We start from the raw sequence: 71644 nt of genomic DNA on the forward strand, positions 1-71644 counted from the left end.
CTTCTATATAGAGCCATACAGGCTATAGCACATCCTCCATCAATCTGAAGAACCAATTCACCACTCAAAGAACCATTTAAGAATGCAAACGGTTCTTTGAGTATTCGTAGTTCTATACAGAAACTTTTTTTAAGAGTGTACATGGACGTTAATTGAAACACAGCCTTCGGTTTAGCACGACACTACAAAATGTCCGTCCTCCCTTTTAAGTAGGGAGCTTGTGTTCGGGTTGGAGCGCAGCCTCTTTCTGTCCAATCAGTGAACGGAGAGGGAGGAAATACGCCACGTGCGGCTGATGCCAAAGTTCAGGCCCGCCCTGCTAACTTCCTTTCCTGTTGCCGTCGGCTGTAGAATCAGATCAGTAAGTTAAAACCCGATGAAATAATCCGCCTCCATCGGCATTAAAACACACATTTTCGGTCATTTTCACGAGTCACATATCAGGAGAAGGTGCCTAACTTCAATCCTAGGCGTTCATTTCCATTATTTTGCGCTTTAGTACATCAAGATGAAGAGGTTGAGTTTGGCGCAGTGTCGTGTTGTAGTCTGGTTAGCCGACTGCGCTGTTTCTGAGTTAGTGGCTCGCAAAACAATAAAAATGCAGCAAATAAAGTGGAATATCGCCTTTATTTCATTACCACGTTAACACGGCGAGTCTGTACAGTTCAAACTAGCTGTTCTGTGTTCAGCTGGACCTTCAGTAGCTGCTGTGCTAACGCAGCTAATATAGTTACGGTAGTGTAAAGCACTTCAAATGGCTTCGCTGGTTTATATTTTAAGCCCGTTTTTCAGCTGTAAAACTCGTTTTACCTACTCCAGGCCTGTCATCCTCCTGTACTGCACTTAAATGGCATGACGACCTAATAAAGTTCTGGCCCTAAATCGTGTTCGAGCAGACAGTGTGAGCCTGTGTAAGTTGGACCGGCAGTGCACTGGAGCCGATTCAGGGACTAATATTCAGCTTATTTCAGCAGTCTCTGCCAGGGAAAGAGTTCTAGATGATTCTCCTGATCTGAGGGTGTTTTAATTCTGTTTGGTTTTGGTGCCTTAAGCTTGAGTTGTAAAGGTGCCAACCTGTGATTTTTCAGAGATGGGCAAGTTCATGAAGCCTGGTAAAGTGGTGATGGTCCTGGCTGGACGCTACGCCGGACGTAAAGCAGTCATCGTCAAGGTAAGACCTGAAACATCACCACTGGTACCACTTGGAGCTTGCTTGCGATACGGGACTGTAGTTATGCTGGAGTTGATTCGCTGTCTTTCGTACTGCGAGGACTCTAGACTACACTTTTGTGTTCCAAGCGATTTGTAGTAAATGATGACGTAGATCACTTTGGGCAGTAAAATTGTGAATTTGAGTCTGAGTGTATTTTGGCTGCAATATCTAGCAGTGAAATCATATGAAGTGGCATGCAGCACCGTGAGCTGCACTTTTGTTAGTTATATCTTGCATTAAAATCTTGTGCTTTATTGATTTTGTCTCCCTTGTTTCAGAATATTGATGATGGCACTGCAGACCGTCCATACAGCCACGCTTTGGTTGCAGGCATTGACCGCTACCCCCGTAAGGTCACCTCAAACATGGGCAAGAAGAAGGTTGCCAAGAGGTCCAGGATCAAGTCTTTCGTCAAGGTGTTCAACTACAACCACCTGATGCCCACCAGGTACGTGTTGGCAGAACAGATACATGAATACTCACCATGTAGTGGCAACTTGGCATTCACACCATACTCATTTACTCAGTGGTGGGTGCTCGACATTTGCCGGTTTTCAGTAATTTGATACAGCGCAATATTAAACTTGCACTGTAATTTTTAGGGTTGGGCCGATAGACTACGCTGTCGTAAATGGCAGACAAATTACAATGTCGAGCCAGCGCCGTGACTTCCTGTCCCAGCCCATCTTCGTTCCCAATGTCATCGTCTGTCATGATGTTTACCTGTAGATGTCCGTCACATGATAGGAGGACATTGTCCAACCCTAGTAACATTATCCTAGACAGTTTGACATGTCACTGCAATGTAGTAGAACAAGCCGCATCTGAGATTTCCTACATGCTGTCATGCTCTGATCACGTAATCAGAGCGTGTTTACAGCTTGTAAACAATAGGCCCTTTTACAAGAATTGAAAATGTGTAAATGCTGGGTAAAATGAGCTCTGCTATTGCCTTATCGACAGTTATTAACCTCAGAGATACGGGCGTTCGTATCACGGAAAGGTGCGTCACTTTATCTTTTTGTCGAAGTTGCCCAGATTGAAATGCGAGGATGTGTCAAGACTTGATGAACAAACACACAACAATGTGGGAGTCCAAATTAAATAATGGATATAAATTCTCTGCGAAAAAAAATTCTTCACAGCTGTCAGAGAACAGTAATGTCAGCTAAAATTAGCAGTGGTAAATCGATGAGTAGGTAAAAATCACTCTTATCAAAAAGATAGATAAGCTATATTAGCTGGAAACGTTGGAACAGCTTGGTTGGCAAAAAGCTGAGCATGTACACATGCCGACAGGCGGCGTGCCGGGTCATCGTGGTTCGTAGCACCATTGTGGACGTTTTACACAACCCCTGGCTCCAGTGAAGGAACATCTACTCCCTGCTGAGCACTGGCTCCCCAATACTGACAGCTTTTCAGGGAGAAGATGAACTGTTCCTCTGAAAGCGGCTGCAGCAGCAACTTTAAAGCACAAAGTGCGTGTTAACGAAATGCTGACACAGGGGTCTTCTCCATTGTCTGAAACGTTTATTGCTTTACTAATTGCACAGACCAGTTTTTCCTCTGCTCATGGTCAACAGATAAACCAGTGAAACTGAGATGTGGCTGTTTTTACTTTACTCACTTAAGTGTACCAGTAATCTGGAAAGGGCCGATCACTACAGCTGCAGTGTAGCAAAGAGAGTAGACAGAACTTTTCTTGCGTCCCATTTGACTTCCTAACACATGATGGATGTTTTTTCCTTTTTGAAGAAATTGGTACTCTGTGGTGCTTTTTTTTTTTTTTTTTAATTAATCTGTAGCTTTTTTGTTGATGAAGTTGAGTGAGACTGACTCAAGGGTGTTGAGCTTGGTCCTGGGACACTGATACTCATATCGCTGCTGTAGTTACTTCTTTTCATCTCAGATCTTTGCTTCCACAGCAATGGAAGGGCAAGGGTCTGTTGTCTTTGGAGTGACACAGTGGCCAACATCCGCTGTCTGTATTTGTCGGCTTTCTGTTGGAGGGGGAAAAAAACATACTTTTGCTGTCCTGTGAAAACCAGGAGAAAAGCAAGCCTGTTTCCCTCGTTTCTGCTACGTTACAGTGAACCTTCAAGGATGCTGCCTCGTGTTCAGTACTAAAAATGCAACAGTTAGCTTTGTGTACACATAACTGCATTTGCGACGTGAATACAGTCAACGAATAATTGTAGGTGAATTGTGATTTGGCTTGAAATATCCAGGAACGTCAGACAGCTGTGACCTGTTCAAACCAGGTCTGTGACTAATAGGCCTGTCGCAATCGTGACGTGTTAGTTTTATCGAAATGTAATGATTAATTGCTGCATAAATAATGAACTATTTAATCGTCTATCTTTGTCCTGTGTTTGCGCAACCCAACTGATAACACCCTAATTCACATTCAGTTAGTTGCTGTGTAAGCGTATGATTGCAAAAAAACTGAAAACTGGAAAAACAGTAATGAGATCAAATAAATTGGGATCAGGCGATGATGTAAAAATTGTGATGGGCCTAATTATGAACCTGAGGAGAGAGAAGGCAGGAACGTGTTTAAGTCGACTTAATTATTATTCATTTATTTTTTGACTAGTCATTTTTACGTGCGTGTGGTTGTGGTTTGTGTGTGTAGTTGGCCGTTGCCTGGAGTTATTTGAGGATGCACCCTGCATTCACCCAGCTTTCTCTTTTGTACTCCACTTTTATTCATTTAAGTTACTCCGGCACGTTTGAGTCGTTAGTTGTTGGCAGTGAGATCGAGACCAGAGTGTGAATGTGTGTAGGAATGTAGTTTTATTGTCAGGTTTGTGGTGGTCAGACTCAGATTGGGTTGGTTTTTGTGGCCTTTTATGGTGCAACATAACAATAGAAGCCATATCGCTCCCTACACTTCCTGTAGTGTATTAGTGTCAGAATGACTGTGGATCGTATGAACCATTAGTATCTTGACTACTTTTTTCTGTAATAATTGGTCATTTTATAAACATTTACCTTTGTTTGCATGTAAAAGAAGCTAAAAACTGCTTATTCTCTTCAGGTACTCTGTTGACATTCCTCTGGACAAAACCGTTGTCAACAAGGATGTGTTCAGGGATCCTGCTCTGAAGCGCAAAGCAAGGAGGGAGGCCAAAGTGAAATTTGAGGAGAGGTGAGCTCTTCATATAACGTCCATTACAGGCACCCTTTCAGTGTTAACTTCTTCAGCAGGGATTCAGGCAGATAATGAAGCACTGTAAATGGGTACATCTGAGTTTAGCAGTGACTGATCTTGAACGTTTCTGACGCAGAGATGAGGCATTTGAGTATTGCAGCCTGATATTGCTGTTGCTTGAATTTGTTCAAAGACCAGAGATTTACTTTGAATATAAAGAGATCCTTGTATTGATCTACCAAAGGGATATTTAGGCAAAGAATCAAATTCACCCAGTTTTCCTCTCAGCCCATGTGTAATCAGATCAGCCAGGGGCTAACGTTGCTAACAAACACTAGGAGTCAGTATTCACCAAAACCCTTTAAATACATCCCCAAAAGTTCTCTCAACCCACTAAAACCGCATCCAGGTCTTCATTGAGGCTGAACAGATTAGTTGATGTGCTTTAGGACACAGTGTGACTTGCTGTCAGGTTTAAAAGGTAAGAACACTTTGCCGTGTTGCTGAAACCTCAGAGCCCTTTTTTTTTTATTGCTCAGTGTTCTGCTGTGATTTTGTCAGTAATCCGATCATTGTGTTTACATGCACTTGAGTAATCAGATAATGGTCAAACTCTGGGTCTACGTGAGTCAGGCAGTAAGCAGATTTCTGCTCTGCAACCAGCCAGTAAACTCACAGAAGACGTGATGTAAGTGAACAGTTTACCTGGCAGTATGAACATGCATCATCTAGGAGATGAATATTTTAAATCCTTTGTTTCCTGTGTGGTTTCAGTGTCTATCCAACAGTATTTTGCTGTGTCTCGCAACATCCATCTGTTCTGCACATGCGCATTTACTGAGAAATCCGATAGACATTGGATACACTGAGAAATCTGATTACTGACCCAAATCCAGCCTCTGTCTGATTTCTTAATCAAATTTCTGTATCAGAGTATGGCGTTTACATGACTTGAATAATCAGATAACTGCAGAAATCAGATGATGATCAGATTGCTGAGTGCATGTATAAGCACTCACTGTCTGCTCAACATTAATGAAGATCTGGATTCGGGTTGAAGTTTTGAGGATGTGTATTTGCAGGAAAGATTTGGGTGACTGACTTCTTGTGACTGTAGACTTCTAGTCTATCTACACACTTAAAAATTCAGCTTTTTTCCCCAGGGAGCTTGAGCAAAGAAAATGACCATGAAAACACTAGTGTTTTCATTGTGAAGGGTTCTACAGATTAATGTAGAATGTGCTGTAGATGGTTCTATAGAGCACATTTTAAAGGGTGCTCTACAGTACAGAGCATGGTTCTTCTATTGTTAAGATGTCAGGCTTGTACCAGAAGAACCCATTTTGATGCTATGAACTCTTCTTAAGAAAAGTTCTATATGGAATCATTCAATGCCTTTCCCATCAGTTTGAAGAACCCTTTCATGGATTTTTTTCCTATATGGTGCCATTTTCTTTTCTAAAAACCATCACTAAGTGTGTAAAGAAGCAACATTTGGCTTGTCTGTTGATTGACTGCATTTAGGGAAAGTGAAAAATTGCTATATTTATTTTTTTTTTAAAGCCGAATTGTTCCATTAATTGTCTGCATTAGTATTTAGTGTAGTGACTGATGACTTTTCTATTTTACAGATACAAGACCGGCAAGAACAAATGGTTCTTCCAGAAGCTCCGATTCTAGATGTTCATTGGTTTCTCTAATAAAGCTGTAAAAACACCCCAATTTCTCTCTTTTGTGATGGTGCTGCTTGTTTTTATGGCTTTGAGGATGTTCAGTGTTATGAATTATTCCTCCAGTACAGAAGAATAAATACAGCATTCAGCATTTTTATTTTAAATTATCGGCGTGCCTTGCTTCCTGCTTTCATATAGGCTCTGTTATCTTAATGTGGTCAGTTTGAACTGTGATGCTGTGCAGCACTGCAGCTTTGAAAACCACATACAATAATTAACACGTCGATTTTCAAGCTGCCGCAAAAAATAAAATGCTGAATTGCAAATTCTGAAAAGTACATATTGCATTTACCAAAAACAAGTATGTGAGGGTGAGACCCTTTAATATCAGTTTCGGCCCAAAATTGAACTTGAGAATATTAAATATCTTTCACTGTCCATTTTGTGTGACGGGCTGGACGTTATGCTTGATGGACCCTGTTAAGAATGGAGAGCGCAACAAATCAAATGCTGTAGTATTTAAAATTCAAGGGGGATTTTCAGAATACGACAACGAGAAGGAGGAAAAATGTTCAATTATAGTTCACATTCGTTATAAATAACATACTAGTAAATAGCATTTATTATATATTCATGTAGTCATTTTATGTACATGAATTAACGCATGGCCTAAAATTGAGTTGTAGTCTGACTTTGCGTTGTAACTTATGGAAATAATGTTGAAGTTCTGTCTCTTCATCACAAGCTTAAGCAGAATCACCCCCTAAAGTCGACCGAATACAAACCGACTGCATCTGTTTTTATTAAATGACAATAATAACAAATAATCACCAGTTAAGCCATTTTTGCTGATCACTTTGCAAAGATCAATTAGATGCTCAACAAGCAGAGAAGTGGTTTTACGGAAGCATGCAGAGAAAGGACTGTTTTCCTGTTTGAAGGTTTGATAAATTCGTCACCTCTGACGGAGACATCGCATTCAGCTGGTCTTGAGAACAATTTTGCTTTAAACTAAAACCAAACTCGAGAACTAAATGTGTGAAGAGTTAAAGCCTCTAAAGCTCATTCTCAGAAACTTGTTACATGAAACAGTTATGAATGCACTGCCTGATGTCTGACTGCTTTTCTTTTTAAAATCCCTTTATCGTGGAGGGATACATGCAGGGTGTTCTGAGGCAAAATAGCCCCCAAAGAGAACAATGTGTTTCAGATTTTACCATCAACATTCATACCCTGCTCAAAAAATAAAGGGAACACAAAACACATCCTAGATCTGAATGGATGAAATATTCTCATTGAATACTTTGTTCATTAAAGTGGAAAAACACACGACAGGCTGATCCAACTTTGATGTGATGTCCTTAAAACAAGTCAAAATGAGGCTCAGTGTTGTGTGTGGCCTCCACGTGTCTGTGTGACCTCCCTACAACACCTGGGCATGCTCCTGATGAGGTGGCGGATGGTCTCCTGAGGGATCTCCTCCCAGACCTGGACTAAAGCATCCGCCAACTCCTGGACAGTCTGGTGCAACATGGCGATGGTGGATGGAGCGAGACATGATGTCCCAGATGTGCTCAATCAGATTCAGGTCTGGGGAACAGGCGGGCCAGTCCATAGCTTCAATGCCTTCATCTTGCAGGAACTGCTGACACACTCCAGCCACGTGAGGTCTAGCATTGTCCTGCATTAGGAGGAACCCAGGGCCAACCGCACCAGCATATGGTCTCACAAGGGGTCTGAGGATCTCATCTCAGTACCTAATGGCAGTCAGGCTACCTCTGGCGAGCACATGGAGGGCTGTGCAGCCCTCCAAAGAAATGCCACCCCACACCATTACTGACCCACTGCCAAACCGATCATGCTGAAGGTTGCTGTAGGCAGCAGATCGCTCTCCACGGCGTCTCCAGACTCTGTCACGTCTGTCACATGTGCTCAGTGTGAACCTGCTTTCATCTGTGAAGAGCACAGGGCACCAGTGGTGAAATTGCCAATCCTGGTGTTCTCTGGCAAATGCCAAGCGTCCTGCACGGTGTTGGGCTGTGAGCCCAACCCCCATCTGTGGACGTCGGGCCCTCATACCATCCTCATGGAGTCGGTTTCTAACCGTTTGTGCAGACACATGCACGTTTGTGGCCTGCTGGAGGTCATTTTGCAGGGCTCTGGCAGTGCTCCTCCTGTTCCTCCTTGGACAAAGGTGGAGGTAGCAGTCCTGCTGCTGGGTTGTTGCCCTCTTACGGCCTCCTCCACGTGTCCTGCTGTACTGGTCTGTCTCCTGGTAGCGCCTCCAGCCTCTGGACACTACGCTGACAGACACAGCAAACCTCGCATTGATGTGCCATCCTGGATGAGCTGCACTACCTGAGCCACTTGTGTGGGTTGTAGAGTCTGTCTCATGCCACCACGAGTGTGAAAACACCACCAACATTCAAAAGTGACCAAAACATCAGCCAGAAAGCAGAAAGGTACTGAGAAGTGGTCTGTGGTCCCCACCTGCAGAACCGCTCCTTTATTGAGTGTGTCTTGCCAGTAATTTCCAACTGTTGTCTGTTCCATTTACACAACAGCTGTGAAATTGATTGTCAATCAGTGTTGCTTCCTAAGTGCACAGTTTGATTTCACGGACGTTTGATTTACTTGGAGTTATATTGTGTTGTTTAAGTGTTCCCTTTATATTTTGAGCAGTGTTTAAAGCTCAGAAGACACATGTAGGTTCTCTGGTGGTTTTAGATTGAAAATAAAATGTGTATATTTGTGTTGTCATGGTGACCCATCACCACCACTGTAAAGACATCTGAACCACTTCACACCAAACCTCTCTGAATGACTTCTTTATGACTGAATTATGCAAATGTTTTTTAAAGGTATTGGAATTCCTCTTTAACTGATGTGAAGGCGTAAATGAAACAATTTACTCTCATTATGGCTAAATAAATTGGTGTGATGGGAAATTAAAACTATTTTACTGTAACTTCTAGTAGTGTTCTCCTGTAGATTGAGGTGATCAAACCTGATCCTGGAGATCTGCCTCCCTAGAGAGTTCGAGTCCAACACGCCTGGCTGTTATTGACTTTAATCCACTCAGAGGATTAAAACACGTGTTGAAAAAATGACCAAACAAGAACCAGAAGTCCCGAAACAGCCAACAGGAAACATCCTCATAGGAAATATGATCATTCTAGGGTGACGGATGAGGATGAGGATGAGGAGCGGCAGAGGCAGCGTCCGAGATACATTTAGATAATAACCTCATCATCTACAACCTAGGACAAGTAGAAGGCTGCCATAAGAAAACGTTTAAGATATTTTGGAGAATAACACGTAGAATTATTCTAAAGAAAATAGTGAAGAAAAGAAAATAAGAGGATTCTTAATTTATATGCTGATTATACCACAGTCAGCTGCGGCCACGCGAGCTGATTGGTTGAGAGGTGTTCTAACTGCTGTTGTTTCACTATAACATCGCAGGTTCTTCACAAACACTGTATCACTCCGCTGAGACGCTGTTGCTAAGCAACGACTTTGAAAGCCGTAGGAGACGCTGAAGCCATTTGAACGTTTTTACTTCTTACTTCGTCACAAACAGAAAACGGACAGTTTTAAGATCACATCTGACTGACAGCTGATTTGGTCAGACTCTGAAGATGAGACGACACTAAATTCCCAAACTCTCATCACAGCTGAGCAGCTTTTCAGTGGCAGCTGTGACAGAAGAACAGCTAAACAACCTGGAATAAGCCAGAAATGAACCCAGTACCATTCACCAGACATGGAGTCTGATCTTCATAGTCTGACCAAATCAGACTGAGCCATAAAACTGACCCAATAAAAACAGTAAAGCTGCTCAGCGGAGATGACAGTTTGGGAGTTTAGTGTGAGGAGCTGGAGACCGCAACAAGCTGCTTATATTAAAGCAGTAGAACGCTGGTGTTGTCATGAGTAACATCGCGACTGTGATTTGGTCACCACAGATCATCACAGCCGTGATGTTTTTTCGCTATAACACACTGCCTCTCGTCTTCTATTGCATAAATAACAATTAACAATCACAAATATGTTTCCCGTAAGAATAGAGTTGAGAAAAACACACATTTAAAAAGATTTTTTTAGGACACTTCCATGAATCTGGCCGCACTCAACTGTGTAGGGAATATGACAGCACTACATAGGGACCCTGTGGAATGGAGTGCATCGCTGGTGTTTCAGTAGTGACATGAAAACAATTTATTTAAAACTTAAACTCATGATAAACTGAAATCTTTAAATCTAAAAGATATTTAAAAACATCGATCCACCCAAACACGCAATTTCACTAAATAGTAAATATAGCTGTAGCGTCAACATTAAAAAGGCCGCATCCTCAAAAACAGCCCTCTCCGTTAACCCTTAACTAATTAAACTGACGTTTTGTGTTAATGTGAAAACAGATATGAGGCCACAAGTTACTCTATTCAGGCACAAGTTACTATACAGAGGCCACAAACTAATACATTGAGCATGATATATTAACTCATGGCCTCAGTATAGTAATTAAAGTTCACGACTTGTTAAAAATAATTACCATGTCTCTTTAGGGGCTCTGTACAGAGCCCTGCTGGTGACACCCTGTGTAAATAAAAATAATGCGTGGCCATGACTTAGTAAGGCGTGGGAATGAAATGATTAAGTCATGGCCATGACTTAGCAAAGCCATGATCTCGTTCCCAAGCTTTACTAAGTCATGGCCACGACTTAAGCATCCCATTCACACACCTTCCTAAGTCGTGGCCACGCATTAGGATATTGTTCCCATGCGTTACTAAGGTGTGATCATGCATTATTTTTATTTATACAGGATGTCATCGGCTCCGTGGGCTCTGTACTGATCTACTGTTATAGGCAAAACATAGGAGTAGTAGAGATCCTAATGCGTGACCATGGCTTAGTAAAGCGTGGGAATGAGATCAAGGCTTTGTCACCAGCAGGGCTCCGTAGCTCCGCACTGATCTGCTGTTTGAAGCAAAACACAGCCCAGCTGCCGTTAGGAGCTTCCAGAAGCAGCCAGCAGGGGGCGCCGCGGGGCACCAGCGAACAACGGCAAGGACAAAATGTGCTTTTTGCGCATGAGGCAGAAGCTGAACGCCTCATTTCAGCTCTGCATGAAGTAGCAGTATGAGCTGAAGGCGAAAGAGCTCAGGTTTGAGTCCAAAAGGTGAGTCTACCTTTTGTAGCCCAGTGCCGAAGCTGTCGGACTCTTTATTCGGCTAATTTCGCTCTGATGTAGCATCGTTAGCTAGTTAACTAGTTAGCCTTAACAGCCTGACTTGTTTACGTTAAGGTAACCTAGCAAAACGCCTTGGTTCATTCGTCGAGACACAAAAGATCGTGTTAATAATTTCATGTTTAGCTGTTATTTCGCTTTAACTCGTGAATAGCGTGAATGTTAAGCCGTTAGCAAACCTGTGTAACGTGTAATAAAGCTGAATAGCTGCTTTGGTGTTATGCTAAACTTCGAATTTTCCCGTTCCACCTTAAATGGTGCAGCAGTTACGTTTGTGTTTTTGAACCCGCCACCACCCCTCTTTGGGGGACCTGTAGAAATCGGATATTAAAATATATAGCGTTATTTCATGAATTTATAAGTTCTTCTCTTAAAAAGAAAGACATATAAGTTAAACGGTCACATTTGTCGCCTGGCAACATTTAAGGTGGAACGGGGGATTCGGACAAGAAGCTGGCCAGTGAAAAGCCATAACGTTAGCATTTTGCACAGGCGTGTGCCACTTTAATTATCTTTTTGTCGGTACTACATTAATCGATTATTACCGTTTTAGAGGAAATATTGATTTTGTTATGTCATCATTCGATGAAGTTAATCCATTGGTTCCTCTGTGGCTTCGTTGCCGACAGCCTGCAGCTCTCAGTGGCCTCATCACAACAGCGTTAAAGAGCCTGTCTAACGTTTTTCCTTACGTTGCAATTGGTTAAAGCAGCGCTGTGTCCACTCACTGTCCACTCTATTAGACACTCATATCCGGTCAGTCCACCTTGTAGATGTAAAGTCAGAGACGATCGCTCATCTGCTGCTGCACAGTTTGTGTTGGTCATCCTCTAGTCCTTCATCAGTGGTCACAGGTCGCTGTGGCTGGATATTTTTAGTTGGTGGACTGTTCTGAGTCCAGCAGTGACACTGAGGTGTTTAAAAACTCCAGCAGCACTGCTGTGTCTGATCCACTCGTACCAGCACAAAACACACTAACACACCACCACCACATCAGTGTTACTGCAGTGCTGAGAATGATCCACCACCCACATAGTACCTGCTCTGTGAGGGTCCATGGGGGTCCTGACCACTGAAGAACAGGGTAGTAAGGTATGCAGAGAAACAGATGGTCTACAGTCTACTGTAACTGTAGAACCACAAAGGGCTCCTGTACGGTCAATGGGGCTGATAAAATGGACAATGAACATAAAATCAAGGTTCTGGCTGATTGATGCAAGTGCTTTTTAAGTATGAGGTGGAACCTCATGTGTTAAGATCTGATAAAGTATGTAATGGATATAGTCTTTTACTTTACTTTGAGTTGTATAAGGCCCCAAGCTGAACATAGCTGATGTCCTGTGGAAGGTAAATATTAATCTTGTTGATGATGAAGGTGGATAAAAGATCTATTTTGAGGAAGACGTCAATTGTTTCTTTAACTCTGTGTCAGTCTGTGTTGGGGTCTGTGTTTTTTTTTTTTTTTTTTTTTTTTTTTTTTTTTTTAATTAGTTCTTTGCTTTGTTCTATAGTTTTAGAGTTATTTATCTAGTCAGTTCTCTATAAGTAGTAAGTAGTGAACAAGTTAAAGGGAAATTCTGTCAATTACTGAAAAACTTCATTATTAAACAGTTGAAATGTAAACAGAGTCATTCAGAGGGGTTTGGTGTGAAATGCTCTGTTCAGGAGAAACTTGCTGAGTCAGAGCTGTTCACAGTGGTGGTGATAGAAACCAGACGTCCACCTCTAAAAGCTCCTTCACAGAAAGTTATTGCAAAGAATGCTGAGGAATGGTTCATTGTTTTGTAAAAGTTTGTAACAGAAACCTTTGGCCCTAAAACATTTATCTGTTCATGGTGGAGGGATACATACAAGGCACTGTTTTGTAAAATAGTTCCCAATGGAAACATTTTTGGCGTTTTACCCCATCAACATTTCATAGAGCACTTCAGAATACATTTAGGCTCACTAGTGGTTTTGGATAGTAAATAAAATGCCTTTCAGTAAATGACTTTGTGGATGTTGCAACAATTCATATCATGTCAGTCGACTCTGAATGACTTTCTGTGCGATTCAGTCGCTGAGGTGTACAGTTTTTCACAAACTAGTGTAATTCTGTTTTAACTAATGACCCTTTAGGAGCGCTGAGGGACACTGATGGACATGCAGAACCTGTTTATTGATTGTCTAGTTTTGGGAGGATTTGGGGAGGTGTGGACTGTGTTTTGGCTGTAAGCAGAGAGGGCGGAGACCTGGTGCCCCTCACAGATAACGTATCAGCGTTAAGTCTTCGCCCATTATAATCACCCCCAACTCTCACTCAGAGAGAGCAGTAACCAGGGCTTTCCCTCAGGACTGATGAGGGCGACTGCTTGACACATGAATAGGGAGATTTTCTGCTTTTGATATGAGGCATTTGTCCAGATCCTCAGTGCAGACTGTAAGTAACTTGTCATCTAACACAAATTAGAAATGCAGAATGTGTTAATCTGGACTAAATGGGATTTTTGATGGTGAAATAGCATAAACATTAAAGTTTAGTCCAAGTTTAGTCCATGAATCCAGGCTGTAGAGACTAATATACAAAAAGAGTAGTTTGGAAAGGAAAAGAAGCTGAAAAACGAAACCTCATATCTCTTTTTGTTTTTTTGTTTTTTGCACAAAATTCGAAAGGCCAGCAGATCAAGAGAAATGCTCCACTGAAAAGTGTTTGTTGGGGGGGGTTAGTTCCATAAACTTCCATTCAAAAGTAAGATAAACTAAGATAAGACACCACGCGCTGACGTCAGACGCTCCTCTACAAATGTATTAGTGTCCAGTTCAGGGAGAAGAAGCCCACGTCTTCGTGTGCAGCGGGGCGCAGGTGTGTCAGCCTGAGTTCTTTAGCCTGCTCGCAAAATTAGTGTGAAACCAGTACGATGTACTGACTCTCTATGTCTGATGTTTTCTCTCTCTCTCTCTCTTGCTCTTTCTCTCTCTCTCTCTTTCTCTCTCTCTCTCACTTGCTCTCTGTCTCTCTCGCTCTCTCGCTCTCTGTCTGTCTCTCCCTCGTCTCTCTCTTGCTCGCTCGCTCTCTCTATCTCTCCCTCGTCTCTTTCTCTCTCTCTCTCGCTCGCTCTCTCTGTCTCTCGCTCTCTCTCTCTTTCTCTCTCTCTCTGTCTCTCGCTCGCTCGCTCTCTCTCTCTCGCTCTCTCCTTTGCTCTCTCTCAAGTTTGCTTTATTGACATGACAAATGTACATTTGCCAAAGCACAACAAAAAGGATCTATATCAAAAGTTAACAATAAAATAATAAAACAAAATACAAACTAAGATGAATATATGATAATGTAATAATTAAGAGGATGTGTTATCAATTGAAAATATAAAAGTATATTGAATAATAAACAAATCTTATTAATAATGTGTATGTAGATTATAACAGAAAAGAGGAAAAAAAGTTAATTGTCAAATATATTTATGTGATTAAGAAGGGAACAAGTAGAATGGAAAAAAGCACTTATGTGCATGTATAATGATGAGTAAAGGCTGTGGTTTGGTGGTCACTTACTGTCCCTGAGTGAATGACACTTGTACACACACCTGGCTGCAGGGGGCTCTGCTGGACCCTCTCCTAATATAATGACTAATTTATCTTAATCTCCTAACGTCATGAAGTTTATCTGTTTCTCAAATTGGTTAGAATATTTATTTCTAATAGACTCATATTTTGGGCAGTTTAGTAGGACGGGCACCTCTGTCTCTACCTCACCTGTCCTGCAGTGACTACACACCTGTCCTGTAGTGACCGCACACTCTCTCCTCTCTCGCTAGCCAGGGCTTTTTAAACCTGCCTGTCTCGATGGCCAGGCTGTGGTCACTGAGTCTGTATTTGGTGAGGATCCGTCTCTGCTTCATATCTTGGACAGTAACAAGATATTCAGCCAATTTATATTCTACACTGTCAAAGGACTTTGTCCAGAGTCTAATTGGGATAGCAGTCTTGTGGAATTGCTTCCTGATTGAGTCGAGGCTCTGCAGGCCTTGAAAAGAATTCAGTGCGTTCACTGCTAGACCGAAGCCTCATGAAGCACAAACCTTAAGTCCCAGGTAATCATATGAAGGTGTTTGATCCATGGCGTTGTCTCCTAGATTGAGCATATATCTGCTTTCCTGAGATCTGGCTTTCTTTTGGACAGTCATGACTTTATATTTATTTGGGTTTACTGTCGGGGCCCAGTTCTAACAGTACTGCTCTAGCAGATCCAGGTGCTGCTGTAGCCCCTTTTCACTGGGCGACAGCAGCACAAGATCATCTGTGTAGAGGAGAAATTTAACCTCCGTGTGGTTTAGTGTCAGGCCTGGTGTTGCAGATTGCTCCAGTAACGCTGTTAAATAATTGACGTATATGTTAAATAGAGTAGGGGACAAGCTGCCTGAGTGAAGAGATCTGTCATTTTATTGGCAATTTTTGTTGTTTTAATGATGTCATAGACTTTACCCCTACACCGTTTTGGAGAATTTTGTAATATAAACCTTCTTGCCAAATAGAGTCAAATGCAAAATCTTTTCTCTTTTGATTTTGTTGGTGAATATGTTGGTTGATTTAGGGTGTGTAAGGTGTAAATGTGGTTGGTAATGTGATGATTTGGTAGAAAGCCAGTTTGTCCTTTACTCAAGATTCGGGCATTAATAGTACAGCAGAAAACCTTCCCCAGGTGACCGCTCACACAGATCTCTCTCTGTCTCTGTCTTTGTCTCTCTCTCTCAGGTTGGCAGGATGGGTGAGGGTCCCACGGTCAGTCCCTCCGCTGCCATCACTCCAGTGCAGCAGATGTTGGCGTCTGGGACTGGAGCTTTACTGACCTCCCTCTTTGGTGAGAGAAAGGGAAAAAAAAACACCCACTGCACCCATATACCAATTAGCATGTTGCTAACTGTATGCCCATCACTGTGATGTTGGATTTTCCAATGACAGTGTAAAAAAGCAAAAATTATATTCATATTAGTCTCACAAAGGGAAAGGGAATGTGTTTATGTATGTAGAAATGAAACGGATTTAAGTGATGTCTGATTATTATGGTGGCCTTGTTTGGATTATGCGGATTAAGATAATGATGATGAGGAATATCTTATTGTCTTGTTATTATAAGTGCAGAATATATTATTAAAATGATTTGATCATGCAAATCTGTTAAGAAAATGGGCAAAAATATAAACAAAAATAAAATGATACAGTTCATCCCATTTTCCTGGGTGACCTCAGTGAAGTTGTTTCCTGTGTTTCCTGCTGTAGTGACGCCACTGGATGTGGTGAAGATCAGACTGCAGGCCCAGCAAACTCCCTTCTACCACGGTACGTCTGCCAAACCTCAGCTGACGCTGCCAAACCTGACCTCCAGTTAATAACAGGCTGATTAACACGCAGCACTAATATCTACTGATTTTATAGCTCATAAGGGAGGGGGGTGTGTGTGTGTGTGTGTGTGTGTGTGTGTGTGTGTGAGTGAGAGAGTGATAACACGGAGGTGCCTCAGGTGCTGCTGTGCTGCTCTGCGTTTTATGCTGCAGTATAATATTAACTGCTCTTCAGAGGAGCATTGGCTACTGCAGAGTGTTGGATCTGCCTTTATTATTATTCATCTTCTTCTTATTAATATTATTATTATTATTATTACTATTATTATTATGATAAGCAGGACCGTTATGCATGCTTTAGCCGTTAACACACCACTGCATATCTCCTTCTCTTTTGTTTGTTCTTTTTTCTTTCTTTTTCCATCTGTATGCCTCCATCTGCCTTAATTCCATCTGTCCGTCTTTGCACCATCATTCTTTTTCTTTCCCTTTGTCTTTTCTTTTTCTTTCTGTGTTTTTTGTCTTTCTCTTATTTTTGTTTTAATCATTCTTTTTTCATCTTTTCATTTTCGTTTCTTTTTTAATTTCTTTTTGTCTGATTTTTCTTTTTTTTTCTTTTTTGTTTTCTTCATCTTTCTGTCCATCTGTATGTCTCTGCTACTTTTACATTCTTCTTTCTTTTTTTCCATCTATATATTTTCTTTCTATCTTTATCTCTCTCTCTCTCTCTCTCTCTCTCTCTCTCTCTCTCTCTCTCTCTCTCTCTCTCTCTCTCTCTCTCTCTCTCTCTCTCTCTCTCTCTCTCACTGACACAGCCTTAGCAGGAGATTCTCGGTCCTGGAGGGGGTTGATACGTCCCTCAAAATGTGAGTAAACATCCCATTACCTCGCTGCTTACTCTCCCTCACCTCGATTGCCCCGCCACAGCTCACTAGCTACACTAACCAGTTAATACTGTAAACGTAGATATTGGAAACGTAGATACTGGGTTTCAATATTAGGTCATTTTCAACAGCAGAAGCTCAGATGTAATGAATGAAGTGATTCAGTTAAAAACATCATCTAATTTTAAAGCTTATTTAAGTAATAGTTCATTTAAAATTTTTTAACCTCTTCAACTCCTTGAGACCACCGGTGGTTCCAAAAGGCACTTTGTCATATTCTTCATAACTTTCATATTTCATAAGCTACATTCAGAAGGTGGGTGTTGTATGAGAGCTGTAACTCTTCTTTCCAGTCAAAAAGATGGTGAAGTCATTTTAAACCCTTATAATAAAAGAAGCTGAATTCAGTTTTTGTTTTCTCATTTTTCCACAAATCTGGGCTATAAACTCTAAACAGATGGCGTGTCTTCAGTGATCTGCTCTAATAATTTTAATAAAATAATACAAAGAGCGTCTAAGATTTTTGGCTTTCAGCAGTGAATTGTAAGCATATAGTAATATGTGTAGATCATAAAACACATTTTCTGTTAATTTGAGGAGAGCTTTTACAATAAAAATTAAAATATTACATTTATTTCATGCAGTTACTGAATAAGTTGCCTACGCTTTGGTCATGTAAATTCAGATGGACAAACCAAAATATACCCTGGAGAATAAAAGGTTAAAGAAAAAAACATCAGTAATGATGCTTAACAAAACCACACAGCCTGACGAAAGTATTGCCAACAGAAACAAATAACCTTGCAGGACAATAAATTAAATTATAGACAAAGTGTAAACAGTTTTGGGTGAAATTTTTATTATTTTTTTTTAACCTTAGAACAAACCCCAAATAATTGAGGCCCAATAATATTAACATGCACATACTGTAAGATGTCTTATAGATGGACGAATAGTAGGTGCATGTAGTAGACAGTAGATGCACATAATAACTACACATACACATTTCAATAAGACTGCACAAAATTAGAGCACAAAAACATTTTACAGGGAGTCTGTGAGATAAGGTTGTGTGCTGATATGTTTGCCTGTCCTCTGGTAAACACAGTCTGAACTCTATCTGCTGGCATAGAGCTCAGACAGAGCATACAGTACAGTAACGTGACTACTGTCTGCCGTTGACTTCATCCTGACCCATGGGGGTCGGAGCGGTCACTTCAAAAATCACAATTAAACAAACAGACACGATCAAAACATGGTGCTTACAAGAACTCGCTGTTTGCTACATTGCTAAGAAACAGGAGCACACCAGGGAGCTAAGAGATAACAAGGCAAACAGATAGTCAGTCCACAGTCAAACTGTTCCCACAGAGTTGGAAACGTACAATTGTCCAAAGTGTCTTTTTCTGCTGAAGCATTAAGATTTCCCTTCACTGGAACTAAGGGTTCTAGGCCAACCCCTGAAAAACAGCTGCATATCATTATCCCTCCTCCACTAAACTTTACAGCTGGCACAGTGCAGTCAGGCAGGTAACGTTTTTCCTGGTGTTCTCCAAAACCAGACTCGTCCATCAGACTGACAGAAACGTGTCACTCCACAGAATATGTTTTCACCTCTCCAGAGTCCAGTGGTGGCGCTAAATACCACTACATTTGGCATTGCATGCAGTGATTTTAGGCTTGTCTGTTGCTGCTCAGCCATGGAAACTCCTTTCATGCAGCTCCCGATGCATAAATAATGGGTTGATGTTGCTTACAGAGGCAGTTTGGAACTCTGTAGTAGAGTGATTCAACAGAAGATAGGCGATTTTTATTTTGTGGCCCGACTCTGTGAGTTTGCGTGGTCTACTGCTTCGTGGCTAAGCTGGCTAAGAGTTGTTGCTCTTGGATGCTTTCATTTCACAGTAATAGCACTTACAGTTGTCTGAGGCAGATCTAGCAGGACAGAAATCTCACAAACTGACATGTGGCAGAAGTGACATGTTTACAGTCTATTTAGTACAACCCACTCTACTGCCATTGTTTTGCTGATGAAGATTGCATGGCTATGAAACGTAGTGGTACATAAGTGCATGTACCTGAGTAAAGTCCCACCCCTGACTGTTCACATCTAAACAGTTACCTGGTTTCATGTTTGTTTGTGTGAACTATTTGGACTTGACTGATTAAGCCGCTGGTTGAGCTTTACTTTTATTCAGTCAGTGTCTCCTCTACAGATGATGGCATTAACCTTGAATAACTCGATCAGAACAAAACAAGCCCACTGTCACTCTGATAAGACTGTAGAATTTCCTGTAAGAGGTGAGAGGGTTAGGGGGCACGGTCGGGGGGATTGCCAAGGTAATGTTTGTTCATCCTTGATGCATGAAGCTGCAGGAGTTTGTTCAGTGGAAAGTAAACAGAATGTGTGCTAAGGCACTTGAACCCTGTAACTTGGGGATTAACCTTGAAGCTGTCCTTACAAAGGGACAAAAATAGCAGTGTGTTTTTGCCAAATTCAGAGTGGTCAGATTTACTTAGCACTGTTGTGGCTGCCCTGTGTGCTTGGACGCTTCCATGGGTGCTGATAATAATAGCCACTTTATCTGCGTTTGGGTCGTTCTCCTCAGTCTGTGTTAGTTCTACAGTGTCTGACAAAGTTAAAGTCATAGTTTGGTTAAAAATCTGATTTAAGCACCGATGGAAGCTTATATGCCACCAATTAGCATGATGTGAGCAAGGGCTGCTCTATTATCGCAAAAAATCATAATCACAATTATTTTGATCTCAATATTTTTTAAACACGATTACACTTTGACTTTGGAAAAGTCATGCATTTATTGAACTGAGAAAAAAAGTTAAATCAACTAGAAACAAGTAAAAAATTAATGTAATTTAATTAGTGTAACTCCTACAAGCAGTAGCAAATGATGGAAGCTTACACACCACCAGTTAGCATGATGCTAACCAGGGCTGCTCTATTATGATTGTATCATGATCACGACTATTGGTCAGTATTGAGCTCATGATTATTTAACACAATTACACTTTTAATTTGGAAATGTTATGCATTTATTGAACTTTAAAAAAAAAACAACATCTTTTTAACAGTTTTTTTCCCCTGAAATTTAAATTTTGGCTAAAAACAAAACGAAAAAAAAAGTGTAATCGAATTGGTTCAACTTCTACAAGCAGTTAACAAACTGTTATGTTAAACACCCCCACTTAAAACTTGCTAAGACAACGTTCTTCATAATCTAGGCTCTGATAAAAGGTGCAGTTTTCAAATTGCGCTCTTAAACTGCGATTTTGATTAAAATCTTTCAGCTCAAAAATCAACTATCTATGATGGCTGTGGCTGCAGTTTAGCCATGCGAATGTACTTTAGTCCATGTTTGTAGAGAAATGTGTCATACAGTGTCAGAAACCACATAACAAAGTATTTTCGAGATTACCGAACAATAGAGCTGCAGCTGTTATTTGCATAATCGATTAGTCCTTGACTTAAATTAATCGGCAAATATTTTGATAATCGATTATACGATTTTAGTGTTTCTTTTTTTCTTTCCTTTTTTTAAAGAAAAACAAGGCCAGTCATATTGTAATGTGCTGATTTCAGAACATGTGGTTTGGTCTGTTAATGCATGATTTTTTTTTTTTAATGATGAATTTTAATGTTTATTAGTGTAGCCTTTATTGAAAGTCTTCTGACTCTGTTGTTTTGATCCACTTTCAGGGAAGTGCTTTCTGTATTGTAACGGACTGATGGACCACATCTACGTGTGCCAGAACATGACCACCTGCAGCACCTGGTACAAAACGCCCACTCACTTCAGTGGGACGCTGGTAGGCTGCCACTCATACACTGACTGATTGAAAATTTGGTCACCAGTTTTAAGGAGCTAAAAATCACAATAACTGTCAAAGTAAATTACACCAAATTTACCCTCTTACTGTAAATGTAATTGATCACCAAGACCTTTTTTGTATCTTGCTTTTCCAGTTTTACACAATAATATATAATTTATATAATAATTATTGCTGTTACAGTTGTGGTTCTTAGCTGTCAGCGTTTGTTTAAAACTCAAACAACGAAAACTTGGTAAAGTCATAATTATAAAAAGATGTTTTTGTTTCCTTTTCAGGATGCGTTTGTGAAAATCACGAGGCACGAGGGTCTGCGGTCTCTGTGGAGCGGCCTTCCTCCAACACTGTAAGCTAGTCCTGATTTTAAAACACCTGAGGAGATTAACATACTTTAACATGTGATGATATGCACTGTATAATCTGTAGGACAAAGGTGGCAGATCCCACCAAGCATTATCTAGGTTGCTCATTAGCATCTAGTTCTTTTTGGAATACTGTTGTACAAGTTGTAACCATTTCTAGTGGGAAATCGTGACGTTTTTGATAAAGAACTCTAATGTTTACGAGGTTTCAAGGGACACTGGTTTTCCTTTAGGGCTCATATTTATTTTCTCAAATGTAAAGCCTAGACTGTATCACCTGAACACTTTATTTAAGTTATCATTAAAACACTGGCTTCAAGAGATTTTTAAAATATCCTATGATGTCATCTAACGGGACTAATTTTCAGCGCTGCATGCAGGGGTGGCAGGAAAACCAGTCCACTGCAGGTGGGAGGAAGCATGAAGAGAAGTCCGGCGATTAATGAATAGCCTAAATAAAGTAGAACAATCAATAAATCATACATATAAGGGTAAAGGTTTTAAAATAAATGAAGTCATTCTAAAGAGATGCAAAGCAGCCGATCACATGAACAGCACACAAATTCTGGTAGTTTACAGAGACAGTGGAGCCTTAAGTTTCAACAAAACACCAGGAATAACAGCTCTGTTGTTTAATTCCTGCATTGTGTTAACTGGGAATAAAAGGCATTTGATGAAGTTACTCAGTGACCCTGATGACCACGACTGCTGTTATTTTAGCACAGAATAATGTATTTGTGAACAGACTGTGTCAGATATTGCACGTTAGTTCGCTTTGACTAAACTGCGTGGGCAGGAGTGGGACAAAATGTTTTGGTTGCAGGCGGGAGCAGGGCAGATGATCACCTCGAACACTGCATTTGTAGTGTAAGTAGAGTTAACCGTGTTTTTGTTTGTTGTGAAGAGTCATGGCTGTTCCTGCCACGGTCATCTACTTCACCTGCTACGATCAGCTGAGGGACTTCCTGCGCTATGGCATGGGTTACCAGGGCACCCACGTGCCCCTCATTGCAGGAGGGCTGGCCAGACGTGAGTAAACGCAGTGTGACAGTGTCATGTGCACCACAGCATGGAGAAAGTGTTTAGTGATTTAAAGTCAGACTGTGCTGGTGTGCATGGAAACAGAGCTATATGGCTCTTGTATGTTTTTCACCTACTCTTTATCTCCTGGAATTAAACAGGCTTTTTTTTTGATACTGTGCCTCTAAGACTGATATATGTAAATGACCTTTGTTCTGATTGGCTGCCCTGTTTTGTGCCTTGTTCAAAAAGCAGTCCAGGCTGTAACACTCCTTATAAGAGTCGGTATGCGCGGCCAAACTGTTTTAGGCTACATAGGCAAATATATGTAAATGAGTTGGTTTTGTGACCTAATAAAAGCAAAAAATCTAAACGAGCGGTCTTTGCAGCTTTGTTTCAATATATGGACTGAGGAGTGAACAATTCATTCGGAACTTTGATGTAGTATGTAAACACATTTAAACAGTTTTATTAAAAAAAAGTAATGAGGAAATGTCTGTTTTACCTCATATAGGCCCTTTAACACACCTGATTCAGTTCATTAGTTTCTATGACTTTAGTGTTTATATTTCTTTGTACATCGTAGCTGTGGTTCTGACTGTATATGTGTTTATCTGTGTGTGTTGTGTGCAGTTGGAGCAGTGACCGTGATCAGTCCTCTGGAGCTTGTACGCACTAAGATGCAGTCTCGTCAGCTGTCCTACAGCGAGCTGAGAGTCTGTATCCGCTCGGCCGTGGCTCAGAACGGCTGGCTGTCTCTGTGGAGGGGCTGGGGGCCTACCGTCCTGCGGGATGTCCCTTTCTCTGGTCAGTGGATTAGGACTTCAAATCCAATTTCCAGTCCTGGGTTTTGTGATCGTTGGTACTTAAGTGAACTGTTGATGTAGCTGATTGGCCACTTACTGTCATTGCTCCCAGTAACTATAAAATCCAGGACCTGAAAATGGATTTATAACATTTAAAAAATTGATGCTATAAATAGGAAGCTTTTAAAATAATTTTGAATTGTATTTTAATCAAATCATGGTGAAATTTAAAGGAGGTTTCCATCGATTTTTCAACATTTCTGCATATTTCAGCTGCTGAGATTTAAACAGTGTCATTCAGAGGGTTTGATGTGATTTGAGAAACCCACTGACTGTTCAAGATTTCTTTACAGTGGCGGTGATAGGAATTGAGTTGTGTTGTTTACGACCTTTGAGCCCTAAATCTTTTCAAGCATATCGCAAAACAGTGTCTCAGACATCAGGCAGTGAATTCATAACCATTTCATGTAATAACTTACTGTGAGAGAGATTCTAGAAGTGGACGTCTTGTTCCTGTCACCACCACCGTGAACAGTTTTTTTTTTTTTTTTTTTTTTTTTTTTTTTTTTTTTGCCTGTCTTATCTGGCAGATTTGCAATCAGAATTATGGTCAGACTGCATTACTGTGCCAAACAAATTTACTTTTCCAAAATGAGCACTATAGATTATAGGCTCATCTTGTCAGTGTTTCTGTATTTCTTTCTTTCTTTTTTAATTATTTAATTTCATTTTGTTTATACATTTGTTATTTTAATGACTGTAAATGTGTTAACATCATGCCAGACTTGACAGGCCGGGGGGGAGAAAGTAAAAAAGGGAAAAAACAAAACGGCAGAAAGAACACAGCGTGAACTGTGAACAGTTCTGACTTGTTTCTCTAGAACAGAGTGTTTCACGCCAAACCACGCAGAACCGCTCTGAATGAGTGATTTTGTTTACAATTTAACCTTTTTTTTCCTGAAATTTTGGAAAATTGGTGGAATTCCCCCAAGATTTCATGTGTTGAATTGTTTTATTAGAAGTCATGTATTCTCACATTTCTGAATGATTGATTGATTTATTTTATTTTAATTATTAATGTAAAGATTAAAATCATTTAAAAAATGGATTTTTCATTGAAAATGTATTTGAAAAAAAAAAGCTCTTATCACATCCATAATAATTCCTGTATGTTTCGTATTTCCTTCTTCTTTTAGATAATTTTTTTTTTTTTTGTTGTTTTTTTTAATTGTTTTATTATTTATTATGTTTATGATGACGTGAATACTCTTGTGTGTTTTGTAGCTCTGTACTGGTTTAACTATGAGCTGGTGAAGGCAGAGCTGTGTGACAGATACAGGAGGCCACAGGCTTCTTTTGCTGTCAGTTTCACTGCAGGAGCCGTTTCAGGAGCTGTGAGTAAACCCTTATTCAGCTACAGCCTTCTCTTGCTTTAAAGCTCTTTTTCCAACAGCACGTAGCCATGCTCATCTCAGAGCTGCTGCGGGTTCTCAGAGAACCCACAAACTGCATGCCAAGGCTACTATCAGTACCCTCGGCAACAGAAACAACATTAGATTCATCAACATTATCTCAAATGTGACCGGGAACCAGGTTCTTACTTAGCTCAGCGCTCAAAAACTATGCTCTGCTTTCAGTATCACTATTAACCAAACCGTCAGCTTATCTTTTCCATACCAATCTAAACACTCACAAAACTCTGAAATCCTGGCTCACTAGGGCTTTACAGAAAGAAATTAGAAAAAACTTAAACTTTACAAAGATTATTTAACAAATTCAGCCCTGTTAATACAGAAAACATACACAGCCTTTGCAGAAAATCACTAAAAAAACACAGGAGCGAGACAAAGCAGTATTGCCTAAACAAATTCCAGGCATACCATAGTGATATGAAAAGCACACAGAGAATTATCAGTGAGGATATCCGTTCTAGTCCAGTCAATTGGAACAATCACTAAAGCATTACCAACTCAGTAGATATTGTCAATACATTTAGTCACTTTTTTGCTAATATTGGGTAGAGCTGAAGGAATGAATCAATCAGTCTGATTGGTTGTCGACTGTTAAATTAATCGCCAACTATTTTGGTAAGCAGTTCATTGGTTTGAGACATTTTTAAGGGAAAAAAGTAAAAATTTCTGATTGTTGCTCCTGCAATTTTTTTTTTTTTTTTTTTTACCATTTCTGACATTTTATAAACCAAACAACTGATTTTAAAAATTGATTTTAATATATTTTTTCCTTCTGTTTAAGCACTAAATGTATCAAAATATTTATCTTAATTGTTAAAGTTGATCAAATTAGGAATGTTTTGCTTTGCTCATATTTGAATATTAACTATGGTCTGTTGTGCACAAAATAAAATAAAAACAAAACTTTATGAGCTGGTTTAAGAGCCAAACGTTTATGTAACTTGATGTTGAAAACTAACAACACATTATTTTACCCCTTATTTTACCTCTCTGAGCATATTATTTACTTATAAATCTTTCGACCTGTACGGATTATTTTACAACTACTATCATTTATTTACTATTCAGTGCCTGACATAAATTAGTACCTGCTATAAATTGGTCAGTACCCACAAGGAATTAGTTTGTGTAACTGGATGTTGAAAATTAAACATTATTTTACCCCTTGAACCCTGAGCATATTATTTACTTATAAATCTAACAGATTACTTTACAACTGCTATCAGTTATTTACTTTTCCGTGGCATGAATTAGACATTATCTGCTATGAATTAGACAAAAGCTCTCATGCATTTGACAGTCAGCATGATTATTATTAGTAGTGTAATTATGAATTATACGGTGATAGTACTTATTTATTTATTTAAATATTGTGGTCTAAATTGGTGCTCTAGTGGGAACATGCAGAATGTTTCTAGATGAGGCTCTTTCGTATAACTCTATTCGATCAGGAACCTGCACTGTCACTACCTGTTAACCTTATCAGAGTTGGTTCTCCTCTTATGTAACAGTGTCTTATCTGCTCTGGTGGCTGATCTGATCATCAGCCAGGGCGCCAGTACTGAGCACAGAAGGCTCCCTTCGGCTGAGTTAATGGGCTGAAAGTAAGACAAGGGGAATGAAGGGGCCAAAGTTTTCATTACCACAGACAGCTTTAACTTTGTCCTCTGTGGAAGCGTCTTGAAGTGTAGAAGTAGTTCTTTGTTGGTTTGCATTGTACTATGTTAATGAACCTAATCAGGTTTGTTTATTTGTGTAAATATTTGTGACATTGCAACCACCAAAATCCAATAGTTTCAATATGTGCTTTTTTTCAAAATTGACATTTGAGAAGGCAGTGTAAATATAATCATTTCAAACTTTGTAAAGCAAGCTTCATACAGTACTTGTAATTCTGAGTGCTTTAAAAGTAATAATAATACACTTATTAAAACAACTCTGAAATAAAAAGGGCTTTATTAAGAAAAATGTTTGAGCCTAATAAGCAGCAATAAAACATTGGTTGTTTCAAATAATGGCTCACAGATAATACAGGATGAAGTGATAGAGTAGGCAAAATAGTAAGATAATAAAAAATATTGTAAAATAACGATATAAGGAATGGGGATTGTCATGACCTCCATCAGTGTAAGTGTTTTATCACATACTACAGGTGAATATTAGCTTGTGTGTGTTCTCTAATGAACCTGTCCTGTGTCCTGTACAGATAGCCGCAGTGATGACCCTGCCGTTTGACGTGGTGAAAACACACCGACAGATCCAGCTGGGAGAGATGGACACTCTAGGAGGTATGATAGGAAAAACTAACCTTTTTTCTTTTGTTAATTCTGAATGTATATAGTCAGAATTAAAGGAAGTGATTACAGGTCCAGTATTTAGTCCCTAGATGTCGTTATTATTGTTGTTATTGTAATTAATTATGATATAGATTGCTTCATTAATTACAGTTGATACAGTGACATTGGAATTGGAATTGTGGATCGACATCCGATATGTTTGATCTGCATATCTGTTCATGTCGATGCATAAACATTTATATCGGAACTAAATCCACCTGAAAGCCAGTGTCTCCTAAACATTCAGCTCTTTCAAGGTGCAACAGATACACTATAAGGACAAAAGTAATGGGACACCTACACATCACACCTACAGGAGCTTTTATAAATCCCATTCTTAATCCATGAGTATTAGTATGGAGTGGGTCCCTTTTTGCAGCCATAACATCTTCCACTCTTCTGGGAAGCTTTCTACAAGATGTTGGAGTGTCTGTGGGGAATTTTTGTCCATTCATCCAGAGGGTAATTTGTGAGGTCAGACACTGATGTTGGACGAGAGGGTCTGGCTCACAGTCTCTAGTTCATCCCGAAGGTGTTTGCTGAGGTTGAGGTCAGGGCTCTATGAGGGCCAGTCAAGTTCTTCCACACCAAGCTCACCCAGTCAGGCCTTTATGGAGCTGCTCTGTACACTGGGGCTCAGTTGTGCTGGAACAGAAAAGGTTCTTCCCCAAACTGTTTCCACAAAGTTGGAAGTGTACCATTTTCCAAAATGTCTTGGTGCTGAAACGTTAAGATTCGCTCCACTGGAACTAAAGGTTCTAGGCCAACCCCTGAAAAACAGCCCCATATCATCATCCGTCCTCCACCAAACTTTACAGTGCAGTCAAGCAGGTAACGTTCTCCTGGCATTCGCCAAACCCAGACCCGTCCATCGTGACTCGTCACTCCACAGAATACGTTTTCATTGCTACAGAGTCCAGTGGTGGCATGCTTTAAACAACTCCTCCCCCCATTCCCTTTGCTCATTTGTTGTTATACCCTATTAGCAAAGGGCATGGCTAAAACACCTGAACTCAATAATTGTGGGTGTCCCAATACTTTTGTCTGTATAGTGTATTTTAACCAGTCATTAGTTTGAAATGTCAGTCAAATGTAATGTTTATTTTAATAATTGTCTGCCAATACCAGTATAATTCAAATGCAATTGTGCCTCCCTGTTAATTACATAATTGCAGTATTTCATCATATTTTCAGACATTTACCTAACATACTTGATCATTTTTTGCAGCCCCTCTGAAGAAGCCCTCTTCAACCTGGCACATAATGAAGAATATCTGGAGTGAGGTGGGGTATCGGGGGCTGTTTGCAGGTAGATGCTGCTGTGATGGTTAATAACTCTTGTCTAACATTGGCTAGCTAATTAGTGATGGTGTCCTCGCAGTGGAAGCCTTTAGGAAACACTTATTGACTGTAAGCCAAATTTATTCACCTCCAGAAGCAAAAACATGATCATATATTCACTGGCCGCTTTAACTGTTAATGCACAGTTTGTGATGCTCAGCCATTGCTTTCCATTCGTTCATGCTTTTGTCTTTCATTGTTTTTTTCTAATTTCTTACATTTAACTCTAACATGATATCCACTCTTGCAGGCTTATCTCCACGGGTGATCAAAGTGGCCCCGGCATGTGCAGTCATGATCAGCACATACGAGTTTGGAAAGGCTTTCTTCCACAAGCGCAATGAGGAGCAGAGGCAGAGAGGAGCCTGAGGATGATTTGGCTGCTGGATTCAGCCTCTGTATTTATCCCCAGCCCACTGTGGAGGAGCGGCTGGATGAAACAGAACAGATATGCGTCCGCAGTAATGAAACTGCCTTTAGCTCAGCCTCTGCATGGGTCCCTTGCTGAGCTAAAGATACATCTAAGTAAAGCTGGACATGTTACGACAAGACAGCAAAACAGATGGGAGCTGTGGGACTTTTAACATATGAAGCTGTGGATCTCAGTAGGGCTGCCGTGCACGATGTGGATAAAATACTAGCAATGTGACAGTATTGCTGTATATTGCGATTATATATTCAAATGCATCCAATCATTAATGTAACGCAGCAATATTTTGCTCAAAATAATAGACTTTTGCTGCAACAAAAAAATATACAAGTGGTAAAATAAATCTGATTGGTTAGATGGCTTTGTAAATTGTAGCCTTCTGGCGCATCCTTATTTTTAACACATTGTGTATTTTGCAGCCCTAAAGCTTAGTAATCCCCTGAAATGTGACGCAACATTGACGTAAAATGATGCTCCGTCATCATACACTGAAGTGGCAGCAAAGCCGGCTGGCAGACGAGGCTACAGTTGGCTTCTTATTTGAATTCGCTGGTCCACCTTAAATAGTGCAGCAGTTGAATTTTGCCTTAGATGCCTGAATATAACTGCTGCACCATTTAAGGTGGAACATGTTTTTTAACCTTCTTGCTGGCAGGAACTCTACCTCTGTATGCTGCCTTTATTTGCATGGGAGCAAGGAGAGAAACTTTAGCGAATGACTATTATTCAGTGAATGATTTATTTGTGGCCGTTATTATCTGAATGAAGTAGCTTCTGGCAGCACGTGGCCTTCATTTATGTGTCCGCACGTGGCTGAGCTCTGCTACTCTGAACCAGCAGATCGGTGTGCAGTAGCCACCTGCTGGTCATTCACTGGAATCACAAGACGGCCATTTGTCATGTTTCTGTTCTAGCAGCAGATGCATATATAAAATTTCATATTGCTTTTGTCAGAACAAAACCTCATATCTCTAAAATGGTAACTTTACAGGAGAAGGAAAAAACATACTCTCCTTTTACTATAAGTCAGTGGAACCAGACCTTTTTCCAAGTAATTTTGGGACATTTCTTTTGGTCTATTCATCTAGAAATTTACACACAGTGTAAAGAACAACAGGTACTTTCAATTTATGACAAAAACCATATGTGTATGTATGCTAAGTCAGCTTAAGTGACTATAGTGAATGACTAAAGGGAAATACTACTCTTTTTTTTCACGATTTCTAAATAAGTAAATTGTGAGGATGTAAACAAAGTCATTCAACGTGGTTTATTAGTGGATTATAGGCAGAGCTGCAGATTCCAGTATAGAAGCTTATCACCTCAGATTTCTTTACAGTGGTGGTGATGGGAGCCAGGGGTCACCATGACTACAACACACATAGACAATTTATTTACTATCAAAACCACCAGAGAACCTACATGAGTCTTCTGAGTTTATATGGAATGTTAATGATGGAAAATGGTGATAAATCTGGAAAACTAAGTTTTCTTTGGGGACCATTTTACCTCATAGTGTCCTGAATGTACAATAAACACGTTTTTAATGCACATTTCAAGCTGAAACAATATTGTAAAACAGTGTCTCATCATATTTGTTACCATTATATGAAATTACTTTCTGTGAGGGAGCTTTTAGAGGTGGACGTCTGGTTCCTATCAACACCACTGTGAACAGTTCTGAAGTTTCTCTAGAACTGAGTGTTTCACACCAAATCACTCTGAGCGAATGTTTGCATATGAACCACTTAGTTATGTAGTAAAATCAGTGGAATTCCTCTTAATGCGTTCAACTGAAAGTGAACTCTGTCTGCTGGTGCTGTGATTGAGTGATTTTAGGGATTAAGTAAGCAATATGAAGCACTGGATGCTGGTCTGCTTAGGTGGTGTTGAAAATGACTACATACACCACTATGAGGAGGTGTAGAAGGTGTAGGAAGACCAAGGCACTATGCTGATGTTCAAGGCCTGTTTTTCCCCTTATGTAATTGTTGATGTGAATAAGGCTTTGTTAAGGTATCAAATGTGTCAGTCAGTGTTTGTGCCCTTCACTACAAGTTTTTTTTCCCTTCTTAATTATCTGTCCCTACGTTTTCGGAGACCTCGTCATTTCAGGTCACATGGTTTGTATGTGGGAGAGGAAAGTCACTAAACCTGCCTGTAACATTACTTGATATGTTTTTATCAAGTTTTATGTTTTTAATAAAAGAGAATGCTAGATAAACTTGTTTGGTCTCGATTTTGCATTTTTCCCTAATTTAATACAAATCTTTTAAAATTATTCTTATCAACATTAATATGAGCAGAAACTAGAATCTTGGAAATATACATTTTTAGTTCAATTAATTTCAGATTTCGAAATTAATTTCAGATAATTTCTACTTATTTGGTGGTATGCCCCCAATAATGAAAGCATGTGCTTGAGTTGCCTGAACATGAGCTTCACTGGAAGAGATCAGACCAAAAGAACAGTCTGACCAATTTTCGTATAGGGCCTTTAAAGGGGAGCTCCATCAATTTTTCTAAATTTCTACGCAAATGGTCAAACACATGGTGTAAACAGTCATTCAGAGTGGTTTGGTGTGAAACACTCTGTTTTAGAGAAACTTAGAGTCAGAATTGTTAACAGTGGTGGTGATGGGAACCAGACGTCCGCCTCTAAAAGCTCCCTCAAAAAGTTAGAACATGACATGGTTATGAATTCACTGCCTGATGACTGAGGCCGTTATTTCTAATAGTTTATGTTTTGTGATGTTTCTTAAAATATATTTAAATTCATTCCCGATGGAGGGATACATGAGTGTTGTGAGGCTCATAGTGTTGTTTTTTTATTTTTTTAAGACTTGTCACTATTTTATCAACATTCCATATTGACTCATGTAGGTTCTCTGGTGGTTTTGATAGTAAATAAAATGTCTATATGTGTGTTGTAGTCATGGTGACCCCTGGTTCCCATCACCACCACTGTAAAGGAATCTTAGTCTCTGCAATCAACCATTTTACATCAAACCACTCTGAATAACTCATAATAATAATTTACATCTCAACCACTCAGTTATTTAGAAATGTTGAAACATTGGTTGAATTCTTACATTTACAACCGTGAAGTGAATTTCTAAATGCTAAATATTTGTAACATATATGTGTTTATACTGTATACTTTCGTTTGTTTGAAACATACCAAAACATGCCAAAACTACAACTGCAAAAAACAGGCACAAAAAAAATTATACAAAATATGTAAATATGTTTATATACTATATGAAAATTGTTTTTATTTTAAATAATTAATCTGTTATTTATATAAAACAACTGTTTAGATTAGCGTCACTTTTTTTTTTTGGCTGTCCCATAGGTCGTTGCTGGGGATGGTGGGAGCACGCGTTACGTTGCAGTGTATTCTGGGAACTGTAGTGCAAGTCACTGTGAAACAGAATATTATAGAATAGAGAATAGAACAGAGTAATTGTAGGATTGCGCCGCGGACCTGACATCCATCCATTTTCTAAGCCGCTTCTCCCTCAGGGTCGCGGGGGAACTGACGTGAGTTTGACACATTTTTTAATTTTACGTGGTAGACTTTTATTACGTTATCACATGCGTGGAGACATGGATGCGCTTACTGACCCTGCTGACGCAATGACGCACTGACGTGCGCGCCCACGCTGTCCTTATAAAACACGAGGGGCGGGTGCGCTCGCTCTCTTTTTCAATCGGAGACGAAATGGTGAGGTTTATATTTTTTTAATCCACGTGAAATTTCAGCCATCCTTGGGTTTATATGCTTCCTTTTTTGAAATACAGTACTCTACTGTTAAACTAATCTAGGGGACGTTATATTTTGTGGCTCAAACTGTGGAAGATGGGTTAATTTTGTAGTTTTAGCCTGTCGCAATGACGGCCGTTGACCGCGCCAGTACTAACTCGCTCATGTTATTTTGCCACGTTAATAAAAGCCTTACTTTAAATATTAAAGGGCAAGTCCTGTTGTACCCACATCTGCGTTGACTCTAAAATTAATATACTGTTGTTTTGAATAAGTTTACTTGAGTTTGTGGAGACGGTGCGGCCTCCTTAGCTGCTGGTGCTAACGTAAGCTAACGCATGTAGCACTGAAGGCCTCCACTGATAGTTTTGCTGTGCTAATGTTTTGGCACTTTATAGACTTTCTATGAACTAAACTTGACTTACAGTAGAGAAAAGCGAATGTATTCTGTTATGTTAAAATCTAGGTCAAAGTGTCTCAATGCGAAATGAATCGTTGAGGTTGCTTTGGTGACGTTGGTTAAGAGCCAGAGGTTATACTGTCTGCACCACCACTAGTGGATCTGCATGTCTTGAGTCTCTAAGTGTAGCTTCACATTGAGATTTGTCAGTTAAAGTCGACTTTGCGTCAAAGTGTGGCTTCCAGACGCTTCGTGCCTCCCAACGTAGGAGATCGTAGTTTATTTTCTTCTTCTTCTCTTCTTATTTAACGCTAATACAAATCTTTTCTGATTATTCTTCTGAATTATCTTAACATATGAGCAGAAAGCAGAATCTTGGAAATGTATGCATTTCAACTATTCTGAATTTCTATGATTTGGTGCTATATCCCTTGTCATGCATTGGAATTGCACTCCCAAGTTTGTGTAAAAGCCTTAAAGCAGCAGATCAAATGTACCCAAGAGGAGCTTCACTGGAAGAGATTGGACTAATAAAGACCTTTTTAAAGGGAACTCCACGTTTTATGAAGTTAAATGGCTAAGCATGTGGTGGGGTGTAAGCACTCAATGACTGGTTTGGTGCAAAGTGCTTAGCTCCCCACTCAAATTTTGGTGCTATATAGAAGTGATGCATTTCAATATAATGAATATTTTAATTGTAGGGAATTTGATTGTGTATATAGACCAATGTAAATGGAGAGCTTCTCTTGCTTCATTCAGTATATCTAGTAAATCCACCTCTTCAGTTGTCTAGTTCCAAGTTCCTTCAGAACGTACCCTTTCATAACAAACCTCTGTTTACATCCTGATCCGTTTGTGAAGTGACTAATTGTTAACTCATTTGTTTGTGACCCAAGATGGTGGAATCTGTGCTCAATTACTTTTCATTTGTTTTTAGTCTCACCGTAAGTTTTCGGCTCCACGCCACGGATCTCTGGGCTTCTTGCCCCGCAAGAGGAGCCGACGCCATCGTGGAAAGGTGAAGAGCTTCCCCAAGGATGACACCAGCAAGCCCGTTCACCTCACAGCCTTCCTCGGCTACAAGGCTGGAATGACCCACATTGTCCGTGAGGTCGACAGACCTGGCTCAAGTGAGTTTAAACTTTGTTTGCAGAGCTTGTTATGGGTGGGTTTTTATTTTTTGTCAGCTAGCTGACTTGAAACATGCTTGAGGCATGTTTCTGAATGTTCTTCGTGTCTGCCAGTGATGATACCCTCGACGGGCGGACATATTTGGGCCAAAGTCCCTTGCTGAATGTCGAGCACTGAGCGCAGTCATGCTAATGGTGTGCTGTAGAGCAGAGCCTGACTGATAATTCTCATAGCTGAGTATTCTGGCGGTTTTACTGGCATGTTAAAATCCAAATACCTACCCCATTTCTTGCAGCTATTAAGTTAATAGCCAAATTAAAAATTGCTACACCAGTATCAGCTTATCAGTCAGGCTGTACTATAGAGCAGAGTTTAAGTGTACAGTCCTTTAATCTTGGGGGTATGAAGTATTGATGACACTTTCAAATTGTGTATAGAGGTCAACAAAAAGGAGGTGGTTGAGGCGGTCACCATTGTGGAGACCCCTCCCATGGTCGTGGTTGGCATTGTCGGCTATGTCCTGACCCCTCGTGGCCTGCGTTCCTTCAAGACCATCTTTGCTGAACACATCAGTGATGAGTGCAGACGCCGCTTCTACAAGAACTGGTAAGAACCTGTTCACAGCTGCTTTTTGCCTCACTTATGTCCAGACTCGGTTGAGTTATTGGCAGGATTGCTAATCCGATCAGAGTTCGTTCGTAGGAAACTGCGATCGCAGTTGGTATCTTCACCAGGATTTTAAAGATACTTTTAATAAGCTGAGACACTGTAGTGAGTGTTAAACATGCTATATTTTTTTACTTATGAAAATGGCCCTGAAATCTTAATTTGGCCAAATAGTACTTAAGACTAGGTTTAAAGGCTTGAGTGATTTACATTTCACACTTCTGGCTGGTATTCAGTTGTTTTGGAGCTGATTGTTGCTGTCCAGTGTGAACGCCCTCATGTTTGCACTGAGTCAGTCTTAACATGTTTGTGTGGTGCAGCTCCGCTCAGGCGCCTCGTGCCCTGATGAGCTCCAGGCTCCTCTGGCTGGTGGAAAGGGCTCCTTAGAAGCCGTGCCATGAGCCAAAAAGATCCGCAGGAGCAGTCAGTGCCCTCCTTGCTGAGTTGAGGATGGGCTAGCTGCTCTGCCCAGCCTCCTTCCTCTGACCATGAAGGGTTATGAAGGAGCTGTGTGCAAACCTGCATGTTCTCTCTGCTCGTGCTCTGCGGCACCTGTGCAGGTCCAAGTCCAAGAAGAAGGCCTTCACAAAGTACTGTAAGAAGTGGCAGGATGAGGAGGGTAAAAAGCAGCTGGAGAAGGACTTTGCTGCCATGAAGAAGTACTGCAAGGTTGTCCGTATCATCGCCCACACTCAGGTGCACAATCATTACATTTTCAGGTTTTCCACAACTTGTCACTTAAATTTTACTTGCACGTTCTGATGTCAAAGTTCTTGTAAAAGCACCATTTGTAGTGTACGTTAGTTTTAGATACTGGGTGGAGTGTCCATCTTTGTATTCCTGGATTAGCAACGAGTCAGAATAATGTATAAATTGTGGAAGCCAATCATTGCCTAATCGTTCACCTCTTCCATAGGACATTAACCTCAGTCCTTGGAACCAGAGGTGGTTCCAAAACACACCTAGTCATTCTTTGTTATAGCTTTCATATTTCATAAGCTTCATTCAAAAGCTGGGTGTTGTATGAGAGCAGTAAAGGTCTTGTTTCCAGTCAGATAGATGGGTGATGTAATTTTAAAACTTGGTGCTGAAGTCTTCCAAATGTCAACCAGTTTTTCCACAAATCTGGGCTATAAACTTGGTCTAGATGGTTTCTTTAAATCTTTATAATATTAGTCAAAGATTTTGGGCTTTCAGCAGTAAATTAAGCATATAGCAAAGTGTAACACTCCCTATTTATTTTTACTTAATTTGTCTGCCTTATGATTTTGGGCATGTAAGTTTGGGTGGGGAAACAAATATTCCCTGCAGAATAAGATTAAATAGATCACCTATTTGATACAGAGCTTTTTTGCCAAACTGACTAATTGCATTTTTGGTTAAAACTCCTGACAGACAGTTGATTCAAGCCATGACTTGTGATCTTTCAATTACATATTCATAGTAACGGAACTTGGTTGTGCAAAGCTGAGCAAAGTTTGAAAGCTGAAATGTTGGCCCAAATAAAAAGGGCTTGGTTACAATTGATTTGTCCCCCATAGATGCGCCTGCTGCCCCTTAGGCAGAAGAAGTCCCACCTCATGGAGGTCCAGTTGAATGGTGGCACCATCTCTGACAAGGTAGACTGGGCCAGAGAGAAGCTGGAGCAGGCTGTTCCCATCAGCACGGTATTTGGCCAGGATGAGATGATTGATGTCATTGGAGTCACCAAGGGTCATGGCTACAAGGGTATGTGCTAGTTAATTGCAGCATAATGTTTAAGGAATAGCTTGATCAAACATGCTTGTGCCAAATGGATGGATAAAGGCTAGTAGCCTCCGAATTGCCACTTGATTCAAATTGGTGGCTGTCGATTCTCATTTGTTGCTGGCAGTGTTGGTCTGTTTTGACGGAGCAGTTTGATTATGGCTGTACGTGCTTGGTGATGAAAAACATGGATACTGCGTCAGGCATGGCGCCCGAAAAGCATGAGGAAATTCCCCATGCTGCCTTCCTTCTGAAAGCACACTATAGAAGCTTGGATCAACCTGGGCTTGGTGGTTGTTGAGCACTTTGTTAACAGACTTGTTTTTATAGGTGTGACGAGCCGTTGGCACACGAAGAAGCTGCCCCGTAAGACCCATCGTGGTCTGCGTAAGGTGGCTTGTATTGGAGCCTGGCATCCAGCCCGTGTGGCCTTCTCTGTTGCTCGTGCTGGTCAGAAGGGCTACCACCACCGCACAGAGATCAACAAGAAGGTTGGTGTGCTTGTGAAGTCATTTCATTTTATGCTTGCATCCACAAAGCTCAGTGCCACTGTCTGATTAGGCTTGAGGCTTGTTTTTGCTCACTTGCAGAGCTAATGTTATTCTGATTCTCCCATTTCTCCTCTAGATCTACAAGATTGGACAGGGTTACCACACAAAGGACGGCAAAGTGATCAAGAACAATGCTTCCACTGATTACGATCTCTCCAACAAGAGCATCAACCCAATGGTAAGTTTAGTACTAGAACGCATGTTGTAGGGAATGTAGTCAGATACAGCCATTTAGAGCAATTACTCCTCTGAGATTAGCAGGATTGCCTACCTCATTTTATTGGATAGCTATATATCGAATGGCCAGTTGGGCTAGTTTATTCCGGCTGAGGTGTTTACTTGGACGTTCTGTTCAGATTGAGTTATTAGATTAATGGATAATCAGGCTGCATGTAAATGTGGCCATAGCTGATGTAACTGCAGAAGAAATTGATGCCTGAAAAGTATCAAAGCTATGAATTTGACAAATGTTCTACAGCAACGGGTAGATTGTGTGCAAATATACTATAATGGTGACATTTGAGTTGTGTAAAAACAGTTCACCTGTTTGTCCACAGGGTGGCTTTGTCCACTACGGTGAGGTGAAAAATGACTTCCTGATGCTGAAAGGCTGTGTTGTTGGGACCAAGAAGAGGGTGTTGACACTGCGCAAGTCCCTGCTGGTGCAGACCAGCCGTAAGGCTTCGGAGAAGATCGACCTCAAGTTCATCGACACCACCTCAAAGTTTGGCCACGGGCGCTTCCAGACTGCCGACGAGAAGAAGGCGTTCATGGTGAGTTTGGGGCGACTGCTTGAAGGTGGAAAGGGATTCTATTTAGTCACGCATCTGCATGCAAAGCAGTTTCTCATACACCCAGAGGCCAGCAGTGAGATGGACGGTTGAGCCTGAAGGTTGGCTTTGACCACTGCATCAACTCCTGTGACTCACTGTGCCATCACAGCCCCTTTAGGTGTGGTGTATGGATGCAGTGACTGGCTGAGTAATTGGTGGTCTTTAGCTTACAGCCTGCAAAGAGGCCATTATACAGAGGTTTTCGATCCAGATGTGACTTTTATTGGTGTTCATGGCTGATTTTAGAGCTGAAATTGTGTGGTGATCAGTGGAGTCACTGGACTTTTTCCAGTCAAGCCAAATGGGTTCTCAGGGCTGTACTGGGCTGTTCCATGCTTGTCTGGACTTGGGTTTCACTTGTCAGACAACTAGCTATATTAGAATTAGTGTAGCCTGGCATGGGAACAGCTCAAAGCGCCACAGCGTTGTTACAATCACCAGTCATTCAAATTTGTGCTCAATTTCCGCTAAATGGATGTTTGCAAATCATTGGTTCCCTAGAACAGAGCCCATACTGCACTGTACACTTGCGTTAGCTTAGCCTAGTAGGTGGCAGCTTAACCTGCACTGCAGGACGGGTTCTATTTTGGCTTACATTCCACCCCCATTCAGCCATCTATAGTTGTGATAAGAGCACCAATTAGTTGAATTAGACTAGCACAGGATTGTTTGCGCATTGCTTTAGCTGTGCCAAGTTAACTGGGTACAGTGGAACCAGTTAAGATTAGCTTAGCTAGGAGGCTCCAGAGAACATTTAATTTTGGTTCTGGTGCTTTACTTTGTCCTCAGAGCAGAGTTGTTATTTAAATTCCCATAGCTTGTTAATCAAAATGGAACCTGTTCTGTGGTGAGCAGAGCTGGCAGCATGGTGTTCTAGCTAAGCTAACTGGCTAACCAGGTGAGAGTAGCAGCATTAACATTTTATGCCTGATCGCAAACAATTTTAACTAAAAATATTTATAATTGCATATATAAAATTGCATTACATATGTAATTAAAATTTGAGTGCCACAACTAATTGATTAATCATATCAGCTATTGTTAATCGATTGATCTCTTCCTCTGGTTCCTGCTTCTTAAATTGACCCAATAGAATATCTTTGGGGTGTAGATAAGACATTTAAGGAGACACCTTGGGCTTTGGAAAACAGACATTTTATAGATCAAACTGATCAATCTTGATGGTCATTGTTAATCAGCCCTATATATCTGGGTTTCTTTGGTCACTTGCTCAGTTTTATTTATATATAAAGGCTCTCAATCAGGACACCCTGTCCCTAGCCATGAACATGCCAAACAGAGTGGGAGAACACGATGCTAGTTGCTTTTGTAGGGAGTGCATCAACCCATGCGCGCCTCCGAGTGCACTGTTCGTAACCTGTTTCAGAAACGCAGTCTGAAATCTGGGTTCCATTCCAGTGCTACAAGAACGTTCAGTGAGGCAGGGGAGTGGAGCTTCTCTGTGCATAACTCCCTGTTCACTCTCTGGCAACAAGCCACATCAGTGTAGGAATTGCATGGTGTTTTGAGTTGGACTGTTCTGACCAGTCCTTTGCTTTTTCTTACAGGGACCCCTCAAGAAAGACCGGCTCGCCAAGGAGGAAACTGCCTGAGTGTCCCCCTCGGGACTGCTCTGTCTGGATTCATGAGTTATCATGCAGCCCTGCAGAGTTGTTTAATAAAAAGTACCAAAACCCTTTTGCGCCTCTTCATGAATTGTGCAAGCATGCAATATGTTCATGGTTGCAGTCATGCAGGTCTTTTTAGGAGGGTGATGCAGCAATGGACATGACACTAAATACTGGACAGTAGTGTAGTTTACCTACTTGTGTCCCTTGGTGCTGCTTTATGGGTCTGGTTCTTGCAGCTTCTACTTGGAGCTGTTTTTGCAACAAAGCCATGTAATGCAGGTTCTTTGAGGAACTGAGTGAAATGAGCCCAAGTGATGGGTGGATTGAGTGAAGATGCACCTAAATGAATTAAGTGGTGATGCATTCAAGACCCATTTTCTTTACTGAACATGGGGTATATTTGGAACCATGAACACTCCACACCTTGTGTAATAGTACTCTGCATCAGTCTGAAGAACCCCTTCCCAATGCAAAGAACCATAAGCATGCATAAGGGTTCTATGTAGAACCATTTACTGAACTTCAAAAACCTGCGGAGTAAGCATGTAATATGGTTTACAAGTGACAATGAAATCGTACTGCAGCTGCTTCGCTAATAAATACAGAGCTTAAATATTCTTTGTAAACCAAATGATCAAAATCTCTCACTTTCCTTCAAAACGAGAATTTAGAGGCTTAAAATGACCCTTCCTGAAATGTTCAATAACACTTGTTCTCTTGTACAGCACCTTCACATTTAATCCAACTGTTAATGTATTTGACAGACTTTAGTGGGCAGCCATGACCGCAGCACTGGCAGCTTTGCAGCCCCAGCACAAAGAATCAGTCGAGGCTTCTAATGAGAACTTACAGTAAACAGTCACTGTTTTTAATCATGTCACAGTAGTAAGTCACCTGAGTGCTTTATTGTACACTTCAAAAAGATGGTGTCTGCTCAAAAAAATAAAGGGAACACTTAAAATATAACAGTCACTTTTGAATGTTGGTGGTGCTTTCACACTCGTGGTAGCATGAGACGGACTCTACAACCCACACAAGTGGCTCAGGTAGTGCAGCTAATCCAGGATGCCACATCAATGCGAGCTGTGGCAAGGTTTGCTGTGTTTGTCAGCGTAGTGTCCAGAGGCTGGAGGCGCTACCAGGAGACATGGAGGAGGCTGTAGGAGGGCAACAACCCAGCAGCAGGACTGCTACCTCCGCCTTTGTGCAAGGAGGAACAGGAGGAGCACTGCCAGAGCCCTGCAAAATGACCTCCAGCAGGCCACAAACGTGCATGTGTCTGCACAAACGGTTAGAAACCGACTCCATGAGATGGTATGAGGGCCCGACGTCCACAGATGGGGGTTGTGCTCACAGCCCAACACCGTGCAGGACGCTTGGCATTTGCCAGAGAAGACAGAGAACATGAAAGCAGGTTCACATGAGCACATGTGACAGACGTGACAGAGTCTGGAGACGCCGTGGAGAGCGATCTGCTGCCTGCAACATCCTTCAACATGACCGGTTTGACAGTGGGTCAGTAATGGTGTGGGGTGGCATTTCTTTAAAGGGCCGCACAGCCCTCCATGTGCTCGCCAGAGGTAGCCTGACTGCCATTAGGTACCGAGATGAGATCCTCAGACCCCTTGTGAGACCATATGCTGGTGCAGTGGTGGTGGCCCTGGGTTCCTCCTAATGCAGGACAATCCTAGACCTCATGTGGCTGGAGTGTGTCAGCAGTTCCTGCAAGATGAAGGCATTGAAGCTATGGACTGGCCCACCCGTTCCCCAGATCTGAATCCGATTCAGCACATCTGGGACATCATGTCTCGCTCCATCCACCAACGCCACGTTGCACCACAGACTGTCCAGGAGTTGGCGGATGCTTTAGTCCAGGTCTGGGAGGAGATCCCTCAGGAGACCATCCGCCACCTCATCAGGAGCATGCCCAGGCGTTGTGGGGAGGTCATACAGGGACGTGGAGGCCACACACACAACACTGAGCCTCATTTTGACTTGTTTTAAGGACATTACATCAAAGTTGGATCAGCCTGTCGTGTGTTTTTCCACTTTAATTTTGTGTGTGACTCCAAATCCAGGCCTCCATTGGTTAATAAATTTGATTTCCATTGATGAATTTTGTGTGATTTTGTTGTCAGCACATTCAACTTTGTACAGAACAAAGTATTCAATGAGAATATTTCATTGATTCAGATCTAGGATGTGTTATTTGAGTGTGCCCTTTATTTTATTGAGCTGTGTGTGTGTATGTATGTATATATATGTATATGTATATATATATATATATATATATATGTGTGTGTGTGTGTGTGTGTGTGTGTGTGTGTGTGTGTGTGTGTGTGTATATGTATGTATATATACCCCCGTGTCTGCGTGGGTTTCCTCCGGGTTCTCAGATTTCCTCCCACAGTCCAGACATGCAGTCAGGCCAACTGGACGTGCTAAATTGCCCCTAGGTCTGAGTGTGTGAGTGACTGTCAGTGTCTGTCTGTCTGCCCTGCGATGGACTGGTGTCCAGCGTGTATCCTGCCTTCCGCCCGAAGACTGCTGGGATAGGCTCCAGCATCCCCCCGCGACCCTGACGGAGAAGCAGCTTGGAAAATGGATGGATGGATGGATGTATATATACTCACTGGCCACTTTATTAGGTACTTGCTAGTAAAGGGTTGGACCCCTTTTGCCTTCAGAATTGCTTTAATTCTTTGTGGCAGACAACAAGGTGTTGGAAACGTTCCTCAGATATTTTGGTTGGTTATTTGAGTTACTGTTGCCTTTCTATCATCTCGAACCAGTCTGCCCATTCTCCTCTGACCTCTCACATCAACAAGGCATTTTCCTAGAGATGGTTGTGTGTGAAAATCCCAGTAGATCAGCAGTTTCTGAAATATTCAGACCAGCCCGTCTGGCACCAACAACCACACCACGTTCAATGCTCGGTCTGCACTTCAGCAAGTTGTATTGACTACCTATACATGCCTAAATACATTGAGTTGCGGCCATGTGATTGGCTGGTTAGCTATTAACGAGCAATTGAACAGGTGTACCTAATAAAGTGGCTGGTGAGTGTGTGTTTGTGTGTGTGTGTGTGTGTATATATATATATAAATACACATATGTAAAATAATATAAGATGTCAATCATCAATTAATAATATGAGAAATAATAAACTGTAATAATACAACATAACCTATTAAATATGTGGGTCATTTTGTGACTACAGATGTATTACACTTAAAAAAACATGTTAGGGTTACAATTTATTTCTATTTTACAGTTGTTATTTCACCCTCTTGATCCATCAGTCTAGCAATATTGGTTTTTAAATCAATTATCTAGAATTCCAAGCACCACAGAAGAGCTTCTTCACAGCCATGTGTAAAGCGTGAGGCCATATTTTGATGTTTTTCTGCAATTTTAACTACAGCAGTCTAAACATGACTATGGAATATATGAAATAAATGACATAAAACAAATGCCAAAGAACTATTATAAAGTATATCATAAAAGTTCCCCAGGAGTCGTGTCCCTAGTGTTACCACATAACCAAAAATCTCTTATTTTGAAATAAAAATCCCACTGATGACATCACTTGACTTCCTTTTACCTGTTTTCTGAGGATCTATGAGGAAAAGCCCATGGTGAGTCCACTGTGTCTTTCAGTTGTCAGAGATTTTCTCATTTAGCTCATGATTTCATATGAAGCTTGTAGCTGATGTTACTGGTGTGTCCGACTTTATTCTGAGGTAAAAATAGAATACAAATAGATTCAATAACGTATTTGAGTGGATGTTCCATGATTGACAACATGTGGTTTGATTCTCTGTAGCAGCTATTTTTTTAAATAGAATAGAATAGAATTCAACTTTATTGTCATTGCGTATGTTGCAGGTACAAAGCAACGAAATGCAGTTTGCATCCATCCAGAAGTGCTTAGCAGAAATATAAATATGTATGTTAAATGCACTGTTCATTAAAAATGTCTCTGGTGTTTCCTTTATAAAGTGTAACACCAATAATCAGTAACACCAGTGACTCCTATGGACAGATGAAGTGTATGTTTTTGTAGAATAATCCATATCCATGTGGCATATACTTAGAAAAAAAAATATATATATATATGTATATACATGACATATAGAAAGGTGAGGAAGAGAAAAGAGTGTGATTTTGTGGTCACTCACTGTTCCGGAGTGTATGGCACTCGTACATGTAACTGGCTGCAGTGGACGCTGATGGACGCTCTCCTAATATAATCATTAATTTATCTTTCATTTCTCAATGTCCTGAAGTTGTTCATATGTTTTTCAAATTGCTTAAAATATTTATTCCTGTAAGGCGTGGTGGGAAGCGCTGTCGCCTCACAGCAAGGAAGGCCTGGGTTTGATTCCCTGGCCAGGTGATCAGGGTCCTCTCTGTGTGGAGTTTGCATGTTCTCCCCGTGTCTGCGTGGGTTTCCTCTGGGTTCTCCGGTTTCCTCCCACAGTCCAAAGACATGCAGTCAGGCCAATTGGACATGTTACATTGCCCCTGGGTGAGCGTGTGTGTGGTTGTGTCTGTCTGTCTGTCTGTCTGCCCTGCGATGGACTGTGTATCCTGCCTTCCACCCGATGACCACTGTGAAAGGCTCCAGCTCCCCCCCAGCGACCCTGAAGGAGAAGCGGCTTAGAAAATGGATGGATGGATTTATTCCTGTATGACTCGTGTGAAGTTTAAATTTGCTTCATTAGCATTATATATATATATATATATATTCACATAGAAGAATAGTTCGGGATGGAGCACCATGGCTGGAATATTGCTCTACAAAAGTGACATAAGTGGGTAAACAGTGACCATATAGCATATATATAATAAACGTAATGAAAGAAATGAGATGAGATGCATATATAGGAAAAAACAGGGGTGGGTCAAATGGTCGCTGTCCCGGACTGAATGACACAATGTGACATATAGCTGGCTGCAGTGCACGCTGATGGACGCTCTCCTAATAAAATCTCTAATTTATCTTTATTTCTCGATGATTAAAATATGTATTCCTGATAAATGCACATACTGGATAGTTTTCTATAAAACTGAACTTCTTTGAGGCTCAAAGTTGGAGTCACAGACTCCAGCTGATGAGGTCCTGTGAGGCAGAACAGAATTGGCTGAATGCTGGGTCAGTGGCAGCCTTGTGGACTCCCTGAGTCAGCGTTAGCCCCTGCCTTCAGGTGCTGGGTCGATAATGAACGCTGTACACATGCTAATTAGCACTGTACTTTCACAAGCTTCCCTCAGAGGACGAAGAGTTGATTCTGAAAAGCTTCAGAGGCCCTGCCGAAATCTTTCAAGGCATCTGCCCTTGGGAAAGTCCTGGCAGGCTGTTGGGATAAGCAGTTCTCCATATGAATGGCCTGTTCTGTGTTTGAGCTCTGAGGGCTGCCCTTGATTTAAAGCTCCACTAACTCAAATCTGGTCTGAAGACTTGAGGACACCTTAATAATTAATGCTAATATTAGCATTTAGCATGAGTCATGGTGCTTTATTTTCTATATACTCTTAAAGTTCCTTAATCAAGACAGTGTTTCTATATAGGACCATGAACACTCAAAGAATCTGCATGCTTACATGGTTCTTTGCGTGGTGAAATGGTACAGATTGATGGAAAATGTTCTGTATACGGTTCTCAATAGAACCTTTCTGAAAAAAGTACCAAAGAGGTTCTGCTATTATTATGAAGTCAAGCTTGTGACAATAGAAGAACCCTTTTTGGTGCTGTATAGGCCCCTTTTCAAAAAGGTTCTATATAGAACCACCTACAGCACATTCTCCATCAACCTGTAGAGCCCTTTCATGATGCAAAGAACCCTTTAATCATACCAAGGGTTCTTTGAGTGTTCATGGTTCTATATAGAACCATTTTGTTTGCTTAAAAACTCTTGAAGAACCATGTTTTTGAAATGTGTAGAACCATTTTAAAAAGGTTTTTTTTTGTCAGGTTTGAGTTACATTTAGACTTCAGTCAGGTTTGGGCAGAAGGTTCTGCGACTGTTTAAGGGTTTGAATGCATATTAAAGAGATAGTTCACTTGATTGGTGATTTAAGCACGCTAATCCTGTAACCAGAGCTTGGCATTGGGGTGCAAGATGTTCAGACACAAAGATACTGAGAAAGACCAGTGTAAAGGGTTCCCTGAATTGCCCCAGAGCTTTGCTGCCCTCCAGATGTCCCTACCAGGTCAGTCCAAACAGCTGGCTCTCTCTAGCACTTTTGGCCTGATTGAGTTCTGACCTGCAAGCCTGAAAACCTTCACAGAGATAAAGGGACAGTGAGTGTCTATCTGTAGAACTGATAACTGCAGAAAATCAGATTTTGTCAGTAATCTGATCAGCACGTTTACATGCACTTGAGTAATCAGATGATGGGGAAACTCTGAGTCTATATGAGTCAGACAGTAATCAGATTTCTGCTTTACAACCATCCAATAAACTCACAGAAGACGAAGAGATGTAAACGTAATGTGAAACTTAAACTTCATCCTTTTTTAAATTACGCCACTTGAAAATATGAACAAACATCAGAATATGTAAATCCTTCATTATGTCGAGAATGTATTTGGTTTCAGTGTCACTTTAAAATGTTTTTTGCTGCATCTCGTGGCGATGTTGCTCACTTGTTTCCAGTGCAGCTGTCTGTTCTGCACATGCTCAGACAGAAATACGAAAGAAATCAGAGTAAGAGTTCACAGCACTGAGAAATGTGATTACTGAGCCTCTTTGTTGGATTTCTTAATCAGATTTCTACATCGGAGTGTGCTGTGTACATGACCATTTGAATAGTCAGATAACTGCAGAAATCCAATTTTGATGACAATAGTAAATAATTTACTCACATCCACAAGTTTTGACTGAGTTCTTATTGAATTCTCTTTCAAGCATCAGATTCAACCAAAAATGTTCATGTGAACTGCTGTTACCTTAGTGCTAACATACTACTACAATCCCATAGCGGTGATAGCAGAAACTAGCATTTTTGTGGATGTGTTTTTTCCTTGTTTTTATATTGTGGTGGGGACCGAAGGCCTAGCTTTAATAGTCATGGTTCAATTATCTTTGTGAAAACATTCTGTAGTCTTGAGAGAGCCTTAATCGTGTGCAGGTAAAGAATAAAGATGTTAAATTGATAATTCACTCAGACACGTGTTTTGGGTGAACTAATCCTATAACTATAGACCAAAGTACTGAGAAAGGCCAGCGTAAGAGAGAATTCTGAAAGAAATCAGAGTAAGAGTTCACATGCAGTGAGAAATCTAATTACTGAGCTAAAATAAGATTCAAAAATGTCTCTCAATGTTTAACTTTTTATTTTCCCGTCCCACCTTAAATGGTGCTTGAGGTGCCAGAATGTAGCTGCTACACCATTTAAGGTGGAATGGCATAATTCAAACAAGAAGCTGGAGAATGAGAAGAAATTTATGAAGATTTTGTCAGTTTCTTGTTGCAGAATAAACATATCAGGAAACCAGCTGGAGTGATTAGAAATACTAATAAGTCCATTCATCTCTTAATTGTTGATGTTCGTCTTAAATCTCTCTCTTTGCCGTTTCACTAGCTACTAGGCAGGTGCAATTGTCTGTGTTGCTATGGTGACCAGCAGTCTGCGCTGATCTTCAGGGTTAAAAGGTGAATTAGCAGTTCTACATTAACTCCAGCGTTTAAGATCATTTATTGTTAAACTGTGTTGAACGATCAGCAGAGCTTTACTTTACTGTAAAATAAAAGTAGTTTTCTTTGGCCAAAGTGCAGATTTCTCTTGTTTGTTTGCAGAACAGAGGAGAGATATTCATGGTTGTGTCCTAAAAGACCAAGCCAGGAAGCACGGTTGTGGGATCTGCTGCAGATGGAGACATGTGGGTGTGTATCCAGTGGGAGAAACTCACCTAATTAAGCTAGTTTGTCCTCTCTGAACTCACAGAGGTGCTTTGCCTGCTGTTTCTCAGGGTATATAGGGCTGTAACGAAGGAAGACCTACACGCTTTACTCATTTCTGATAACCTGAACAGCAATTCGAGATGTCTGTTTCTTGTACATTTTATCTGAAACACCCATCTTGTGCAAACATCAGAGACCACCCATCTTTGATCTAATTTCCGGTCAAAACAAGTACAAGAGTACAAATTATTCATTTAACAGATATTATACAGAAGCCTCAACAGCTAAATCTAATGTCAGCTGTTTGAGTGGTCAGTGAGTCACTCTTTACCTTTATTCCAGCCTCCACTCTTATCAGGAGACTCACTTTCATTTCCTCAAAGAATCTGCAGACACACCTCCAAAGTTCAGTCTTAGAAGCTGGTGGATGATTTTCTGAAGTAATCAAACCCATTCAGTGGTGTTGAGGTCTGGACTCTGGGGTGGTCAGTCCGTTGTTCAGCTTCTTTGTTTGATGTGTTCGTCTCCTTTTCTCAGTGAGGTTCTTCTTGATCAGCTACACATCCTTTCAGACCCACAGCGCTGAGTCATCATCTCACAGTGGAAGGACGGACAGAAACACCTGTGGATGTTTTCAGATCTGAAGCAGCTTGATTTTCTCCTCTCTCTCAAAGACGAAAGCTGTAAGTGCTGTTTATCTGATGGGGGCAGTTTTGGTAGTCTTGCACATTTGTTAAGTTTGATATAAAGTGCTTTGTTCTTACCCAGTCAGAATTGTTCACAGTGTTGGTGATAGGAACCAGATGTCCACCTCTAAAAGCTCCCTCACAGGAAGTTACTGCAGGAAATGGTTATGAATTCCAGAGGTGGACGAAGTACACAAATCTTGTACTTGAGTTAAAGTAGAGATTTACCCAAGGTAAAATATTACTCCAGTAAAAGTAGAAGTCCTTACTCTAGACCTCAACTTGAGTAAAAGTACTAAAGTATTTGCCTTCAAATGAACTTAAGTACAGAGAGTAAAAGTACTAGAAGATTCATTATGGCTCTAATGTCCTGTTATCATTTCTATAACAAGACTCGCTTCCTGAAATCATTTTAGGTGAAAGTCCTCCAGCGTCTCTCTTGGTAAACCAGTCTTTTAATAGAACGTCATTAATTAGTGATGCTGACTTCTATTAAAATGATCATAAGCACAAAACACTGAAGGTAAACAGTTTCCATCAGGGAGAACCGAGTGGCTCTGAAATCACTTTTACAAACAAGCAAAGTTTCAGTTTAAGATTTATTATTATTATTATTATTAACTTAGTTACAAGTTTAAGTTTAATAAAAACTGGCTTTAAACTCAGGATCACAAATAAGTTTCCTTTACTATGTTGATCTGTAGGTCTCTGTTCATAAACATAAACCAACCAAAACTAATTTACCATAAAATGAAAGTGTTTGTATAAATTCAGTAAAAAGCCGCGTCAGTCACGACTGCATATGTGTCCATATTTCTATATTGTGCTCTATTTACACAAAGTTAGGTTAGTTCATCATTTATGTTGAATAGACTCTCCCAAATTTTTACACTGCTGTGCTGATGTTGAACCGTGTGCTGCACTGGGTCGGTATGACCAACAGGTCAAAACAAGCTCAAAACAAAGTGACCGCTGGGCCCTGATTGGTGCTCTTGCTTTGCGTTTCTTTCATTTTAACATGTTATGTTTTTATACACACAGAAACCAAAAGGAAGGACAGATTTCTCAAAATGTAGTGGAGGAAAAAGTCAGATATTAGACTCTGAAATGTAGTGGAGTGAAAGTAAAAAGTCGCCCAAAATGGAAAAGTACACACACACACACTCACACACATACACACACATATTTTCTCCCTCAGGGTTGTGGGGGGTTGCTGGAGTCATAAAGTACAGATATACAAAAAAAACTACTTAAGTACAGTAACTAATTACATTTACTTATTACTGTCCACCACTGATGAATTCACTGCCTGATGTCTGAAACACTGTTACGGTAGTTTTGAGAAAACTTTGGCCAAATGTTTTTTAAAATCCTTTAATAGTGGAGGGATACATGCAGGGCGCTGTAAACTAAAATAGTCCCCGAAGAAAACTTATTTTTTCAAATTCATCACTATCTTACAATCGTCAACAATACATAAAAAAACATGTGTAGGTTCACTGGTGGTTTTGTATGGTAAATAAATTGGCTGTACATGTGTTGCAGACATGGCGACCCCTGGCCCCACCACCATAAAGCAGGCTGAGTCTGTAAGTTTCCCAAAATTAGTAAATTCTTAAGTAAATGTGTTTATTTTTTGCTTGAAAAAACAAAACAAAAAGAAACTGCAATGTTGTGTCTACATTACATTGGTTTTTGTGTAATGAAGATTTCTTTCTCTTTCTTTTTTTCTTTTTTAAGCCAAATTGAGTCATAATTCAAAAAGAGTATTAAACCCAAACACCTGGAAGGCTGAAGGGTGACGTCTCATTTGAATAGCGTCATCAGTATCACATGAGTGAATAACTGAAAACAAAAAACAGGCCTGAGAACTGACACCATTTCTTCATTTATTTAATCATTTGTATATGTTTAAGGGCTATTTTTATATTTCAATAGATTGTCCCATTTTTAAAGCTTCCTTGAGACTTAAAGGGGAATTTTTCTGAATTTCTACATAATTGAGTGGGTGAGATGTAAACAGAGTGATTAAAAGTGGTTTGGTGTGAAATGGTTCAGATTTCTTTGGTGATAGGAACCAGGGGTTGTCATGGGGTCGCCATGGCTACAACACAAATATATACATTTTATTTACTATCCAAAAAAGGGGTCAGCAACCCAAATGTTAAGAAGAGCCCTTTTGTCCTTTCAACATAAATCACACCATCTTGGGAGCCACAACATTTTATATCCATTTTACCATCTTGGCTGTAAATATGTGTCAGTATGTGCTGATGTACTAGTAAAGGATAACAGAATGAATATAAATGAAAACACAGGCTTACTTTGCTCCGCTTTAAGCATTAAGCTTTAAGCTCAGCTATAACAGCTTTTCTCGCATCTCTGGCAGGAAACTTTTCTGCAGAAGTAGAAGAGTTTCTTGTAAAATGTCTCTTGATGTTTGACTTTTTTTTCTTTTTTCTCATTCACCAGCTTCTTGTTTGAATTTTTCCATTCCACCTTAAATGATGCCTGACATGCCAGAATGTAACCATTTAAGGTGGAATGGAAAAATTCTAACAAGAAGCTTGAGAATGAGAAACTGACTTCAGCCTTGCGACTTTTCAGTGTTTGACAGTTTCCCAGTGGAGATTAAACATAGGAAACTAGCTGGAGTAATTATAAATGCAAACTGCAGAAAATCAGATTTTGTCAGAAATCTGACCAACACGTTTACATGAATTTGAATATTCAGATAATGGGGAAACTCTGGTTCAAAGTCCATGTGTCTCCAAATTATCGATGTTCGTCTTAAACCCTTTGCTCTTTCGGTAGCCACTAGCTAGGCATGATTGTCTGTGTTGCTATGGTGACCAGCATTCTGATCTTCAGGGTTACATTACATTAGCTCCAGCGTTTAAGACCATTTATTGTTAAGCTGCACGATCAACAGAGCTTTATTTTACTGTAAAGGAGGATTATTTTACTTTTACCTACAAACCTGATTCAGCCGTGGAGCCACAACAGGACAGTAAAAGAGACGCATGGTGCCGACCCCTGATTTAAAAGCAGTAGTAAACCTGCACAAGTCTTCTAAGTTTTTATTTGTGATGTTGATGATGGTAAAATAGTGGAAAATATGAAAAAAGAACAATTTTGGGGATTATTTTGTCCCATAACATCCTGCATATACCTCTGTGCCATGTATGTATTTTATAAAAAGTATTTCAAGCCAAATCTTCTCAAAAGTATCATAAAACAGTGTATCATAAAACAGTTATACAAAATGTTTTGAAAAATTGATGGACTTCCCTTTTTAGGCCTCCAAGGCCCCTGACAGTCAGAAGCCCCTGGGCTATAGCCTCACTGGCCTGGTCAGTAATCAATCCCTGTGCATATGCGACAAATATGAGGCAGGCATTGCTGTATGCACTTTGTGGTTTGGATATGAGCATCACAGGCCACTGGAGGCATGCTTTCAACTAAATAAGCAGACATATGCAGATAAAGGCCTAAAACGTGTCAGGAATGATGCCTCCAACATTTCTGCAATGCTTTGCTGTTTGCATTTGAATAACACTTGAAACTCTCGGCAGGGCTGGGCTGGGGTGAGTGAGTTCATAGCCTGGGTGGGCTAAACGATATACGTGCATTTGGGGACCACGTATGTGCTTCAAACAGTGCTGCATGCGTTTTGCTGTTTGCATACGAATACTGATGGGGAGGCTTGCTTTTCGGCTGAGGTGGGGTAGGTTGTGCTTTTTGCTGGCTTGTGCTTGACTGCAGCCCCTCTGCTGCACTATGTGATCAGTATTCTGAGCTTGTTCCCATGGACACGGCGTTCTTAAAGCCGGCAGCATCACCAGACTCCAGAGTAGTGAGGAATGGAGCACTTCTCCATCCGTCCACTAGAGGGCATCTGGAGAATGACCGCAGTGCATCTTGATCAGCACATACGGACCAGCTCTGATCATATAGCCATGTACATCAGGCATAACATTATGACCACCTCCTTGTTTCTATGCTCAACGTCCATTTTATCAGCTCCACTTACTGTATAGCTGCACTTTGTAGTTCTAGAGTTACAGACTGTAGTCTATCTGTTTCTCTGATACTTTGTTAGCCCCCTTTTACCCTGTTCTTCAGTGGTCAGGACCCCCATGGACCCTCACAGAGCACGTACTATTTGGGGGTGGATCATTCTCAGCACTGCAGTAACACTGATGTGGTGGTGGTGTGTTAGTGTGTGTTATGCTGGTCTGAGTGGATCATTAGCAAAGAAAAACGGTACTAACCAATGATATTTTAACATGTTTTGTCATGTCTATTAATATATGTCATGTATTAGAAATCCATATATCAGATTTCGGATAGGCTCCAGCACTCCACCACAACCCAGAAGGATAAGCGGTTTAGGTGGTGTGTGTGTGTGTGTGTATCAGATTTCTGTATGTTGTAACAGGCCAGCTGTTTAATAATGAACTGCATGTGGGAAAGTGAACATGCACCACCATTACCTTGGTGCTAACATGATACTGCAAGCCCCATAACTAGTGGTCAAGTTACTTGACATTACATTAACCAGCTATCTGTCAAATAGTGTGCTAGATTAGGTTAGGTTAGTACAGCCTGTATTAACATAATATAAAGCACAGGATATTCAAATGAGTTCATGGCCTTTTTTGTCATTTCTTATTATACAGCAGATTTTAGTGTTTAAAATGTTTATTTTGTTAGTATCCTTTTTATTTGAAAGTATTTTGGTAGTACAACTATAATAATGCTAATGTCTAAAGCTATTTATGAGATTCAGTCTCTGTGGGATTTGTGGTGTCATGTCAGTGCCAAGCTAACAGTGGTGTATATTCACCTTCCCACTCTTAGCTTTTGAAAGAATACCAGATTGTATGTTTGAAAAGCCAAAATAAACCAATTTAATTTTTGACTCTTTAAAAAGTGTTTAAAATGCAATTGAACAACAGTTTTAAATCTGCTGTTTTAACTAACATTTACTAATTTGTGTGCACATGTATACAACATACAACAGCCATTATGTAAAAATACAGTTTTGCACTGCTTTTGAAAGTACAGTACAATATTATTACTATAAACAAACAATACAGTATGATTTGTGGGGCGATTACAGTGATTACATGATTACATGTGGCACGGTGGGTAGTGCTGTTGCCTCACAGCGAGGAGGGCCTGGGTTCGATTCCCCGGCCGGGTGACCAGGGTCCTCTCTGTGTGGAGTTTGCATGTTCTGCGTGGGTTTCCTCTGGGTTCTCCGGGTTCCTCCCACAGTCCAAAGACATGCGGTCAGGCCAATTGGACATATTACATTGCCCCTAGGTGTGAGTGTGTGTGTGTGATTGTGTCTGTCTGTCTGTCTGCGATGGACTGGCGACCTGTCCAGGGTGTGTCCTGCCTTCTGCCCAATGACTGCTGGGATAGGCTCATATATATACACTGCTCAATAAAATAAAGGGCACACTCAAATAACTCATCCTAGATCTGAATGAATTAAATATTCTCATTGAATACTTTGTTCTGTACAAAGTTGAATGTGCTGACAACAAAATCACACAAAATTCATCAATGGAAATCAAATTTATTAACCAATGGAGGCCTGGATTTGAAGTCACACACAAAATTAAAGTGGAAAAACCCACTACAGGCTGATCCAACTTTGATGTAATGTCCTTAAAACAAGTCAAAATGAGGCTCAGTATTGTGTGTGGCCTCCACGTGCCTGTATGACCTCCCTACAACGCCTGGGCATGCTCCTGATGAGGAGGCAGATGGTCTCCTGAGGGATCTCCTCCCAGACCTGGACTAAGCATTCGCCAACTCCTGGACAGTCTGTGGTGCAACGTGGTGTTGGTGGATGGAGCAAGACATGACGTCCCAGATGTGCTGAATCAGATTCAGGTCTGGGGAACGGACGGGCCAGTCCATAGCTTCAATGCCTTCATCTTGTAGGAACTGCTGACACACTCCAGCCACATGAGGTCTAGGATTGTCCTGCATTAGGAGGAACCCAGGGCCAACCGCACCAGCATATGGTCTCACAAGGGGTCTGAGGATCTCATCTCGGTACCTAATGGCAGTCAGGCTACCTCTGGCGAGCACATGGAGGGCTGTGCGGCCCTCCAAAGAAATGCCACCCCACACCATTACTGACCCACTGCCAAACCGGTCATGCTGAAAGATGTTGCAGGCAGCAGATCGCTCTCCACGGCGTCTCCAGACTCTGTCACGTCTGTCACATGTGCTCAGTGTGAACCTGCTTTCATCTGTGAAGAGCACAGGGCACCAGTGGTGAAATTGCCAATCCTGGTGTTCTCTGGCAAATGCCAAGCGTCCTGCACGGTGTTGGGCTGTGAGTACAACCCCCATCTGTGGACGTCTGGCCCTCATACCATCCTCATGGAGTCGGTTTCTAACCATTTGTGCAGACACTTTTTTCACTGTTGCAAAAAAAAAGAGAAGGTTTTTGCATAATTTAAACTTTGAACTTTTCACTGTGTTAAAGGTTCATAATAAATAGACCAACTGAAATGGTCCAAAATTATTTGAAAAAAACGTGTTCCATTAATTTCCATTGCAAGTTAAGAATGTTATTGCCTTCTCCTGTAAAGTTACAGTCTTGGAGATATTAAAGTAGGATCTTTCAAATGCGCCCTTCATTTCAGAGGATTCAAAGGACTGAACTTGTGTAACATTTATTTAATTTCCACTCAAAACAGCCATTAAGATGATACAGGTCACTTTATTTTGATTAGATTTCAGATAATCCACTTCATAATTAAAGAAACAGTCAAAGGAACATCAAGAGTTTCCAAAACTGGAGTTCAGAAACTGATTAAAAGTTACAGATAAAATGAGACTCCTATCAACCACCTGGAAGACCTGGTAGACACCAACACTGCCTCCATCAGATAAACAGCACTTAAAACTTCCATCTTTGAGAGAGAGGAGAAAATCAGCTGCTTCAGGTCTGAAAACATCCACAGGTGTTTCTGTCCATCCTTCCACTGTGAGAAGTAGACTCAGCACTATGGGTCTGAAAGGATGTGTAGCTGATCAAGTAGAACCTCACTGAGAAAAGGAGATGAACACATCAAACAAAGAAGCTGAACAACGGACTGACCACCCCAGAGTCCAGACCTCAACACCACTGAATGGGTTTGATTACTTCAGAAAATCATCAACCAGCTTCTAAGACTGAACTTTGGAGGTGTGTCTGCAGATTCTCTGAGGAACTGAAAGCGAGTCTCCTGAAAAATAATGGAAGCTGGAATAAAGTCAAACAGAGTGACCACACTGAACACTCACATGGCTGATATTCTCTGTAGCCTCACACGCTTCCTGATCTGATAACTCAGTAACTCAGGTGAGTTTTGGTGCACAGCTGCTCATACAGCTCATGCAGTTAATCCTGCACCGAGATCAAACGGACCCCCGAAACAAACCTATTCAGCCCCCCCAGTTCAGCCCCGAGTGCTGAGGTGTGAATGTCCTCAAGCACACTTGTGATGTTCCTAAAGCCCCCATAGAGTGTGGTGTGGCGGACACTCTGAGGCGCGTTGGGGGCAGCGTTGCATGAGTGTGCGTCAGTGTGTGGTGGACAGTAAGAGGCGCAGTGGGGAAAAAGGTCAGACTGTGTGTGTGTGATGTGCACTCTTATGTAAGCTCAACCAGCACTGAGAACACACACACACACACATACACACACGCTCACAGCTGTGTGACTGAAGCCTCAGTGTTCACAACCGGATGAGAACGCACTGTTCTACTGCCTTACTGCTCACACCACAACAGAGAGAGAGAGAGAGAGAGAGAGAGAGAGAGAGAGAGAGAGAGAGAGAGAGGGACAGACAGACAGAGAGAGAGAGAGAGAGAGAGATGGACAGACAGAGAGAGAGAGAGAGAGAGAGAGAGAGAGAGAGAGAGAGAGAGAGACGGACAGACAGACAGAGAGAGAGAGAGACGGACAGAGAGAGAGAGAGAGAGAGAGAGAGAGAGACGGACAGACAGACAGAGAGAGAGAGAGAGAGAGAGAGAGACGGACAGACAGACAGAGAGAGAGAGAGAGAGAGAGAGAGAGAGAGACGGACAGACAGACAGAGAGAGAGAGAGAGAGAGAGAGAGAGAGAGAGAGAGAGACGGACAGGCAGACAGAGAGAGAGAGAGACGGAGAGAGAGAGAGAGAGAGAGAGAGAGAGAGAGAGACGGACAGACAGACAGAGAGAGAGAGAGAGAGAGAGAGAGAGAGAGAGAGAGAGAGAGAGAGAGAGAGACGGACAGACAGACAGAGAGAGAGAGAGAGACGGACAGAGAGAGAGAGAGAGAGAGAGAGAGAGAGAGAGAGAGAGATGGACAGACAGACAGAGAGAGAGAGAGAGAGAGAGAGAGACGGACAGACAGAGAGAGAGAGAGACGGACAGACAGAGAGAGAGAGAGAGAGAGAGAGAGAGAGACGGACAGACAGAGAGAGAGAGAGAGGAAAAAGGAAAGTGAGATACAGGAAATACCCACAGAGAGAGAAACACACAAAGGGAGAGAAAGAGAGGAGAAGGAATGACAGAGGGCAGAGAGAGAGGCAGAAACAGTGTAGAAGGAATGGGGAGAGAAGAGAGAAAAAGAGAGAGGGAACGAAGATGGGGAGAAAAGAGAGAAAGAGGAGAAGGAATGAGAGAAGGGAGAGAAAGGGGGATAGAAAAAGGAGATAAAGAGAAACGCTAGGAGAGAGGGAGGAAAGAAGAGAGTGAGATAGAGGAAATACCCAGAGAGAGAGAGAGAGAGTGGAAATAGAATAGAGGGAGAGAAAGAAAAAGAGGGGGAAGAGAAAGAGAACAAGAAAAGGGGGGGAAAGAGGAGTTAAAGGAAGTGAGGAGAGAAGGAGAGAGAAAGAGGAGGAGAGAGTGGAGGAGAGATGTGGGGAGATGGGGAGAAAAAGGTAAAGTGCAAGAAAAAAGGGAGGCAAAGACGGAGAAAGACGGTTAAAAATGATATAGAAAGGAAGAGAGAGGAGAAAGAGAGAGAAGGTAGAGAAAGAGAATAGGTAGAAGAGAGAAATAGCCAGAGGGTGAGAAAGACAGAAAGAGGGGGAGGAGAGAGGAAACGAGGAGAGAGATGAGATAGGCAGAAAGTGAGAGAGGGGATAGGGACAGAGAAGAAAGGGGTGAAAGGAGAAAGGGGGAGAGAAATAGAGCATTAGAGAAAGGTAGAGTGAAAGGAAAAAAGGGGAGACAGAACAAGGGTGAGAGAGAGAACAGAGACAAAGGGAGAGCAAGAGAGATGGGGCGAGAAAGAGAGAGAGGGAGAGAGCAAGATAGAGAGAGAAGCAAAAGACAGATGGGCAGTACGACAAAGAAAAACGAACTGACGGGCCGGGAGAGGTGCCAGGAGGAAGCCCAGCCCTGAGAGAGAGAGAGAGAGAGACAGAGAGAAAGAGAGAGAGACAGAGAGAGAGAGAGATGGAGGCAGAGCCAGATACACTGACAGGAGCACAGCGAGGGGCTAATTCCTCACAGCTTGTCAAACAGGGAGATACTGAAATCAACACAGAAGGATGGAGAGAGGGAGGAGCAATACACTGAGAAGGAAGATGAGAGAAACGAGCTTAGTCTGGATGGCATTAAAGGGAAAGTTTGACCAAAAAACAGAACCTTGTATTTTCACTCATTGTCCATTTTATCAGCTCCACTGACCAGATAGGTGCACTTTGTAGTTCTACAATTACAGACTGTAGTCCATCTGTTTCTCTGCCCCCTGTTCTTCAATGGTCAGGACCCCTGTGGACCCTCACATAGCAGGTACTATTTGGGTGGTGGATCATTCTCAGCACTGCAATAACACTGATGTGGTGGTGGTGGGGTTAGTGTATGTTGTGCTGGTCTGAGTGGATCAGACACAGCAGTGCTGCTGGAGTTTTAAACACCTCAGTCCAGAGAATAGTCCACCAACCAAAAATATCCAGCCAACAGCATCCTGTAGGCAACGTCCTGTGATCACTGATGAAGGACTAGAGGATGACCAACACAAACTGCAGCATATATATATATATATATTGGTCCAGCTGGCCCAAACAATCAGCACAAACCCGGCCTAAAACCTAAGCAGACCAGCTAGCAGGATTATATTAAACCACTCCTGCACAGCATGCTAACCACTAGTGTGACAGCATGGACGCCATATTCTCCTCTTGATGAATTTTAAGTATTTACTTCATGATAATGCAGTTAAGATGTGGCTAAGGCACTTAAGATGGTTAACCGTCTGTATTATTTAGCTGTTTAGCTGCAGTTGAAGGTTTCCTGTGTGGGAGAATCCTGTTTACGTTATTGTAAAGCAATTTAAAAGCTAAAATGAGTGTGTGGCTGATGGAGGGTTTTATTTGATGATGGCAGAGATGTTTACAAGTTGGTTCATGTGTCTTTAGTTTTCAGTAGAGATTTATGGTGTAGCTCCTTTATTACAACACCATTTCCAAAAAAGTTGGGATGCAGTGCAAACTGTAAATAAAAACAAAATTCAATGATGTTCAAATAATTTAAACCTTATATTTATTGAAAATAGTGCATAGACAACGAATCAAATGTTGAAACTGAGAAATTTTGAGTTTGATGCCAACAAAGTTCCAAAAATGTAGGACCTAGGGAATGTAGGATCCTGGGAAGGTAAGACCTTGGGAATGTCAAACATAGGAAATGTAGGCCGATAAGAATGTAGGACTCAGGGCATGTAGGACACTATGAACATTGGACCTAAGAACCAAGGGAAATTACCCTGGGAAGATAAGGGAATGTAACACCCTGGGAATGTAGGACCTTAGGAACGTATGAGCTAGAGAACATAGAGCCCTGGAAACATAGGAAACATAGAACATAGGAAGAAATACATAGGACAGTAGGAATGTAGGATCCTGGGAACAAAGGGACCTGTAGGACCCAGGGAAAGTAAGACTGTGGGAATGCTGAACATAGGAAATGTAGGACCCTGGAAATGTAGGACCCTGGCTCTGTAGGACTCTGCAAACATGATGCAAGAAAAACTAAGAATCATAGGATTGTAGAATCTAGGGAATGCAGGACCCTGGGAACATAGGACCTAGGGAACAATGGGATGACCTCTTTGCTGACTGTAGTGCTTCATTCTGTCTGAAGGGTTTTCTATAGTGAAAGGCTTGATATTTGAAGCTGTATTGAACTTGATGTCACTGCGTGCTGCAGGAGAACAGAACATAACTGTAAGCAGATTAACAGGCACACATGTAAGGCTTTATTCATTCATTTATACATCATCACCATAATCCATTATCTTTGTTTTTTTTTCTCAAGTGAAAGATTCACCAGTCTCAAATTTCGAGTCGAGTCTCGAGCCAGTCATGCACCTCTGGATGATGGGCCTGCAGATGTTTAGAGATTAGCAGATTATAAGTGAAATACTTGTGATAATGAAATGGAAGATGTAGAGAAGCAGGCTGTTCGAAGTGAGTGTGTAAATGTAACGCTTTAATTTCAGTCTGCATAATGTGAACCGGAGGAGAGCGACTAATTTAAAAGAAACAGCACGACATTAATCAGTCAGTAATCTCGATCAAGGAAAGCGGGCGGCTATTACCTGATAATTGATTTCCTGTTCAAAATATGCTGTTTTTTAATGTCTGTATTAAAATGAGGAAAGGCAAGAAGAATGGAGAGATGGAGGGAGATAGAGAGAGATACGAGTGACAGAAAGGAAGAGATGATAAATGAAAGAGAGAGAGATGCACGATGGAGTGTAGAGCAGAGAGATGAAAGAGAGAGAGAGAGGATGAGTGGATGATTCAGAGGGAATGAGAGATGTGCAGGAGAAGCAAATTTTGGACAGTGGTGTCAGCTACATGAGCTGAATGGAGGAAAGAATGGGGACTTTACACCACATTTATTAGGTTAATTGATTATGCCGTTGTTTGCATATCTGTCTAAGGAGACTTATGATACTGTGCCGGCTCCAGAACACTCTCCCTCCACGCTGTAAATCTGCAGGCTGCACTGTCAAAGCTCCAGACAGGTATCAGGATTTGTTATGGCAGCAGCAGAGACCTTACAGCTAACCTTACCCCCGTAAGACTGTGTACGAGATCTAACATTCGTATGAAATGTGTAGTGAATAACATTTAAACTTCAGTTTCGCACAACTTATGCATTAGTTTCATTTTACATGCTGCATAATTCACAATAGTTACTGAATCATTTATAGTATTTATTGAATATTAGTAATAGTTATTGAATAATTATAGCTGTTACTGAATCATTTATGTTAGTTTCTGAATAATGTATGTTAGTTACTGAGTAGTTTGTAGTAGTTAGTGAATAATTAATAGTAGTAATTGGAGAATTTATAGAAGTTACTGAATAATTCTCAGTGGTTATTGAATAAGTCATAGGAATTACTGAATAACACTGTAGTTTTTGAATAATTCATAGTAGTTAACAAAAAATTCATAGTAGTTACTGAATAATTCATAGGAGTTACTGAATAAATTATAGAACATACTGAATAATTCATAGTAGATATTAAAGATACTGAATAATTCATAGTAGTTACTGAATAATGTATAGTAGATACTGGATAATTCATAGTAGATAATGGATAATTTATAGTAGTTACTGAATAATTCATAGGAGTTACTGAGTAATTCACAGTAGTTACCAAAAATGTATAGTATTTACTGAATCATCCATCCATCCATCCATCCATCCATCCATCCATCCATCCATCCATCCATCCATCCATCCATCATCTTCCGCTTCTCCGGGGTTCGGGTCGCGGGGGCAGCATCCTGAGCAATGAGGCCCAGACCTCCCTTTCCCCAGCCACTTCCACTAGCTCCCTGGGAGGGATTCCGAGGCGCTCCCAGGCCAGCTGGGTGATATAGTCACGCCAGCGTGTCCTGGGTCTTTCCCGGGGTCTCCTCCCCGGTGGACTTGCCTGTGACACCTCCCAAGGGAGGCGTCCAGGAGGCATCCTAACAAGATGCCCGAACCACCTCAGCTGGCTCCTCTCGACGTGAAGAAGCAGCGGCTCTACTCCGAGTCCCTCCCGGATGACTGAACTTCTCACCCTATCTCTAAGGGAGAGTCCAGACACCCTGCGGAGGAAACTCATTTCGGCCGCTTGTATTCGCGATCTTATTCTTTCGGTCATTATCCAAAGCTCATGACCATAGGTGAGGGTGGGAACGTAGATCGACCAGTAAATCGAGAGCCTTGCCTTATGGCTCAGCTCTTTCTTTACCACAACAGACCGGTAAAGAGCCCGCATCACTGCTGACCCAGCACCAATCCGCCTGTCAATCTCCCGCTCCCTTGTACCATCACTCGTGAACAAGACCCCGAGATACTTAAACTCCTTCACTTGAGGCAAGAGCTCATCCCCGACCCAGAGAGGGCTCTCCACCCTTTCCCGTGTGAGAACCATGGCCTCGGATTTGGAGGTACTGATCCTCATCCCGGCCGCTTCACACTCGGCTGCAAACCGATCCAGTGAAAGCTGAAGTTCACGGCCTAATGTCCCCAATAGGACCACATCATCTGCAAACAGCAGCGATGTGACCCTGAGGTCACCAAACCGGACACCCTCCATCCCCTGACTGCGCCTAGAAATTCTATCCATAAAAATTATGAATAGAATCGGTGACAAAGGGCAGCCCTGACGGAGTTACTGAATCATTTATAGTAGATACTGAATAATTCATAGTAGTTACTGAATAAATGGTAGTAGATACTGAATAATTCATAGTAGATACTAAAGATACTGAATAGTTCATAGTAATTATTGAATAATTCATAGTAGATAATAAATAATTTATAGTAGTTACTGAATAATTCACAGTAGTTACCGAGAAATGTATAGTATTTACTGAATAATTGATAGTAGTTACTGAATAATTTGTAGCAGATACTAAAGATACTGAATAATTGATAGTAGTTACTGAATAATTTATATTAGATAATTAATAATTTATAGTAGTTACTGAATAATTCATAGTAGTTACTGAATAACATAGTAGATACTGAATGATTCATAGTAGAGACTGAACATACTTAATAATTCATAGCAATTACGGAATAATTTATAGTAGTTAGTGAAAAATTCATAGGAATTGCTGAATAATTCATAGTAGTTTTTTAACAATTCATAGTAGTTTTTTAACAATTCATAGTAGTTTCTGTCCTGCAGTGTAATGAAATAAATAATACCTTTAATGTTTATAACACCTAATAAATTGGAAAGATTACTAAGTAGCATTAATTAAGTGTGTTCCTGCTAATTGGTGGCTTCTAGCTTCTATTTGCTGTTAGCCATTTAACATGTTTTGAGCTGTTTTTCTAAGGGGTTTCAGCTATTCTCTTTTATGGAGGACCTTTAAGATAGATAAAAGGCAAAATGAATTGCCTCTTTACCAGCATGTGAAACTGATTTATTCACAAATGCCGAGATACTGAAACTCATCCTGCAAGCTGCAGCTCTCAGTGTTGGGGAATCTAAAAGAGAAGCATGTAGGTGGGAATGTAGGTGTAGTCCAGTGAGTGAAGGCATGTCAGGCAGAAAAGTTTGCATCTCACCTTAAAGGACCCTTATAAAGGAGAACCTTTTGGTGCATTTTAAAATAAGAGTTTGATGTAATTTGCAAAAGTTGACTAGTCAACTTTTCGACTCTAGCTCATCGACAAGCTTGATGTCGACAAGTTGTTGATGACATGATTATGACATTAACAACATGGGTGCCTCAGAGGAGACAGCAATTGAGGAGCCTGGTGATGTCGGCGTCTGTATCTCTGGTTCCTGAAGGCCAGCAATGCGATTTCTGGGTTGGAAAGGGCACATGACGCTGTACTGACCTGTGGAGTTTGGCTTAATTCTAACATTTCTCTGGAGATCCCTAATGCTTCAAAGTTCAGATATTGAAAGTCGTTATCTCTAGTTTCCCGAAGACTATAATGAAATTGACATGTTGTTGGAAAAGGGGGCTTAACTCCCTTAAATCCTATAAATTTTGAAGTCAGTTACTCTTGTTTAGTCCAAGTAATCTTGCTCTAAATTTCTCCAGCTCTCCAGACCTCTGCAGTGGGCGAGCATCTTGGCAAGGTCACCTAGGGAGCACCTAAGTAGGATACACATTTGTGAAAGTCCAGGGAGCATATCTCCGGTTCCTTGAATGCTAACAGTGTGATCCAGGGCTCTTCGGAACGTGCATATCATGGTCCACTGAACTGTGAAGTTTGGCTTTGTTGCCAAAGTTGGATTTTTAAGAATGTTTATTGCAAAGCATTTGCCTGTGGTTGTATTCATGTTGCTGTTAGCAATTAGTCGACATTGACTCGACTTTCATCACATAACTCTCGACTTTAAAAAATCTGAAGTCAAGCATGAATATGTGATGTCACAACCATGAACATATGCCTAAAGAAAGGAACTCAAGGTGCTTGTGCAGCAGCCAATACCTGCAGCTGAACATGCAAAATTTGTGTGAGATGCAAGAAAAATGAACATTGGCCCTTTAAAGCAGAGGTGGAAGAGGAACATCTGCCTGTTTACCTGTTTACTAACATGTGCACAGCTAACATGCATACTGTACATGATAACAGAGCTGCTGAGTTATTCAGAGGCGCTGAGGTGGTGAGACTTGGCTTGCCAGCTGCAGCTGTTTGTGTTTGGGGAATCTAAACATGTATATGGCTGAAAAACGGAAGTATCGGCTGTGAAAAGAGAAGAAAGCTGTTCGGGCAGAACAGCTACCTCACTGTAGCCATTAGAGCTGGAGTGGTGCTTATCGAACCTGCTGTGTGTGAATGACTGAGTGCGGGACTTGAGCTGAGCTCTGTGCTCTATGCATAAATTCACAGCAGGTAAATGTTTTACACACGTGTCAGGCTGAGGGCTGAGAGTGGTGTGTTGGGTAGTGAAAGTGATGCTTTTAGTTCACTGATGTACAGTAGTGAGTGTGTGATGGAGTCACTCTGGCAGAGGAGTGTGTGTTTCATTGCAAACCTGTGTTCTTTTATGCAGGAACACCGCCGACAACTATTCTACACGTCTGCTCAGCCTGTTCACCCTACAGACTCTGAGGGAGGAGGCAGCTACAGCTACACAGCTCATATCCTATATGGATACATGCTCGTACCTGTATGTATAATATAATGTATAAAGTATAATATACTTTCATAGAATATTACAATAATCTATATGTACAGGATAATATACAGTATAGTATACTTTATTGAATATTAAAATTAAACATATAGACTGTAATATATAATCTTAAGGTTAAATTAAAATGAATAAAATTAAAAAGAAAATTAAAATGGCCTGTATGTATAATGTAATATATGGTATAATATAATTTTCTAGAAAATTAAAATGACTTATATGTAGTACAACCCCAATTCCAGTGAACTTGGGACGAATGTGTAAAACAAACAAAACAGAATTCGATGATTTGCAAATCCTTTTCAATGTATATTCAATTGAATACACTACAAAGACAAGATATTTAATGTTCAAATGGATAAACTGCACTGTTTTTTGCAAATATTCACTCATTTTGAATTTGATGCCTGCAACATGTTCCAAAGAAGTTGGGACAGGGGCATGTTTACCACTGTGTTACATCACCTTTCCTTTTAACAACACTCAATGAGCGTTTGGGAACTGAGGTGTACAACTTCAGCTGTTCAACAGTCCGGGGTCTCCATTGTCGTATTTTGCGCTTTATGATGTGCCACACATTTTCAATGGGAGACAGGTCTGGACTGCAGGCAGGCCAGTCTAGTACCTGCACTCTTTTACTACGAAACCACGCTGTTGTAACACGTGCAGAATGTGGCTTGGCATTGTCTTGCTGAAATAAGCAGGACGTCCCTGAAAAAGACGTTGCTTGGATGGCAGCATATGTTGCTCCAAAACCTGTATGTACCTTTCAGCATTAATGGTGCCTTCACAGATGTACAAGTTACCCATGCCATGGGCACTAACACACCCCCACACCATCAGAGATGCTGGCTTTTGAACTTGGCTTTTCCTCTTTGGCCCGGAGAACACGTCAATGATTTCCAAAAACAATCTGAAATGTGGACTCATCAGACCACAGGACACTTTTCCACTTTGTGTCAGTCCATCTCAGATGAGCTCGGGCCCAGAGAAGCCGGCGGCGTTTCTGGGTGTTGTTGATATATGGCTTTCGCTTTGCATGGCAGAGTTTTAACTTGCACTTGTAGACGGAGCGACGGACTGTGTTCACTGACAGTGGTTTTCTGAAGTGTTCCTGAGCCCATGTGGGAATATCCGTTACAGAATGATGTCTGTTTTTAATACAGTGCCGCCTGAGGGATCGAAGGTCACAGGCATTCAGTGTTGGTTTTCAGCCTTGCTGCTTACTTGCAGAGATTTCTCCAGATTCTCTGAATCTTTTGATGATATTATGGATTGTAGATGATGAAATCCCTAAATTCCTTGCAGTTGCACGTTGAGAAATGTTCTTAAACTGTTGGACTATACTGGCTCACGCAGTTGTTCACAAAGTGGTGAACCTCACCCCATCCTTGCTTGTGAACGACTGGGCCTTTCAGGGATGTTCCCTTTATACCCAATCATGACACTCACCTGTTTCAAATTAACCTGTTCACCTGTGGAATGTTCCAAACAGGTGTTTTTTGAGCATTCCTCAACTTTCCCAGTCTTTTGTTGCCCCTGTCCCAACTTCATTGGAACGTGTTGCAGCCATCAAATTCAAAATGAGTGAATATTTGCAAAAAACAATAAAGTTTATCCGTTTGAACATTAAATATCTTGTCTTTGTAGTGTATTCAATTGAATATAGGTTGAAAAGGATTTGCAAATCATCGTATTCTGTTTTTATTTATGTTTTACACATTTCATAGAATAATAAAATTACTTATATGTAGTATATTATAATCTGATATAATATTAAAATTCAATACATGTGTAATATGTAGTGTAATGTAACTTTATATTACAATGAATATGTATAATGTATAACATAATGCAATTTTATAGAACATTCAAATTTGATATATATATATATATATATATATATATAGCATAATGTATAATATAATACATAGCATAATACAATTTTATAGAATATTAAAATTACTTATTATTACATATATTAATAAGTATGTTATAAATATTGTCACTGTCAGAACAAAACCTTGTAATTCTGGTAATCCTTTATATAATTTGATTCCAGCTGTTGTTTACACTGCGCCAAAATTCCATGATGAACCAACCAACAGAAATGGCTCAAAATGGCTTGAAAATCTTGTTGCATTAGCTGACGTTGAAAGTTAAGAATGTGTTTTTTTTTGTTGTGGCAGTGATGAAATGTAAGTACCTGTATTAATAACATGCCCATGTTATCAGCTCCACTTACCATTATAGGTAACATACACTTACCATGTGTATACCATACCACTGCATCAGTGGTCACAGGACGCTGTCGGCTGGATATTTTTGGTTGGTGGGTTATTCTCAGTCCAGCAGTGACAATGAGGTGTTTAAAAACTCCAGCAGCACTGCTGTGTCTGATCCACTCAGACCAGCACAACACACACTAACACTGCTGAGAATGACCCACCACCCAAATAATACCTGCTCTGTGAGGGTCCACAGGGGTCCTGACCACTGAAGAACAGGGTGCAGAGAAACAGATGGGCTACACTCTGTATCTGTAAAACTACAAAGCCCATCTATATGAATATAAAACTGCACAATGAATGTAGATAATGTGTGTGTGTGTGCATATATATATCTATATATATATATATATATATATATATATATATGTGTGTGTGTGTGTGTGTGTGTGTGTGTGTGTGTGTGTTTTATGTATGTGAGAAAGGTGATAGTTCAGGCCTGAAAGACAGAAGCGGCGGCTTGGTTCCCCCTGGGGTTTGTATTTTATTCATCAGAACTTGATGCATCCAAGTTTAGGATCATTCTGTTTTGGCACCTTTAGATTTCATTTCATTTGAAACAACACGTTGAAATTAATCCAAAGAAATAAGGAAATGGCTAAGGCTGTGTGATTCCGGGAAATGAAATACAGACATTTACATACAAAGAAAAACAAACAAACAAACAAAATATTTAAAAAGCAGTTGTTCTGTTGTAGCTCGTTTGGTTTCTTACCGACGCATATCAATAGAATGAGATAAACAAAATAAAAAAAGAGGCAAAAAGTACACGAACATTAATAGTTTCTCAACATTGCTTTTCCCCATTATAATTATTGTTATCCTTTAAAACTTAAGTTTCTCAAGAGCAGGTTTTCTGTAAATTTATAGCATGCATTTAATTTCTGTATCTGTGAGTCTCTTAGCTTCATGTCTTGTAGTATTTCGTAGTTAGTCGCTTGCTGTCTCGCAAGTATGTGTTTAGTGTTCTGCGTCCTCGTCTTTTCCTCTCCCTCTCCTCCTTCCCTTGTTTCATCCTGGCAGTCGTTCTCCGGAGTCCTTCGGTGACCTTTGACCCCCCCCCCCCCACTTTGGACAGAGGGGGTTCCTGTGCTCCATCGACGGCCGAAAAAGTGCGAGGAAAGAAAAGAAAGCGAACAGGGCTGGAGCAAAAGAAGAGAAGGTTCTTTTAAAAGAATAGAATTTTTGTCTAAGGTTTGTCGAGCAGCTCGGCTCAGCAGCTGCGTGGTTGAGTTTCTCGGTGATGTTTTCAGCCGCTCAGTCTGTTCATCACCTTCCAGTTTGACCTGGTGTTTGTTGTCATACCTTTAAATGTTTATTTTTTTTTGTTGTTTTTGTTTGTTTTTTTGCACTTCAGGAAATTCTGTTTAGTTATAAAATGAATAGTTACTGTGCAAAAGTTAGAGACCACCTTCCCATTTGTTTAGTTTCCAGTCAAAACGGCCATTAAGTTTAAGTTACAGCTTCCGTTCTTTTTTCAGGAGACTCACTTCCAGTTCCTCAGAGAATCTGCAGACACACCTCCAAAGTTCAGTCTTAGAAGCTGGTTGATTATTTTCTGATATAATCAAACCCATTCAGTGGTGTCTGGACTCTGGGGTGGTCAGTCCGTTGTTCAGCTTCTTTGTTTGGTGTGTCCGTCTCCTTTTCTCAGTGAGGTTCTTCTTGATCAGCTACACATCCTTTCAGACCCATAGCACTGAGTCATCTTCTCACAGTGGAAGGCTGGACAGAAACACCTGCGGATATTTTCAGATCTGAAGCAGCTTGATTTCCTCCTCTCTCACAAAGTTGAACGCTCTCAGTGCTGTTTATCTGATGGGGGCAGTTTTGGTGTTAACCAGGTGGAGCCCTGTTTGATTTTTGAAACTTTTTTTTTTTTCAGAAAAATCTCTTGAAAAATGAAAAAAACTTGTACTTAATGACTGATTTGAAAATAGGAAATTAGGTAAATGAATGTCTCTGACTTTTGCACATTACTGTATAGGTATATCGCTGCTGTTGAAACAAAACCTCGCATCTCCATCTTTGTCATTTTTTTCAGTTTTTGAAAATGCCTGTTGTTCTTTACATTGTGTGTAAATTTCATGATGAATGGACCAAAAGAAACAGTCCACAAATACTTGGAAAAAAATCTGGTTCCATTGACTTACATTAAAAGTAAAGTATGTTTTTTCCTTGTCCTGTAAAGTTACAATTTTGGGGATACAAGGCTTTGTTCTGACAACAGTGATGTATGTATGTATGTATATATATATATATATATATATATATATATATATATATATATATAATCTTTATTTGCAGACTGGGCTATTCCTTACTGAATCCCCTACTGCAACTATTTCACAGTTTCTTATGCAAAAAAAAAAAAAAGAGCAAATCAATATGTTGACGACAGTAGAAAGGAGATGCTGTAGCTTATCATCGTCCCATGGAGACGCTGAAAACAGTGCTGAAGCACATCTGTAAGTTACAGCTCCTCAATCACCCTTGCCCTAGGATGTAAAATAACCCCCTCCCCTGAGTCTGTCTGCCCTCCCAAATGCCCCCCACTTTCTCCAAACCCATACAGGCCACGCTCATCCCACTGATGATAAATGGCAAATAAAATCATGCATACATGAAAACCCTTGAAAATAAACCAAGAAAAACTTCCCAGCTCTTCTTAATTAATCAATTAATATGAGAACTCAAAGTTTATGAAATTCAGTAATATGTTAGGGCTTTTTCTGCTCTGTCCCCTCTTTACGCTCTCCACTCCCTCGCTTCCTCATACAGGCGTGGTGCGCCGGTTGGCTGTGTTGGTGTGGGATGAGTCTTTAAGCTCCTTCTGGATGCAGTTGTGGACTTGCAGGAAGTTGTGGTCCCTGTCTGAGTTGTAGGTAGCTGTGGGGGTCCCGTGGCTGCCTTTTAGTGTGTCGCCCCCTCTGGTCAGTGTGTACATGGAGATTTCAGTGGACGGCAGCGCCCCGAAGCCCTTCAGCCCCACCGGTGAGGTGTCCCGGGAGTGTGAGGGGTCGGTGGAGCGCGAGGAGGATTGTGAACGCCGTCTGTAGCGGTACGGATAGCTCGGGATTCGCGTGATGGCCGAGCCCTGCAGGTAATCCGCCGCTCGCGCCCCTGCCCGCAGCTCTCGGTGCCGGTCGATGAACATGTGGACGGCCAGAACCCCCACCATCTCGGCCATGATGAAGGACAAGGCGCCGAAGTAGAAACTCCATCCATACGAGTAGCTGTTTTTCTTGGAGTCGCTCTTGGTGGGGTCACCCGCGTTTGCTGATATGTACACGATCATGCCGATGATGTTACTGAGGCCTACAGGGGGAAAAGGAACACTTTCAGCGTCACGTGACCAAACCAACCGTTAGCTGAGGTCAACACATCCTTTACACTCTCAGAGTAGCCTCTCAAAAGGTACTAAACTGTCACAGGGCAGTGCCCCTTTTGTCACAGGAACCCCTCAAGGGTTCATCTCAGTACCTTTAGTCAGGGAACATAACTGAACCATAATCCACTGAAATATTATTTTCTAAGATGTACTGACTCCACACACCCCGTCTCACCTCCAGGCTTTTATTTTACTGTTTAAAGGCTGCTTTTTATGTTTTATTATTTTCCCCAATATGTTGAATACAGGAAATAAACAGTAATTGTACATTTAAATCTGCAGACCTGTGTTCACTGTAGAGGATGGGTTAACTTAGAAAATCAACACAACATGGAATTTGACCTGGGGTACACAAACTTTGCATATGACTAGCAATGCACACTTTAGCTCCTGATTTGAGTTCTGTACACCGAAACGTAGGTGTAATATATATATATATATATATATATATATATCCAAAAGTATTCACTCACCCATCCCAATCATTGAATTCAGGAGTTCCAATCACTTCAATGACCACAAGTGTATAAAACCAAGCCCCTAGGCCTGCAGACTGCTTCTACAAACATTAGTGAAAGAATGGGTCGCTCTCAGGAGCTCTGTGAATTCCAGCATATAGGACGCCACCTGTGCAACAAGTCCAGTTGTGACATTTCCTCACTACTAAATATTCCACAGTCAACTGTCAGTGGTATTATAACAAAGTGGAAGCGATTGGGAACGACAGCAACTCAGCCACGAAGTGGTTGGCAACGTAAAATGACAGAGTGGGGTCAGCGGATGCTGAGGTGCATAGTACACATAGGTCACTGACTTTCTGCAGAATCAATCACTACAGACCTCCAAACTTCATGTGGCCTTCAGGTGAGCTCAAGAACAGCATAGAGAGCTTCATGGAATGGGTTTCCATAGCTGAGCACCTGCATCCAAGCCTTACATCACCAAATGCAATGTAAAGCATTGAATGCAGTGGTGTAAAGCACCGCCACTGGACTCTAGAGCGGAGACGTGTTCTCTGGAGTGACGAATCATGATCTGGCAATCTGATGGACGAGTCTGGGTTTGGCGGTTGCCAGGAGAACGGTACTTGTCTGACTGCATTGTGCCGAGTCTAAAGTTTGGTAGAGGGGGGATTATGGTGTGGGGCTGTTTTTCAGGAGTTGGGCTCGGCCCCTTAGTTCCAGTGAAAGGAACTCTTAATGCTTCAGCAGACCAAGAGATTTTGGACAATTTCATGCTCCTAACTTTGTGGGAACAGTTTGGGGACGACCCCTTCCTGTTCCAACATGACCACCAGTGCACAAAGCAAGGTCCATAAAGACATGGATGAGCAAGTTTGGTGTGGAAGAACTTG

General features: G+C 41.0%; 4 protein-coding genes and 2 non-coding genes across 9 annotated transcripts in view; 5 read left to right on the top strand and 1 right to left on the bottom strand.

Moving 5' to 3' along the window:
- The first annotated feature begins 248 nt into the window (after positions 1-248).
- Positions 249-6089, top strand: rpl27 (ribosomal protein L27). 2 transcript variants are annotated; one of them, XM_017710387.2, is made up of 5 exons: positions 249-361; positions 1089-1171; positions 1492-1661; positions 4254-4364; positions 5999-6047. In XM_017710387.2, exons 2-5 carry the CDS (start codon positions 1091-1093, stop codon positions 6045-6047), a joined length of 411 nt encoding a protein of 136 aa, XP_017565876.1. In that variant the 5' UTR covers positions 249-361; positions 1089-1090. The 2 variants fall into 2 exon arrangements, with proteins under 2 accessions (XP_017565876.1, XP_017565878.1); XM_017710389.1 differs by lacking the exon at positions 249-361 and having other exon boundaries at positions 1091-1171; positions 5999-6089.
- Positions 6090-11072: 4983 nt separating this feature from the next.
- slc25a39 (solute carrier family 25 member 39) lies at positions 11073-31336 on the top strand. Of its 3 annotated transcripts, none has more exons than XM_017710391.2 (12): positions 11073-11228; positions 16026-16131; positions 16551-16610; positions 17428-17478; positions 21212-21321; positions 21621-21688; positions 22609-22733; positions 23358-23531; positions 24815-24924; positions 27209-27290; positions 28567-28647; positions 28930-31336. In XM_017710391.2, the coding sequence occupies exons 2-12, from the start codon at positions 16035-16037 to the stop codon at positions 29046-29048; spliced, it is 1077 nt and encodes a 358-aa protein (XP_017565880.1). In that variant the 5' UTR covers positions 11073-11228; positions 16026-16034; the 3' UTR covers positions 29049-31336. The 3 variants fall into 3 exon arrangements, with proteins under 3 accessions (XP_017565880.1, XP_017565879.1, XP_017565881.1); XM_017710390.2 differs by lacking the exon at positions 11073-11228 and adding an exon at positions 13586-13716; XM_017710392.2 differs by lacking the exons at positions 11073-11228; positions 17428-17478 and adding an exon at positions 13586-13716.
- Positions 31337-32755: 1419 nt separating this feature from the next.
- Positions 32756-39900, top strand: rpl3 (ribosomal protein L3; the record flags this gene model as incomplete). Its single annotated transcript, XM_037544912.1, has 9 exons — positions 32756-32836; positions 34213-34405; positions 34844-35012; positions 35633-35768; positions 36614-36800; positions 37149-37309; positions 37446-37547; positions 37927-38142; positions 39771-39900. Coding segments are annotated over 9 exons (1290 nt in total), but the record flags the coding sequence as incomplete, so codon positions are not given.
- Positions 36986-37079, top strand: LOC119265184. The gene has a single exon (XR_005131467.1). It is a non-coding gene; the product is annotated as a small nucleolar RNA U83B (small nucleolar RNA).
- Positions 39565-39699, top strand: LOC119265179. The gene has a single exon (XR_005131463.1). It is a non-coding gene; the product is annotated as a small nucleolar RNA SNORA54 (small nucleolar RNA).
- A 29287-nt stretch (positions 39901-69187) lies between the features above and the next one.
- Positions 69188-71644, bottom strand: part of cacng2a (calcium channel, voltage-dependent, gamma subunit 2a) — a 132928-nt gene continuing 130471 nt past the window's right edge. Inside the window, exon 4 of the mRNA XM_017710351.2 lies at positions 69188-70217. Coding sequence (XP_017565840.1) covers positions 69673-70217 — 545 coding nt within the window. The 3' untranslated portion in view covers positions 69188-69672. The remainder of the gene's footprint in view (positions 70218-71644) is intronic.

Source organism: Pygocentrus nattereri, chromosome 14 (genome assembly GCF_015220715.1).
Source record: "Pygocentrus nattereri isolate fPygNat1 chromosome 14, fPygNat1.pri, whole genome shotgun sequence".
Lineage (NCBI taxonomy): Eukaryota > Metazoa > Chordata > Actinopteri > Characiformes > Serrasalmidae > Pygocentrus > Pygocentrus nattereri.

Bases quoted from the DNA above. Each gene is read 5' to 3' on its own strand.
- rpl27 (XM_017710387.2), top strand. From the start codon at position 1,091: ATGGGCAAGTTCATGAAGCCTGGTAAAGTGGTGATGGTCCTGGCTGGA. The intron at 1,172-1,491 runs GTAAGACCTGAA...CCCTTGTTTCAG, and splicing joins GTAAAGCAGTCATCGTCAAG to AATATTGATGATGGCACTGC. The intron at 1,662-4,253 runs GTACGTGTTGGC...TATTCTCTTCAG, and splicing joins AACCACCTGATGCCCACCAG to GTACTCTGTTGACATTCCTC.
- slc25a39 (XM_017710390.2), top strand. From the start codon at position 13,684: ATGAGGCATTTGTCCAGATCCTCAGTGCAGACT. The intron at 13,717-16,025 runs GTAAGTAACTTG...TCTCTCTCTCAG, and splicing joins CCAGATCCTCAGTGCAGACT to GTTGGCAGGATGGGTGAGGG. The intron at 24,925-27,208 runs GTGAGTAAACCC...TGTCCTGTACAG, and splicing joins CAGGAGCCGTTTCAGGAGCT to ATAGCCGCAGTGATGACCCT.